This window comes from Mytilus californianus, unplaced genomic scaffold, assembly GCF_021869535.1.
Source record: "Mytilus californianus isolate M0D057914Y unplaced genomic scaffold, xbMytCali1.0.p SCAF_3, whole genome shotgun sequence".
Classification (NCBI taxonomy): Eukaryota; Metazoa; Mollusca; class Bivalvia; order Mytilida; family Mytilidae; genus Mytilus; species Mytilus californianus.
Window position 1 is genome coordinate 115,197,404 of NW_026262679.1, and position 72,089 is coordinate 115,269,492.

Consider the following 72,089-nt stretch of genomic DNA (forward strand, 5'->3'; position numbering starts at 1 on the left):
TTCAGAGCTTATCAAATGCCTTATTTGTATCTATTGTCTCAAACTGCATTATGATCAACCAGAACTCCTGCCAATTTTACTGTATATCCAGCTTTTTAAACAATTGACTTAACTGTCTTCAATGCTTGTCAATTATTTAAAGACCTTTTATTTTGAAATAAGTAAATAGATAAAAATAAGAAATGAGTATTATGTTAAGTTCTGTACTACTTTGACATTGAAGTGTAATTTTCAATAAGATTTGGAATTTTAGCAAAACTAGATACACAGTGGATTCGTTATAATATTATGATATAAAAATCAGAAAGTACACATTGTACCAATTGATTTGCATTGAAATTCTTGTTCAGAAATAGATACATGTACCAAAATTGACACTAAAATGTATCTTGTTAAATATCATGATTTTGAATAGAGTGTAGAAAAATCCCAACAAATTCCTGTGTTAACTAATCAGATGATCAAGGACTTCTAATTATTAAGATGTTTTGATTTCAATTATGTCTAATTAAGAGGAGATTGACATTATATTTCCCAAGGTTATGAAATGTACTCCATTGGCAGTTTTATAACCTGTAATTAGGGAGATTATCCAAACAAAATAATTAATTCATGCATGTATTAGTTATAAATATAATAAATTTACATCTTTGAAATTAGCTGAACTAGTTAATTATTCTTCTTTTTACATTTTAATTGTTAAATATATACTAAATCAAATATAGTTAAAAATTAATAAATACAAAATACCTAACTTAAGTCATTATGACAGCAAAACTTGAAAAATATAGAGACATGTGAAATAAACTAGACTATAAAGAAGTGACTGAAGCCATGTGGTGTCATTGCAAGAACTTTATTACATCTCACTCATGTAGATAACCAGATTTTAAAGAATGTTTGAATATTTCAAATCCTCAGTGAGAGCTTCTATCTGGAAACAAACTGTCAACTTAAACTTTGAAAACAATGCTTTCAATGAAGTTTTGATCAAGTTATAAATTTCCCCTATACATAACAAAATGTTTGTGTTTAACTTACTTTATTATCTTATGTAATTTTATAGCATGTAATTGACAGTAATCGAAAAGTAATCCAATTACTTTTGATAAAGTAATCGATTGCAATCGATTACATACAAAAATCAGAGTAATCGATTATTAATCGAATACACAAAAATCCCTCAAGTAATCGATTACATTTGTCAGTAATCGTGCCCATCCCTGATTCAGGATACAAACAAGTCTTTTCTGAATGAACACTTTTAAAAATGTTTTTACCATAGTACCTTTGGTACTTATAGATTATTAGAATAAAATTAAAGATTATGCTTAGAGAACACAGTTGTCATTCTTCAATGTTTATATAAAAAGATTTAATCATTTAGTTTCAATCAATTTATTGTTGAATTATTCAAAAAATAATTCGACACAGCTGTCAACTTGTAATATATATGTATACCAAAAAGCAATTTTTAAGAGAGATTTTCACTCATACATCTAAATGAATTTGTACCATAACTGATCATGTGATCACTGAAAGGACCAGGAAGTACATGTAAATACTAAATCTGAACCAAGACTTTGAATTCTCAGATTACTGCGCCAAACTTTGGAAATATCATACTCATCTATTTGAGAAGAATTTCTGTTATGCCTCTGAATTTGTCCAATATTATATATCATGTATATGTGCTTTACTATTTCCACAATATTTAATATGGTTTTGACATCTGAAATGAATAAAGGGAGTTTGAGGTATACGTCTGTGGGAGAGAAACCCATCAGCTATGGTTAATATTTGGATAAAAAAAATATACTGAAAAACAAAATTCTAACCCAGTCGAAAATTGTTTTATTAAAGTCTTATAGAATTGTTAGTATGCTTTATTTGACCACTTTGCACTTGGATGACTTGACTATGCAGTTGGTCAAAATTTATGATCAATTGTACAGTTTGATTTGATAAAACAAGTCACAGAAAACAAATCCCAAAATGGTTCATGTCACATTTATCCACTTTGGTAGTTCTATCGCATAACATTGGTATGTACATTGTTCCAGTCTAAACTACACAAGATTTATATTTTTCCATGTCACTACGTATGATCATGACCATTTGATTAACATTATTTTGGATGAAGTATTCATCTTTTAAAATCCAAGTAGAATTCTTGTCTGGCTTGAGATGATGTAGAGTTAGCAGAACTATGAGTGTCAGTTATATCACATGTTGCTTTTGGTTTCCCATCTGTGCTTTTGTTCAAACCTGCAAAACCATGAGTAATTTTAAGACAAAGAAATAACATTTACATTAATTATAACTTTTACATAGCTATGAAACATGTTCAATGTAGCATGAAATTAATAAAGTACGCAAGGACATACTGAAATGTCAACTTCTTCAATCCTAACATGAACCTGTTTTACTGTCTTCCACTAGCATGCTACAAATCTGGATCAAATTATGTTGGTCTAGAAAAAGCAGTGTTCATATTCATATAAGCATGTTTTTAATATGATCATGTTTGAATAGGTACCTTCTGAACTTTAAAACTTTAAACTTACATCTATCTTTGGTATTAATAATTCTTGGATCAACATATGTTTATCTTTTTATTATACTTAAAAATAAGTAGCATTGAAAATTAATACTAATCTTACCCCCAGTTTAATTTCTTCTTCTTTCTTTTTGAGCTTTCCTCTTCTAATTTCTAAAACAACAGTTTATGAGTTAATTACATACATTATAAATTTATAAATCTTTTAACATAGAAAATTCTACAGACAAACCATAGTTGATCTAAAACTTATAATAATTGAGAAACTAATCAGATTTCTAGGATAGATGAACCCTGTCAAATGGACATGCACACCTTGAGAAACTAATCTAATCAGATTTCTAGGACAGATGAACTCTGTCAGATGGACATGCACACCTTGTAATATTCATGTAGATCAAATAAGTTTACTTATTTCTTTCAGTAGCACAATTTTTGAAACATAAAAATAAGAACAAGACCAATTAACATATATATGAAATGGAAATTTTAGACAATCAGCCATCTATGCGCACATTATTGAATGTCTAGATCTTCTGAAATACCAAAGCTTGCAAATGATTGATCCAGTCATCAGATTATCATAAACATGTCTCACATTTACTGACATTCATCTCAGGAAAGAAACATCTTCTTAAGATGCAAGTAAGTTACTGCATCTTCTGTCACTCAAAATAAAACATTATATATTTAAATTCCTCCTATATATCCTCTTTGAAGACTATAATCATTATTTTGAATGTGTTTTATGAATACATTGTATTATGATATGAAACAGATCAAAGGTTTTAAAATAAGAAAAATCACTCTGCTGCTACAAACAGCTTTATTTAATCAAAGAGCTGATTGCTCTGAGGTGGAAGAAGATGCATAAAAAGTAACTTGAATTACCATAAAAGCAGCCCACACCAACCCAGCCTGCTTTGTCCCTTTATTGCTTTCTACGTATATTTTTCTTCCAAAAATAAAAATACTCATAACTCAACCAAAACTCACTATACTTAACATAAAAATCTGCAAATACTGTTGATTCAAATTAAATTTTCTATAACTAAATTCCATACATTCGTCTCAGCATGGTCAACTTGAAAGCAATTTCGCCAAGCAATTATAACAGTAATTGATTTGGTTTCACTTGAAAGTTTTCTGTCAAAGGCAGATAGTTATCTTTAAAAAAAACTGACCACCAAGATTTTAGTCAAGTTTGCTTAAATAAGGGTTTTTCATTATAAACAAATATTGAAAAATTCTACATATATCCAATGCAGATATGTGTCAGGCCAAGGATTGACCGGTCATGTCAGGTGATGACCTTGCCATGTTATTGCGATAATGTAGAGTCAAGCGCACACGTGAATCTGCTGGTGTTTTACACATCAAACGATGCACCGTCAGTTGACAGAATCACGTGTGCGCTTGACTCTTTTAGCATTTCAAACCCGTTCATTTAAAGTGTTTGACCCATATATCATATTTGTTTTTCATCTAATATTTTTACACAAAAGTATGAGGATAGGAATGGCATTTTCCGTCAGGAGTCACACAGCCCTTTTCTGAAATTTTTCATAAAAATAAAACTATTGACAGCAACGAATTACTGGTTCCGTACTCGAGCCTCAATAGTGTGTCATTTTTGTGTGTACCTTAATGACGAATAACGGTAAAGAGCTGGACTATTCAGTTGTTAAATCCCGTTTTTATCACTTCTAAAACTTTGAAACGTATTAAGGCAATAAAGGCAATCATTGGAGACATTCCAACAATGAACGACATGAAAACTACGTACTTTCGAAATGGAATCCGTCAACAGACATTAGTTTGTACATTGATATTTCTGTCAACAGACGGTGCATCGTTTGATGTGTAAAACACCAGCAGATTCATGTGTGCGCTTGACTCTTCATTATCGCAATAACATACTTAAATATTCTAACTTTCGTTTTAAAAAAACACATGTTGTCTAAAACTGGAATATGACTTAATTGATTGCATAAAAGATCTGAACGCAGACGGAACAATTAAATCCGTGTATTTTTTCAAGCATCATTGATTTGAAGTCGTACTCTCCACGTATATACTTGGCTTTAACTCAAGATGGATTGTATGATATGACAATTGTGTTTATCATTATTTTGAAACTTTCAGATGCACAATTAAATTTCCCAATTGTGCACATGCGCATATACGTAACCAACGTGATTTAAATTAACCCGAATAATCCAGTTGTTTTATTCCGATGATTCCAATTATTAATCTACCAAAGACAATTATTACAACAATCAGTGAAAATTATTATCATGACCTATTAATGCTCCAAAACAAGCCATCAACTTTTAATTAATTTTTTTTCATGTGTGTTCATGAATTTCGAGAATTTATACCATATAAATATCTGAATAAGTTTATTAAACTTTAATACCCATAATATTATTATTTTTTAATAATTGCAATGACGTATAAAACGTCCTTGATAAAAGCAGTCAATATAATACTTCCACGATAAAAGTAAGGAGAAGTAACTCAGGGTGAACGTACTCTATGGGGACGAACTCAGGGCGAACGGACCAAGGGCGAACATGTAATCAGGGCGAACCGACCCGATACCAAATTCACGCATGCCTACTACAGACTTTACTTTAAAGACATCCGGTAACAAGTAAACAAATAACGTTCATGTAAGATGAGATGAAATCTAATAATTTACATAAATAATAGGGTTGATATTAATATATTAAAACATGAGAAATTATAACACTAACGATAGTGATCGTTTTTCAAGCCTAACTAATAAATTAAATGATTCAATGTGTAAACATCGGTGTCAAGATATGGCACGGAAGTTGCTATGAAATTGTAAAGCACAGAAAGGGATACGGCATACGTCCTGGTGACGGTTCAATGATTTTACAGCCGGCAGTAAAGGCTCTCAGAAGACTTGAAGTCTTCTTCCACCAAAAAATTACTTCTATAACAATTATTTAAAAAATTTTAAACCCAAAGCTAGCGTTGTATTACACAACGTAAGACACTGTCTCAAGAAAATTCCTCAGACTACCATTCCTTCACAGCATGGTTTGATTTCTATGAATGAAAACAGACTAAAGTCAATCAACTGGATATAAGATGTTAGAACCTTTATAGAGTTTTACATTGGCACTGTGTCTAGAGTTTCTGAGATTATACTTGAACTATGAATTGTTATTCATTACCTTTTTTTCCATGTAATCTTTAGCTGTAAAGGCATCTGCTATTTTCGTCCCAAACTGTTGCAAAAATAAATAAAAATAAGTAGATACAGAAACTAAAAATTCAGCAATTTTTCTATTTGTAAACACGCATAACTCTAGAACAGTTGTGTATTAGTTTTATAACATTTGGTTGAGACAAACTTAAGTTAGAGAACGGAAACAAAAATTGAGCAATTTTTATGTTTATAAAGGGACATAACTCAAAAATGGTAAAAGTGTCGCCACCAAATTTCGTACTTAATCTGTATTATGTAGTAATAAGCATTGTGTATAAGTTTCATAACATATGGTTGAGGCAAACTAAAGTTAGAAACTGGAAACAAAAAAATTGTACTTGATCTTAGTTTTGTGGTAATGAATATTGTGTATAGGTTGCATAATGTTTGGTTGGGGCAAACTTAAGTTACAGAATGGAAACTAAAACTTTTGCAATCTTTTGATTTATAAAGGGGCATAACTCAATACTGGTTAAAGTGACACTACCCAAATTCAGCTTGATCTGTGTTTTATCAGTGGAAGTCAAAATTAAACATTGCATTGTATAAAGCATTCATTGTAGTTGATTCAACTATAATCATGGACAAAGGAAGATAACTCCAATTTTAAAAATTACTTGATATTTAGAAGAAAATAAAAATTTTGCAATTTTTCCATTTATAAAGGGGCATAACTCTAGAACTGTTAAAGTGACGCCACCAAAATTCAAACTTGATCTGTGTTTTGTGGTAATAAGCATAGTGTATGAGTTTCATAACATTTGGTTGAGGCAAACTTAAGTTTAGAAAACGGAAACTAAAAATTTAGCAATTTTTCTATTTATAAAGGGGCATAACTCTAGAACAGTTAAAGTGACGCCACCAAAATTCAAACTTGATCTGTGTTTTGTGGTAATAAGCATTGTGTATAAGTTTCATAACATTTGGTTGAGGCAAACTTGAGTTAGAGAACGGAAACTAAACATTTTTGCAATTTTTCCATTTATAAAGGGACATAACTCTAGAACGGTTGAAGTGACGCCACCAAAATTCAATCTTGATCTGTGTTTTGTGGTAATAAGCATTGCATTTAAGTTTCATAACATTTGGTTGAGGCAAACTCAAGTTAGAGAACGGAAACCAATTTTGGGACATACGTACGTACGAACGTACAGACTGACAAGGGTAAAACTTAATGCCCCCACCGCTACGGCGGAGGCATAAAAATAAATTTGTTTTCAGCACAATATTTCATGTTTTTTATGTATAAACAGAGAGATTATTGTTGGTATTACTTTGACAACTACATACCAAAGATAATATAACTAGGAAGTAAAATAAAGTGACTATATTGACTTGAATAAGTTATAGGTTAAACAATTACTATCTCACTGGGAGTCAGGAACTGAACTATTGTAATGTGTCCTTTTTGTGACAGGCATGTCTAAAATTGGGAAGAGTTTAGAGGTGGTCAATAATTTCGGAGGGCTCACCTCCCCTGATACTATTCAAAGTACTTTAAATTCATTCAAATGACTTGAATGTAATTTTTATGTGTGCATATCATTACTTACCCCGGTATTGTAAGTCTTACTAAATGAAAAAAAATATGCAAAGTATGCACATTTCTATTTACTATAGGTCGTATAGAACTAAAGCAAAAACAAAATTATGTAACTTTTCACATTTTGCCAAACAAAAAGGTTACATCAAGGTTTTTTTCCAAAAATCATCTAACTATATGTCATGAAGCTTGTTTTCTTCTAATTTTGTAAGAAAGATTATGTGCAAAGGAAAAAACCTGGACAACAAAATTTTAAAACAAAATAAAACGAGATATTTTATTAAATGCTCTGAGGAATTAATAAAAAAAAGTACCTTAGTTATCATTTTAATTTTCTAGCGACATAAACAATACATGTGTATTGAATAGAATTTAATTTGTAATAAAAATCAAATTTTCTGAGTTATCTCCCCTCATAAATCAAATTCTTTAAATCATCAATATTTTATCTGTTCTTGTAATATATATGGTTTAAAAATTTATTATCCCAAAACTTCTCAATATGTACATGTATGAAACAAGCTAACATAAATCTTATGACTGACTATCTTATCAGTTATATCTAAATACCTCACGAGTAGCTAATCTATCGCTAAGTTTTTCTGCTGTGTTAAATTCCCCTAATTCTATAGCATGATCAATTTTCCTCTCTAATCCAGTCCTGGGAGCTGCACTGCCTCTATTAATACCCTTTAGATGGTCATTTACACCTAAATATTGGTTTAATACTTTAACATCTGTTGTAGTACTATCTTTTTTGCTAAAATGATTTGAAATAATATGAGATTAATTAACAAATTTTACTTTCACAAAGAAAACACATGACTTCATATGATAGTGTGTATTCTTAATATAATCATTGGTAATGATTTTCTCATCAACACTTTAATTTAGCATCACTATAGTTAAAAGTTTGAAGAAATCACTTCTGTCTGTTCTGCCAGCATGTTTTAGTAAGTTTGTCAAGGTATGTGGTTCATCAAGCAGGGTAGGGAAACACTGATAAATGAAACGACACACAGTTGGATTCAACTCCATTAAGGCATAAGCAGACAAAATTTATCAGTCTTTTCCTGACATTAAAAGAACAGTCTTTCCTATACAAGAAAATATTCAACATCTACACTGATTTGAAGCAAACGCAGTTATTTTATCATTCTCCAACCCCTAAAAGTGTACTATATACATACAATCAAAATGCACAATTCATGTACATCTACATGTAATATGAGTGCACACTTAGTATTTATGAATAACAGGTGACATAGGGTATACAATATGAGAGCGCAACCAATGACACTATTCTGACTCCAGGTCTTTGTTGTTACTACCGAATGCTGAGTACCTGGCTGAGAAGAAGCAAATTCCAATCTTAAACTCTTTGATTTAATACAGTTGAAAATTGAGGCCATGACCTCCTGCATTTCAGGTGAGCACACAACCATTAGACTATAAAGGTGGTTGACTAGTTTGCAGTAAAATCATGTTATTTGCAAATAAATATAATAATTCATTTAAAATAAAATCTAGCAGAAACTTGATTAAAACTGTGGATTATATCAAGTTTAATTTTTCCCTGAATAAAAGAAACAAACAGGTTTTACAGCAGATGTGAAGTATTCCAAACATTGGTTATCTTCCTTTGTACCTGTTGTTACTTGTTCTTGTTTCATCAGCATCATCAGAAAGCAACCGTTTTCTATTATCAACAGAAGGACCAAATTTCACATCATATTTTCTCAGAATTTCTCTGTCTTCTGGTAAGGTTATTTCTTGGTGAACTAAAAAAATATAACCTTGTAAAAATTCTGCAGAAATTATTTTATAAATTGGTCATCTACTCAATTATTATTATTTCTGCTATTTGATTTCTCATCAATTATTTAGACATTTTCAGTTGATAGATTCTCAAAGCCTTGAAAAATATACTATATAGAACATATATATAACATGTATAAGCTTTTCATCAAATGCTAAGTCGAGAAAGATCAAATAAACAAGACCCATACTGGGTCTGGACCTCCGTCGATGCATGCAGTTGATTGAGGTTACATGTTTTCAGGAGCATAACTGATCATTCCCAGACCAAATATTAAAATTATTCACTTCAATTGGAGCCAAGAAAAGTTTGACAGAAATTTTCCTTGTTCAATGAGTGATGTAAAATTTCAAACTATCGGCAAACAGGTAGTGACTACATGGCAGATGCAAAAATTGCTTACTCGCTACAACTCAACATTATCAAGCTGCCAACCAAATATTAAATCATTCATAGAAGCCAAGAAAACTTTAACGAAAATTTTCCTTGTACAATAAGTGTTGTAAAATTTCAAACTTTTGCCAAACAGAAAGTGGCTACAAGGCAGATGTAAAAATTGCTTACTCGCTACAACTTAACATAATCAAACTGCAGACCAAATATTAAATCATTCCCTTTCATAGAAGCCATGAAAAATCTAATTTTTCTTCTGGGATGGGTAAGAGGTGTGTTCTTGGATGGGTAAGAGATGGGTTCTGGGATGGGTAAGAGATGTGTTCTGGATGGGTAAAAGATGTGTTCTGGGATGATTAAGAGATGTGTTCTGGATGGGTAAGCAGTTTCTGTTCTTTGTGTGGCCTTGATCACTTGTTCGTACAAGAATTTTGAATAATTAGCTAAACATTTATCATGCTTGATTTTACATGTTATAAATGATTATTTGAAAGATTCTCTGTCAGATATTCAAGATTAACCAGATCCTGAAACTAACATAATTCACTGTAAGAGCCGGTAAACAGAAGAATCAAAGTGCTTGTCAGCACAGAATGGTAAAGATTGAATTCATTTTGCAGTTGGAGCTAAAAAATAAACATTGCATTGTATTAAGCATTGGAAGGCAATACTATGAATTGGAACTATAATTGTAGTTGGTTCAGCTATAATAAGGACAAGGGAAGATAACCCTAATCATAAATATTGCTTTACATTGCTTTAGAGGTGTAATACCACCATTGATTTTCCCCTATTAGTCTTTGTTCAATTTGCACTTTTCAAAAAATAGTGTAGAATTTATCAAATAAAGAAATACTTGGCATGAGTAAAGTTTTATCCTGTCCAGTACTATTGACAAAATTTCACATAACATTTCATTGCATATAAGAAAATAACCATCACTGGAAGTAAACCAATCAAATTTTCACCCCTTTTTTTTCCTCGTGTGTACAAGCTTTAGTAACCATGTAACCTCAAGTTTCCAAAATATTCTATAGAAACACCAAATAAAAAAATAAGGGTACTTTGAAACACTCAAGATATATGTTTATGACTCAGAAATTTTTTACTGCAACGAAATGTAGGACTAATTTCCTACATCTGTCAAATTCAAGGGAATATTTTTTTCGACCCTTTTTCGTATGCAACCGGATGTGACATACTATGATTTGGTGGTATTACACCAAGAACAAAATTAAGAAATAATTCCTTCATGTCATGCTCTAAGCTCATTTTAACAAAGGTAGGCATTATGTTTGACCATATTTTACACCTCATTTAATTATTTCGATTCTGATAGGAATAATATATTAATACAGCCTTTTTATAAGTCGAAGTGTACGAAAATACCATAGGAATGTTTGGCTGTTCCTGTTTCCTCCCCATGAACTATGTACATTTCTTTTTCATATTTAATAAGTTTGAAAACTAATAGCAGGGTGAATATATGATGTTTTAATAAAAATATATAATAAAATCTTATGTAAGCAGCTAAAATATATATATTTTATTAGGCTAAAAATGAAAACAAAGAGAATGTAAACAGTCAGTTCGTGCGCATGTGTCAAACATATTTTGTGCCAATTAGAACACGGCTTTGTTTACAAAGCGTAATAAGGACATCATATTAGAATAGCAGATTCATGCACAATTCATGTAATTTTCTTGACAAGTATGTTATACACATATACATAATTTTGTAACTTGAATATCTGAATCTATATTGATAACTATTAAAGTCAGCCCCATAAGGGTGTTGATTGACCTAAGAAAGCCAACAGTAGCCTTAAGTTTGGTGAGAATGTCCCAAATTTGCTTGCCAGGATTATACTGTCTAATTAACATATAACTCTCGCACACCTTCTTTTATTCCTATTACAAATTAAATTGGAAATTGAACCATACCAAAATTACTAGATGAACATATCATTAAGGCCTATCATTACTTACTATACCTTACAGGTTTTGCTCATTGTTGAAGGCTGTAAGATGACCTATAGTTGCTTAAATCTATGTCATTTGGTCTCTTGTGGATAGTTGTCTCATTGGTTATCCTACTACATCTTCTGATTTTTAAATACATATTGACAGACAAAGATACAATGAAATTTCTGTCCAAGGAGTATTCAGGGTTGGGTAGAACAATATTTTCTCTTAGTCAAATGGCCATGTAGAAAAATAAACACCACCTTTTAAAATTGGTGAAGATTAGTATAATAAAAAAACCTCTATATGTGGTTAGAGTCATCTATGAAGTCTCTACAGAAAGATTATACCTTTCTCTTTTATGGATTTTTGCAGGTATTTTAATCTTTTCTCTCTTGATCTTTTTGTCATGTCATCTGTTCTTTTTTCTATTGCTTTGAACCTCTACAAAAAAGATAGTAAAATAATTGCATTTCATTTGAGACCAGAAAATTAATGAGTGCTAATGTAAAGCAAAATATTGTCCTCCAAGATAATATTTCATGACTATGTATCATGAAATATTGTCCTCATCTATGAAAAAATGTCCAGAGTAGGACAAATTTCCATAGTGATATTTTGTCTGTATATAGACAATATTTCACAGATAAATACTATGAAATTTTGTCCTGTTAAAGGGAGGTTATAATTTGTGTGTATTGAGACAATATTTCATAGACAGATTGTAATGAAATTTTGTCTCGTGAAGGGGAGGTTATCAACAGATATCATGTTGGATAATGATATCATTAAAGTGTTTTATTTGACTGATAATAACAAATAAACACAAATTAATATTTCAGTTACATTGTACTACTGTACCTCCAAAACGCTGTCGCAAAAAGATTAGTCAATCTAGTATTTACGTATACTATTAGAATATTCAATTTTGAACATAAATAAGTGATTGTCAGTACATTACTTATATTTATACAGTAAAATGTAGTACAAAGGAACATACATTAGACAATTCTTTAATCTATAATTAACCATTTATAACTTAGTATCTATGCAAATTTGAAACTAGCTTATGTTAGAATAAATATTAGTTTGTCCTTTGATATACATAAAATACTTACTTTACCAAATAATTTCAGTTATAAGTCTAAAAATGTGCATGCTGCATGCTTTTGTACTATTTTTAATTTTGTAATAGTTTGATTAAGAAATATATTTTCATGGACAGTATTTCACAGTGAAATATTGTCATGGACAGAATTTCACAAAGAAGTATAAATGTCATAATAGACAGTCTTTCATAGTGAAATATTGTCATGGACATAATTCATAGTGAAATATTGTCATGGACAGAATTTCATACTGAAATATTGTCATGGACAGAATTTCATAATGAAATATTGTCCAGAAGGAGGTGACAAAATTTCATGGACAAGGACACTATTTCATAATGAAATATTGTCCTGGAAATAGTGTCCACAGACAATATTTTATATGAAATTTTGTCCAACGGACAATATTTCATTGGGGACAATATTTTATGTTACACTGAAAGCACACTTTTATTATATATGTTTTTTTCTGCATGTTTTGTTTAGATTAAAAGGGTTAAGATCTTAGAAGAACCTTGTTTGACTCTGAAACATGATCATGTGCCTATATCTCAAAACAGGTTCCACATCAATCGTTGCTTTTTGTAATATATCTGTCACTTTGGGAATATGGTAGTTGATGGCAGATTTTTTTTTAGTCTCAGTTTAATTTATTTTAGACTCAGGATGACTTAGAGTTTTTGTTGAAGACTCCCAGTGTAATGTATTTAACCTACATGTTGTATATTGAGCAGAGCAGCTGACATATTTTATATTTATACAAGGACAGCCTGATAATCAATTAATAAATGTACCTGTATACATGTATGTGGGGAGGTTGTGGGTTCGAACCCTGGCCGCATCAAACTGTAAAGTATTATAACCAGTAAGGCGTTTATATCATAAATGATTCGTTCCAGTTAATACTTGGATTCAAGCTGTCCTTAAACAATACGGTGATACCAAAAATCTACAACTATGTATATTTATGCTATATCAGTCAGGGATATAACTCTATAGGGTTATTACAGAAAAATAACATACATTTGTTATTGTGGACTAAAAAATCAAAGAACTGTGATAACATATGTATGTTACATGTTTCAAAGAGACAATATAAATCACTAGTTTAGTTAAAATGCATACAAGTTCTATTGATATTACTATTGTCTTTATGTATACTTAACTATAGAAAGATATAACAGTTCATAGTTTGCCAATTTTGCAAAGTACACCTATATGTTATTACAGAAAAAATATGCCTGTAATAACTAAAGGGTGTTATCACAGCTTCTCTATATCACTCCAAAGCATTTTCTCAGACGTAAATCATGCTTAATTACAATGTATTTTAATTTATTGTAAGAAATAATGACCAGAGCATATAATGAGGTTCTGCGCAAGCTTCCCAGTAATTCCCAAGTGTCTCATATAATAGGTTACATTCCTTTAATAACTAAGCTATTTTATTACAGCTAATTGTATCCCTTAAAAGCCTCATCTCATTGATTTACCATGGTTAATCAAAAATGTATTAATTTAATTAAAAAATTAATTATCAAGGCTATGCATTTAGTTTCTGCACAAAGTCTCAAGAGTTCCCTAGTGTTATGTATATGTATGGTCGTATGTGTTTTATGATAAAGTCGTGAGAGTTGTGTCCCTTTGTATAATGATGCATATTTGTCATGTGATGTTATCTGTCTCTTTGAAATAAACGTGCTATGGAAATAGATGTTTTTGTTGCTCCGAAGCAAATATAACTTTAGCGGCATGGGGAGGCAAGTATATGTCCCCCCATGTACGTAATATGGTGGAGGACTTCAAAACGGTCCCTTTGAGTGTATTTTATGTGAGCTGTCCCCAAAGATGAAGAATCAACTTTCTAAAAGTCTAAACCACGAGGCTGGCGGCGCCATTATTAAATTTTGACCATGTTGAAATCTTGGAATTTTCGTTCAGTGGAGTATAGCAGTACCATGCAGTTGACACTGGAACCAATTTTTGGATTTTATGTTAAATTTTGATGTTTTTAATTTGGATTTAGCCAATATTCAGAAGTCACCATGGGAGTTTTCATCAACAAAAGAAAACGGTAAAATTTAAGGAACTGTTTTTAAACTACATTGTACATGCATATTAATATCAAAAGTATTTCGCAATTGTTTACTGTCATCTGAACTTTAATTATCATTTGGACTGTTGGACGCGATCGAAATTTCTACACAAACAATTAAACTTTTAACCGCAATTTGGCGTTGGTCTAACATCAAGAAATACAGCTGTGTATGTTTATGTGTGCAGAAAACTGTAGCATGTGTCATGTGACGTCCCGGCCTATCATCTTAAAGTACTTGGAAAATAGTTGCTTAGTAATTGGCATTATCTTTAGTAACTAATCAGCTTGACCTATATGTGTATTTAGGATTTAGCAGGGAAAATGTGTTACAGTTTTGAACTATTTAAATTCTACTACAGACGGTACGTGTGAGATTTATCTCGTCGTACGCTACCCAAGGACAAACACGGACTTATTTCGAATATTAATTATGAATTCAATTTTGTCTCAAGGATTTTTCTATGAATTATCTGGTATGAGTGTATTGTTTATACACAACATTTCTGTTAACAGTTGGACTGATTTGACAGCGGATTGTCAGTAGCGATGGGATAATAGTCATAAATAAAACCTAGGTTGATATTGACATTTCTGGAGCTTTTCATTTGTTTCATCTTTATTTTATTTTTGTGAGTGTGAAGTATGAGAGATTGGACATGTTAGAGAGGGAGAATTAGTCGTATTTTCTTTTACTGACATATGTTACTTATGAAGTGTTTCATTGATGTAATATTTACCATTTTTCTAAGAGTTAAAGGTCTCTGATGATTATCTATCATTTTGTTGTATACAGCTACATTTATGACAATATTCTAGTATTTTCCATTTAGTAGACGGAGTAAATGTATCAAATGCATATTTTTTTTTTGTGTTGTTGAATGGACGTAATGCATGCATAAGGTCCTAAGGGGGAGATCGAGATGCCAGACGTTCGGATTTTTCTGCATTGTTGATACTGGTGTGTATGCCAATGGATGCTGGATGTGAGAACTGGTCAGCCACGAACATTTCAGTTATTATAAATGTATTTACAAAGATTATTTGGAAACTGAATTTAGTCTTATACGGAAGTGATTATATATAGTTTGAATTTATAGTGCAATTTTTCTTCTTCTTGAAATTGTATATGGATAAAACACATACACCTTTTGGATAAAATTTGGGAAATTTTCTTTTTGGGGCGGGGATGTTATGTATATGTATGGTCGTATGTGTTTTATGATAAAGTCTTGAGAGTTGTGTCCCTTTGTATAATGATGCATATTTGTCATGTGATGTTATCTGTCTCTTTGAAATAAACGTGCTATGGAAATAGATGTTTTTGTTGCTCTGAAGCAAATATAACTTTAGCGGCATGGGGAGGCAAGTATATGTCCCCCCATGTACGTAATACTAGAGCCCATTATAAATTAAAATATTTTTGATTTATTTTACAAATAACAAACATATGTTATTACAGATTTAGAAAATTTAAGGAATAAAGAGGAGACAACTCATGAAAGTATCTGTAATAACACATGCAAGTTATTTTCTGTAATAACCCTATAGAGTTATATCTCTGACTGTATATACAACGAACTAAAATATATATTCTCAAGCGCTAAACATGTATCGATTCTTCGTATTTGTAACCTTAGCCAATACATTACAAAACCAAAGACTTTAAAATTGGTATTTGCTGCTTCTCCGCTAAGCACAGCACACACCATTAAGGAATAATAGCAAAGACTGGTCGGCTCGGAGTCAGTATAATGTGTCCAGGTAAGGTGACATGTCTTTGGTTCCATGTCTTCCTGCGAACTGTTACCTTGTGAACTAGCATGTTACAAAACAGGCTCAGCATCATGGTCTAGTACAAAGCAGGGTTAATATTCATATATTTTGACATACTACATTAACATGTTCTTGTCCTGAATATGTGTATTATTTCTGAATATGTATATTGATTTGACGCTAGACTTTAAGTAGCCATCCATCATCATTACCATGTTAACTAAAACAGTATACAAAATGTACTAGTAAAAATCTGACTCATGCAGCTTGTATAGTACAAAAACAGGATTCATATTCATACCACAATAACATGTTCTAGTCTTGAGATTCATGTAACATTTGCCACTGGACTTTAAACATCATCAATCATCATCATCACAAAGATCTCAGTTTCTTTTAGATCAGGTTATTTAATAGTGTAGGCACATGTGATTTGCCGTACAAATGTGGATAGTAAACCTCCATTGACACAAGTGCCTGTGAGTGTAGGATATAAATTTGATTTGATAATCGTACTTCTAATAAATGAACTGGAACATTTGACGCCCTTTTCTCTTCTTTGACTTCACGTTTATCTGTTTCTTGTGTTCTTTCTGGTCCGACTAAGAGAAATTGCTCGTCATAATTTTCCATTTTTAGCACTTTCAGGCTGCCGCAGTTTTAACATGGTCTTCCCGAACCGTAGGAGAATTATCGACAATATTAAACTTCCGGAACGCTTCACGTGCTGAATCATTCGACAAAGCGAAAGTTGAAGGAATTTCTAACCTGCTTTAAAGTGCTCTAAGCACTTCATGTCATTAAGATTGATAGGGAGACTAACACATTTAAAGCCATCAATTAAGTTGAAATTACATCTCCAATTATCTCCAAAATTTGCAATTCAGAAACATATTGTGCAGCCACTTTCTCACTTCTGTAAGTTTGTATATTGCAAGCCTGCCGTTTTAAAAAGTTGGATTACAGCAGATTTTTCAAGAATATTTAATCACCAGTCAACATCAGCTATGCCAGAAGCAAAACCATTCGAGAGGTTGCCACAGACCCTGTCACCGGTCAATTACAATATTCGTTTGAAACCAAATTTGAAAGCATTCACATTTGAAGGATCAGAAGATATTGATATTGAGGTATAGCCATACAGCTCCTTATCACATATTGCATTTTTATTTTACAAAATTTTGAGTGTAATAAGTATTAAAACAAAATAAATAAAATTATTAGGAGCAAGTGCTACCTGATGGTGATATCAGAGACATATAATACAAGAGATTCGCAACTCGGCGAAATCCCGTAAAAACACGCGGCCACTAGTTAAACCTCGCGAGATCTCCTTAGGTAATAAAGTCATGAATAAAAGTATTAAAAGTACTCGAAGTAAGGACGAATGTTTAAGCATAACATAAACTGTTTCAGTGTTAAATTTATCATAATTAATTAAATAATTTGAGTTCATATATAATTATTTATTTTAATGTAATTTTGATTTAAGATTTGTATTATAGAAAAAGAGACATAATTTGATATTGTATTTTAAAAAAAAACTGATAGTAAATAATTAACACTTGATAAATTGTGTCAGAGTTCATTTTATTTGATAGTTTCATAATAGGTTTCCATTGAATATACACCTGTCTCGGAGACATAATTTCACAGTGTGACATGTATATTAGGTTTGAATTATTCGATGACCAGGTAAATCACGAACATGTTATAAATAATGAGTTTTAATTGACATCCTGTAAACAAGAAGTTGTTACACCACAGGTGTCCACACACGATTTCCAAAAATACAATTCACAAAATGTAAAATTAATGTGGAAAAAAAGTTAATTTATTTGTTAATTAATTGTTAATCATGAAAAGCTTTGTTTTCTATTCTTGATATTTATAAATTATTAAAATTTTATTTATTTTTATATTCATCATTAATTGGGCTTGCATTGAGTTTTTTCTGTGGGATTGCCGGTAAATGTTTGATTTCTAAGAGTTGTTTGACAGTTTCTTCATAGGCTTGCATTGAGTTGTTTTTTAATTGATTGTCGGTAAATTTATGGTTTCTTCATGTTCGAAGTGTGTATTGAGAATTAATATTTAAGAAAATTACATTTAATTTCTCATTTGAATAAAGCTTCATTCATGTGCACGCAATATGGAAAATTCCGATTTTATTTCGTGGGATGACAATCTTAATAGTTACTACTTAGATACTCTCCTAGTTGATAAAACTGATAACGAACTCTTTGTTGATAGTGAAAGTGACGAAGACATAAGCGAGAGACCCACCAACAAAAGCAATTGACAATACTGCATACATAGATGGATATGTGTGTCCTCGAAGCAACAAAAAATCTATAAAAAAACACAACATTGAAGTGGGAGCCGAGGTCATACATCAAAGCAACATGGAAGACACTATTTAAAAAGTTTTTTATAACCTTTTTTCCACGAGACAATCATTTGTAGTGGTTTTTGTCTTTAAATCATTTGTAGTGGTTTTTGTCTTTTTTATTCTGGGGTAAAGAGATGGCAGTTTAAAAGTAAGTGTGTATACATATACAAATCCTTGGTGTAAATACATTTTTTTATTATCAAATATATATATATATATATATAACTTTTGCAGTCACCATTGAAATGTCCTTAATACGATTTTAATTTAAAAATGAATAAGTTCATGATTGAATGAGAAGCGTAGTCTGAAACGACAACAGATGCATGAAGCTCATTCATAATATTACGACCAGCAGAAGGTTTCCTTTACTAGGAAAATTTTACTCCTTTTGTAAATTTACTGCATTCGTTCATCTTTGGCACGCCACCCTAAAAGGAAGAAAAAAACAATGACTTCAGAATAGGAGATTTAACAGTCTTCGAATTTAGCCACAAGTCCGACGGTCCTGGCCAGTAAAATCGGCCGCGGACTTGTCAAATTTGTTGTTCAAAAGTCCGACTGGGCTTGTAGATTTTTTGGTAGTTGGTACGCTCTTTGCGTCTTTGGTAATTAGTGATACCAATAAATCGGTTTCTATTTTGCGCTTTTTCACATGAATTAAACGTATTGCGATAAATACTGGATCGAGACATTGTATGAAATGACAGATCATTGGTTTCCTTCCCCCTAACTTATATTCCCAAAATGTTTCTTCGGCAATGTACTGGCGGAGCTCGTCCGGGGAAGCCGTTTTAGCCCCCCGCCGATGAAAATGTAAGGAGGAGAAAGTACGACGCTACATGGTCGCGTCAGTTCCTTTCCAGTTGGTAAGAAGGAAGTCTGTGGTTGATGTATGAGTTGAAAAACAAAATGTTCTGTTCATGGTGCACAGAACATAAAATGGATTCACAGTTTGTGACCCCAGGTAGTGACAACTTTAAACTGGATACTATTAAAATTCACGAGAAGAATAAGAGTCACAAATTTATTGCTCTAAATATGAGAAGCCTGCAGCTGAACCATCAGAGGCTAAAAAATGTTACAGCATTCTAGAGAAGGCACCTTCTTTCTAAATTTTTAAGAGAATAAAATTATTATAACAGCTACTTTTTACTTTTTTCTCCAATTGTCAATGTTATTCCTATTAAATTTATCTTCAAAACATGACACTCAAAGCTCTCAGAATGCAGGATTTTGCATCTAATTTTTCAAAATTTTTCTGGGGGGCATGCCCCCAGACCCTCCTAGCTGGTTCGCAGCGCTTTGCACTGCTCAGCGGTGATAATAATTTGTGTGGTCTTGTAGAATTTTCTGGGGACTTGTAAAAATTTATGAACCACAAGTCCTACTGACTTGTAGGTTGAAAAGTTAAGTGTGAAGACTGGGAGAAAATAAACAACTTTGCCATAAACAGAATGAAAAATGAATAAATTGCCAAACAAAATGCAGGCTATAAATTTCATAGTGCACAAAAATGAAGAACTGATTTAAGGAAATTTGTCCATGAACAATTTCAATATTTAGCCAGTTTAATAAAAAAAAAAAGAAATTGGGAGTAATATATATCCTAATAATATGACATATTTATTTGTAAATTTCTAGTTTTGACGAAACAGATTGAAATAATTAGCATAGCTGGCTTTGTGTATAAATAACAAAATAATAGTCACCTTTGTTGATATTTTTAGAAATAACTGTTGGATCAAATTTTACGAAACTGGTCTTATTTTAACGACATAACATCTGAGAGTAATATAGCCCCATACAATTGAATATTTATTCGCACATTTCCAAGTTTTACGAGATAAAATGATAGTTCCAGCACAGCTGGCTTCGGGTATCAATAAGAAAAAATCGCCACATTTGTTGATAATTTTGAAAAAAAAACACTTTAGGATCAAATTTTACGAAAATAGCCTTATTTTCACGAAACAACATTTAGGAGTATTATTGCCCCATAAAATTATATATTTATCAGCATATTTCCAAGTTTAAAGAAAAAAATTGGGAGATCAAATGGTTTCTACGGCAATAGGAGGTGAAGTAAAATGGGCCGAGTTTTAACTTTGTTTGTATTTGATTAATCTCATCATTAGAACACATTTTATCAATAACAAATTATTAGAATTCGTTTTTTGTAATTTTTAAATATACTTGCATGCTTTAGCTGTGAAAAGTATCGGCATTATCCATTATAAAAATCGTTAGGCGTAGGACCTTTTTCACAACAATGGCGGATTTTACCCAAAAATCCATCGGTATAATCAGCTTTCCAGTGGCCAAGTCATTTCATTGGCTGTTGTATAGACTCTACTAGAGTTGTGAATCTCTTGTATTATATGTCTCTGGTGATATGCTCTTGAAGGTTCATGTGGACCCTTCGTCTAAATGGGTTCATTTTCACCTCAAAATTTACTTTGAGTGCAGACAAAACTGTGCATCTGGGAAAGTTAATTTCCTTATGTTTTAAGGAAAATTTGAGCTAATGACCACAGCCACAAAAGGGCAAATAAATAGCTAATTGATTTCAATTAATTGTATATACATGTAGCCATAGTATTAAATCGGTAACAAAATATTCTGAGCTTGACTTTGTTTCCTGTATTATTATTTCATATTTAAAACAGTTCTAATATTCAGAGATTTAGATAAGTATGGAGTGGTTTTATTAGAAGCTAATACAATGTTTGACATCAACTTAATTGCCAGTTAGGCCTAAAAAAAATATATGTCTGTTTAAGGTTACATACTTTAAAAAAATTTACAACGGAAATAAAATGACTTAGGGTCAGCGCTCAAAAGTAGGGTCGGTCGGGTAACCGTAAACAGACATATATTTTTTTTTGGCCTTAGAAAAGTTATCAGTGGGAACTACCATGACAATGTACATCCCACCTTTTCATTTTTTTTCAAATCAGCCTGGTACTTAACAATTTGATATTTGCTGTTTATTTTAGATAGAGAGAAAAAAGATAAGGTTACACTAGTGTTCTTCTTGTTTCAGGTGGTAAAGCCTATATCAGAAATAACTATTAATTCTGTTGAGATAGAAGTGCAAGAGGTGTCTTATGTTGCCAATGGTAAGAAAATTTTAACAAACAATACTTAATAATTTAGAGACTAGACAGACAGACTGCTAAAGTATATTCCAAATAATTGTGATTTAAATATTTCATTATGTTTCATGATGATAACAGTTAAAGTGTCCTCTATTCCTGCAGATATTTAGTTGATTGTTGAGATTTTATATTTATGTCCTTTTTGGTCATATAGCTATACAACGGTTTCGGTTCTTATACATCCTTGGTTTTCAAATATTCTGCTTAAAGCATTCCTGAGTGATGAAAGTAAATCCAGGTTTCATTTCTTTATCTTAAGTTTGCCTCAAACGTATGTTATGAATCTTATACACAATGCTTATTACTACAAAACACAGATCAATTTGAATTTGGGTGGCATCACTTTTACCCTTCTAGAGTTATGTCCCTTTACAAATGGAAAAATTGCTGAACTTTTCATTTCTGTTCTCTAACTGAAGTTTGCCTCAACCAAATGTTATGACTCTTATACATAATGCTTATTACCACAAAACCAAGATCAAGTTTGAAATTTGGTTGCATCACTTTTACCGTTCTAGAGTTATGCCCCTTTACAAATGGAAAAATTGCTGAATTTTTCGTTTCTGTTCTCTAATTTTATTTTTCTACAACCAAATGTTATGAAACTTATACACAATGCTTATTACCATAAAACTCAGATCAATTTGAATTTTGGTAGCGTCACTTTTATTGTTCTTTATGTCCCTTTATGATGTTATATGTAAGCTGAGGCATCATCTGTGTCCCATGGGCACATTCCACATTTATTTTAAGGATAAGTTACAGATCACAATGCAAAGTGAATGCAACTTGACCTCTCAGGACTCCCAAGTCCCAAGTGCTTTGATTTTTGTTTTTGGATTGCTGTCTCTTTAACACACTGCACATCTTGGTTTAATCATGATAAGGTAAAGTCAAAACCAATTCATTTTTAGCTCACCTGGCCAATCACCGAAGGGCCAAGTGAGCTTTTCTCATCACTTGGCGTCCGTCCTCCGTCGTCCGTCGTCGGCGTTAACTTTTTATACGACCGCAAAAAAATTTTGTGGTCGTATATTGGTATGACGTTGGCGTCGTCGTCGTCGTCGTCGTCGTCGTCCGGCGTCGTCGTCGTCGTCCGGCGTCGTCGTCCGAATACATATTGGTTTTCGCACTCTAACTTTAGTTTAAGTGAATGGATCTTTTTGAAATTTGACCATAAGGTTAAATACCACAAAAGGAAGGTTGGGATTGATTTTGGGGGTTATGGTACCAACAGTTAAGGAATTAGGGGCCAAAAAGGGGCCAAAAATGAGCATTTTCTAGTTTCCAGACAATAACTGTGGAACGGTGTATGGATCTCTCTGAAATTATACTACAAGTTTCCATACCACAAAGGGATGGTTAGGATTTGCTTTGGGGGGTTATGGCTCAAACCGTTTAGGAATTAGGGGCAAAAAAGGGGGAAAAACAAGGTTGTCCTGGTTAATGGACAAATACTTTAGTACAAAACATAATTTAAAGCAGTGTAAGGGAGATAAATCAAATACATCATTGAAATTATCTCCCTTACACTGCTTTTAAATTATGTATAAAGTAATGGTTAATGAACAATAAAGATAATCTAAAACAGTGTAAGGGAGGTAATCCAAATACAACGTTTTGGTTACTTCCCTTACACTGCTTTTAAATTATGTTTAAAGAAATGCATATTTATAAAGGAAGACCAGTAAAAATATCTGCAAATGTTTTCATCTTTTTTTTTTACAAAAAAATCCATATGAAAGATTTGACACTATATTTTTATTAATTCTATTATAAAATAGATTAAGTTAGCACTATTGTAAATTTAAATGGGTAATTATGGTTGCCAACTCCATTGGAAATTTGAATTGAGATTATGACCATATCTTGAGGGAAAGAATTTTTTGGGGGGGGGATAAAAAGAAATTGTGGGGTGCCAATTTTTTCTCATTTCAGATTTCAGAAATTAAAAAGAATTATTCTTCAAATATTTTTTTTTTTTCAAATTTCAAATATTGAAAAATTTCAAGAAGTAATCTTTAATTGCACAGTATGGCGCATTAGATTTGTAAAATCTTTGATCACATTTATTTATTTGTTATGCCGAATCTAACAGTGTATTTAGATTTTTAATTTTGGGTCCAGTTTTCAAATTGCATTAATGTCCAAAGGGTCCAAAATTAAACTTTGTTTGATTTTAGCAAAAATTGAATATATGAGGTTCTTTGATATGCTGAATCTAAACATGTATTTAGATTTTTTGATTTTTGGCCCAGTTTTCAAGTTGGTCCAAATTGGGGTCCAAAATTAAACTTTGTTTGATTTCAACAAAAATTGAATATATGGGGTTCTTTGATATGCTGAATCTAACCGTGTATTTAGATTTTTTATTTGTGGACCCCGTTATCTAATTGGTTCATATTGAGGTCAAAAGGGTCCAAAATTAAACTTTGTTTGATTTCATCTAAAATTGAATTATTGGGGTTCTTTGATATTCCAAATCTAACCGTGTATTTAGGTTTTTAATTTTGGGTCCTGTTTTTTTAAATTGGTCTACATTGAGGTCCAAAGGGTCCAAAATTAAACTTAGTTTGATTTTAACAAAAATTGAATTCTTGGGGTTCTTTGATTTGCTGAATCTAAACATGTGTTTAGATTTTTGATTATGGGCCCAGTTTTCAAGTTGGTCCAAGATAGGGTCCAGTATTTAAACTTTGTTTGATTTCAACAAAAATTGAATATATGGGGTTCTTTGATATGCTGAATCTAAACATGTATTTAGATTTTTGATTATGGGCCCAGTTTTCAAGTTGGTCCAAATTGGGGTCCAAAATTAAACTTTGTTTGATTTCAACAAAAATTGAATATATGAGGTTCTTTGATATGCTGAATCTAACCATGAATTTAGATTTTTTATTTGTGGGTCACGCTATCAAATTGGTTCATATTGAGGTCAAAAGGGTCCAAAATTAAACTTTGTTTGATTTCATCAAAAATTGAATTATTGGGGTTCTTTGATATTCCAAATCTAACCGTGTATTTAGATTTTTAATTTTAAGTCCCGTTTTTTAAATTGGTCTACATTAAGGTCCAAAGGGTCCAAAATTAAACTTAGTTTGATTTTAGCAAAAATTGAATTCTTGGGGTTCTTTGATATGCTGAATCTAAACATGTGTTTAGATTTTTGATTATGGGCCCAGTTTTCAAGTTTGTCCAAGTTGGGGTCCAAAATTAAACTTTGTTTGATTTTAACAAAAATTGAATATATGGGGTTCTTTGATATGCTGAATCTAACCATGTATTTTGATTTTGGACATTGGACCATAATAGGTAAATTAAAAAAATTCAAGTTCTTAGACCACATTCTTTCTGTGTCAGAAACTTATGCTGTGTCAAATATTTAATAACAATCCAAATTCAGAGCTGTATCAAGCTTGAATGTTGTGTCCATACTTGCCCCAACTGTTCAGGGTTCGACCTCTGCGGTCGTATCAAGCTGCGCCCCAGCGAAGCATTTTATTACATTTTGAACTTCTTCTAGAGAACCACTGAATGGAATGAAACCAAACATGGCATGAATGTTCCTTATGAGGTGCTGACCAAGTGTTGTTACTTTGTAGTGGATCCATCATCCAAGATGGCCGCCAGCGGGGGACTTAGTTTAACATAGGACCCTATGGGAAATACATACAAATGTCTTCTTTTAGAAAACCACTGAATGGAATGAAACCAAACATGGCATGAATGTTTCTTATGAGGTGCTGACAGAGTGTTGTTACTTTGAAGACGATCCATAATCCAAGATGGCCGTCAGCTGGGGACTTAGTTTAACATAGGACCTTATGGGAAATACATACAAATGTCTTCTTTTAGAGAACCACTGAATGGAATGAAACCAAACATGGTATGAATGTTCCTTATGAGGTGCTGACCGAGTGTTGTTACTTTGAAGCCGATCCATAATCCAAGATGGCCACCAGCGGGGGACTTAGTTTAACATGGGACCCTATGGTAAATACATACAAATGTCTACTTTTAGAGAACCACTGAATGGAAAGAAACCAAACATGGCATGAATGTTCCTTATGAGGTGCTGACCAAGTGTTGTTACTTTGAAGCGGATCCATAATCCAAGATGGCCGCCTGCGGGGGACTTAGTTTAACATAGGACCCTATGGGAAATACATACAAATGTCTTCTTTTAGAGAACCACTGAATGGAATGAAACCAAACATGGCATGAATGTTCCTTATGAGGTGCTGACCAAGCATTGTTACTTTGAAGCCGATCCATCATCTAAGATGGCCACCATCGGGGGACTTATTTTAACATAGGACCTTATGGGAAATACATACAAATGTCTTCTTTTAGAGAACCACTGAATGGAATGAAACCAAACATGGCATGAATGTTCCTTATGAGGTGCTGACCAAGTGTTGTTACTTTGAAGCGGATCCATAATCCAAGATGGCCGCCTGCGGGGGACTTAGTTTAACATAGGACCCTATGGGAAATACATACAAATGTCTTCTTTTAGAGAACCACTGAATGGAATGAAACCAAACATGGCATGAATGTTCCTTATGAGGTGCTGACCAAGCATTGTTACTTTGAAGCCGATCCATCATCTAAGATGGCCGCCATCGGGGGACTTATTTTAACATAGGACCTTATGGGAAATACATACAAATGTCTTCTTTTAGAGAACCACTGAATGGAATGAAACCAAACATGGCATGAATGTTCCTTATGAGGTGCTGACCAAGTGTTGTTACTTTGAAGCCGATCCATAATCCAAGATGGCTGCCTGCGGGGGGACTTAGTTTAACAGGACCCTAAGGGAAATACATACAAATGCTTCTTCTAGAGGTGCACTGAATGGAATGAAACCAAACATGGCATGAGTGTTTCTTATGAGGTGCTGACCAAGTGTTGTTACTTTGAAGCGGATCTAAATCCAAGATGGCTGCCTGCGGGGGACTTCATTTAACATAGGACCCTATGGGAAATACATACAAATGTCTTCTTTTAGAGAACCACTAAATGGAATGAAACCAAACATGGCATGAATGTTCCTTATGAGGTGCTGACCAAGCGTTGTTACTTTAAAGCCGATCCATCATCTAAGATGGCCGCCATCTGGGGACTTATTTTAACATAGGACTCTATGGGAAATACATACAAATGTCTTCTTTTAGAGAACCACTGAATGGAATGAAACCAAACATGGCATGAATGTTCCTTATGAGGTGCTGACCAAGTGTTGTTACTTTGAAGCCGATCCATCATCCAAGATGGCTGCCTGCGGGGGGACTTAGTTTAACATAGGACCCAAAGGGCAATACATACAAATGTCTTCTTTTAGAGAACCACTGAATGGAATGAAACCAAACATGGCATGAGTGTTCCTTATGAGGTGCTGACCAAGTGTTGTTACTTTGAAGCCGATTCATCATCCAAGATGGCCGCCTGTGGGGGACTTAGTTTAACATAGGACCCTATGCAAAATATTTACAAATGTTTTCTTTTAGAGAACCGCTGAATGGAATGAAACCAAACATGGCATGAATGTTCCTTATGAAGGGCTGACCAAGTGTTGTTACTTTGAAGCCAATCCATCATCCAAGATGGCCACCAGCTGGGGACAGTGTTTAACAAAAGACCCTACGGACAATACATACAAATGTCTTCTTTTACAGAACCACTGAATGGATTGAAACCAATCATGGCATGAATGTTCCTTATGAGGTGCTGACTAAGTGTTGTTACTTTGAAGCTGATCCTTCATCCATGATGGCTGCCAGCGGGGGGACTTCCTTTAACATAAGACCATATTGGAAATACATACAAATGCTTCTTCTCGAGAGCATTGAATGGAATGAAACCAAACATGGCATAAATGTTTCTTATGAGGTGCTGATGAAGTGTTGCTACTTTGTTGCTGATTTACTGTTCAAGATGGCCACCAGGATTTTTTATTAACTTACAGGGCCAATATTAAACCAAATTTTGCCTCACTCATTATTAGGGTATCTGTTATGATTTTAATCTATTTTAACATGATTACCAAAACCAAAGTAGAATCAGGTGAGCGACACAGGCTCTTGAGAGCCTCTAGTTTTGTAATGGTGGGTTTTAAATATTTTTTTTTCTAATGTTAGAAATGCCCTTTAAACTGTTAAAGCACCATCCCAAGCTGTTATAAAAAGTGTTTGAATTTTTTTTATAGAAACAATAGTTTGACTTGTACACAGTCAGACACTGGGTAAGGAAAACAGGTTCTTTAAATCTCTTCTTACTATACATACAAGTAGATCTAAGAAGATGTGGTATGAGTGCCAATGAGACAACTCTCCATTCAAGACACAATTTGTAAAAGTAAACCATTATAGGTCAAATTACATTTTTTTCAGAATGGTTAGTCAATCATGACATGTGTGTAACCACCAATAATTAGAACTGCAGCGCATGTTTTTTATATGGCATTTTTGTAATTTGTTATAAAGTAATTTGTTGTTAATTAATTGTACACTTTTCAGACACCCATCAAACCGCTCTCTCTTCTTATTCATCTTAGATAGAAAATATTGGAGGTTTTATCTAAATATTACTTTATATTTTAAGGTAAAAATGACACAGTCAAAGGCACAATATTCTACAACAAGGAAGATGAAACAGTCACTTTCACTTTTCCGTCAGAAATACAAGTAAGCTTATACATGTTATAAAAATCATTGGAATAATTAGCATGATTAGCAAAATTTGGGGATATGAGTTTAATGATATGAGTATGAAGCAGCTAGTTTAAAAAAGAGTAAAGCAGTAAAAGACGTTGTTGGGTAAATGATATCTAGAAGTCAATATACAGTTTCCAACTATATATAGAGCTCCAATCTGACCTGAGTTGAAAAAGTGAGGTTATGAAGAATTTTTTGTAATAGGGTTACATAAGTCTTGAGAATGAAAAAAGATTTAGACAATCATATCTGTAGAATGAAGTTTTATTAATCTTGAGTATAAAAGAAGGTTTAGACAATCATCCATGTAGAATAAGATATATAAGTCTTGAGTATAAAAGAAGGTTTAGACAATCATCCATGTAGAATAAGATATATAAGTCTTGAGTATAAAAGAAGGTTTAGACAATCATCCATGTAGAATAAGATATACAAGTCTTGAGTATGAAAGAAGGTTTAAACAATCATCCATGTAGAATAAGATATATAAGTCTTGAGTATGACAGAAGGTTTAAACAATCATCCATGTAGAATAAGATATATAAGTCTTGAGTATGACAGAAGGTTTAAACAATCATCCACGTAGAATAAGATATATAAATCTTGAGTATAAAAGAAGGTTTAAACAATCATCCATGTAGAATAAGATATATAAGTCTTGAGTATAAAAGAAGGTTTAAACAATCATCCACGTAGAATATATAAGATATATAAGTCTTGAGTATGAAAGAAGGTTTAAACAAGCATCCATGTAGAATAAGATTTAAGACTTTGAAAAATAGTCTCTCAAGCACTTTCTTAATTGTTCGTTTAAATTTTATTGTCAGCTGAAGATTTGTTTTTTTATGATAGTAGGATAGGGAAATTAAGGAAGTTACATTAGTTCAAAGAAATGAACACTACATGGATATCTTAAAAATGTATATTTTAAACACACAAAAACATTAGTATCAATGTGAAATAAACTCTGTAAGGATAATACACAATCATGCTTACAGGGTCTTAAGGATGACAAAATACAATTTAGCTACACTTACGTACAGTTATTTGTGTAATATTTTCCTGGGGAAATACCACATTTAGGTTACATAGACAAAGATGATTTGTACATTTCATGAAATGGTCTATTCAAATATTCTAAGACAACTACTAAATGCAATGAATTAGAATAAATAACTTGAAGATAATATGTCAGTTGGTCTCATTGGCAATCATACCACATCTTCTTATTTTTACATAGATGTCTTGTGATTTAAAACTTTGAAAATATGTCAACTGTATTTCAGCCAGGGAAGGGCAGAATGAGTATGACTTTTACTGGAATTCTGAATGACAAAATGAAAGGATTTTATAGAAGTAAATACACAACACCTGATGGAGAGGAACAGTATTCAGCTGTTACACAGTTTGAGGTTTGTTATAAACTTATGTAACAACAAGTTGCTGTCCTTTATCTAGCATATAAAAGAATCTGGCAGAAGATGTTATAAAAACTAGGGATACAATAAACAGAATTGTAAAGAACAATATAAATAAGATATTTTGCTGCATATTATTACAAAGCCTTTTTATGCTCCCTCTATAGCGGAGGGGGCATTAAGTTTTACCCTTGTCCGTACGTCCCAAAATTTGTTTCCGTTCTCTAACTTTAGTTTGCCTCAACCAAATGTTATGAAACTTATCTGCAATGCTTAAATACCACAAAACACAGATCGAGTTTGAATTTTGGTGGCATCACTTCTACTGTTCAAGAGTTATGCCCCTTTAGAAATGGAAAATTGCTGAATTTTTCGTTTCCGTTCTCTAACTTGAGTTTGCCTCAACCAAATGTTATGAAACTTATCCACAATGTTTATTACCACAAAACACAGATCAAGTTTGAATTTTGGTGGTGTCACTTTCACCGTTCTAAAGTTATGACCCTTTACAAATGGAAAAATTGCTGAAATATTAGTTTGCCTCAACCAAATGTTATGAAACTTATGCACAATGCTAATTACCACAATACACAGATCAAGTTTGAATTTTGTTGGCGTCACTTTTACCGTTCTAGAGTTATGCCCCTTTAGAAATCTTATAAATGCTGAAATATTTGTTTCTGTTCTCTAATTTAAGTTTACGTCAATTAAATGTTATGAAACTTATAAACAATGCTTATTACCACAAAACTCAGATCAAGTTCAAATTTGGGTAGTGTCACTTTTACAGTTCTTGAGTTACGGCCCTTTATAACGTTATATGCAAGCAGGGGCATCATCTGTGTCCCATGGACACATTCCCCATTTATTTAATTATTTACACACATGATATAGCCATTATGGGCTAAAGTGGCAATTGGAGGCCAACAATAAATATTGTTCCCTTTAGATTTGACAGATAATTCTACTCCATAAGCAGTCAAAAGTTAATATAGAGAAAATGTCTTGATGCACTCCACTGAGGTTTATGTAAGTTAAATTCATTATGTGTACATCAAATTGACATAAACATAGCAATTTAAATATCTATTGTTCACTATGATTTTATTATTTACTTGTGTGCTGTAGGCCACTGATGCCAGGAGAGCTTTCCCATGTTGGGATGAACCAGCTGTCAAGGCAACATTCGATGTCACATTGGTTGTTCCTAAAGACAGAGTTGCCTTGTCAAACATGGTTTGTAGTTTTACATATTGAGTTATTTCCCTTGTTAGGGTTAAATTGCTGTGAAGGAAACATTTGATCTGATATTCCCAAAGAGAGAGCAGCCTTCTTTGATATTGGGATGATGCAACAGTTGATCTAATGATGTTTTGAAACATTCATAAATAAGTTGTGAATTTTCTCTTGTGGCAGCAAAACATTATTTTCTGTAGTTGTTGACAAATATGGATTTCAAGTATTTAATCATTAATTCTTTTTTATAAATGTTGAGTTTCTATCTTCCATGGTAAATTCTTATAGAATAACCTAAATTCAATGTTGATTTTCGCTAATTTTCATGCTTTTTTCACATTTCTCGATCGGTGTGAGAAAAATATTTCTTGTTTCTAGAGAAAACTTTGTTCTTGGCAAATGATTAGTCAAAATTTAATAATGACGTCAATGGTTTCTTCTGAATTTCCTATTGTCACATCATGAAAAAAGGTGATCTTGTCTGATGACATCACATATAAAGAACTTTCTGCAAATCTTTGAAAAGGAAGGATAAACTTTGTTAAGATATCGTTAGAGAAACAGTTTCCACCACTATAACTTGTGTATTACGATAGTTCTCCACTCTCAACAGTTAAATTTTAATTATTTAAAAACCTTGGCAAGCCTTGCGTTTTAAATTTTAAAAATTAACTGTCTCGAAATATTGTAACACACTTGATGCAGTGGTGGAATCTAAATTTCTTAACTTCTGTTAAATGCTGAAATTTGACTGTATTACAGCCTGTAAAGTCAGAACAAGTCTATGAAGGAGACAGCAAATGGAAGGTTGTTAGTTACGAGAGGACACCAATCATGTCTACATACCTGCTAGCGTTTGTTGTGGGAGAATTTGATTACGTAGAAGGGAAGGATGCTGATGGTGTACTAGTCAGGGTGTACACACCTGTTGGCAAGAAAGAAGAGGGAAAATATGCATTAGACGTAAGGAGGAATTACAATGTCAACTTTACATTTTGTTTTTTGTTTTATTTTGTTCTTTGTCTATTAAGCAATGATTATTAAGTATATTTAAAATCTGCCTACTCTTCAAAATCAAATTTCTATTTCTATTTTTTAGCCCACCTGGCCTAAAAGGCCAAGTAAGCTTTTCTCATCACTTGGCGTCCATCGTCGTTAACTTTTACAAAAATCTTCTCCTCTGAAACTACTAGGCCAAATTTAACCAAAGTTGGCCACAATCATTATTTGGGTATCTAGTGTAAAAAATGTGTCCAACGACCCCGCCAGCCAACCAACATGGCGGCCATGGCTAAAAATAGAACATAGGGGTAAAATGCAGTTTTTGGCTTATATCTCTGAAACTAAAGCATTTAGAGTAAATCTGACATGAGGGTAAAAATGTTCATCAGGTTGAGATGTATCTGCTATGAAATTTTCAGACGAATCAGACAACCCGTTGTTGGGTTGCTGCCTGTGAATTAGTAATTTTAAGGAAATTTTGCAGTTTTTGGTTATTATCTTTAACATTATTATAGATAGAGATAAACTGTAAACAGCAATAATGTTTGGCAAAGTAAGATCTACAAATAAGTCAATCATGACCAAAATTGTCAATTGACCCCTTAAGGAGTTATTGCCCTTTTAAGGAAATTTTGAACAATTTTTCGTAATTTTGGTAATCTTTTACAAAAATCTTCTCCTCTGAAACTACTGAGACAAATTTAACTAAACTTGGCCATAATCATCATAAGGGTATTTAGTTTAAAAAATGTGTCTGTTGACCGGCCTGCCAACCAACATGGCCTACATGGCTAAAAATAGAACATAGGGGGTAAAATGCAGTTTTTGGCTTATATCTCTGAAACTAAAGCAAAAGTATAATGGTTGCATTATTTCATGCATCAATTGTAAATGAAAATATCAGGTGAGCGACATAGGCTCCTTGAAGCCTTTAGTTTTCATCTAGTGTTACAAGAGTATATAATTCTTCTGGAAAACAAATAATCTGAGAAAGACAGCACACTATTTCAGAACTCTATGATAATGTACAATAGGTGGATAACTATACTTTATGAATTTTATTATTATTATCAATACTGTCTACAAAAGTTTAACAATTTTGATGTAACTTTCAACAAGATAATGTGTAAAGCTCTACAATGAGGCTGTTTACACTAAGTCACTAATGCAATGTTAATGTGTAGATTTCAATACTTGAGTGACATTTTAATGTCTTTATTAGGTAGCAGTAAAGACATTACCATTTTACAAAGATTACTTCAAGATACCTTATCCTCTACCAAAGATGGACTTGATAGGACTTGCTGACTTTGCAGCTGGTAAAATTAATTACTTTCTTTGGTCCAACTTTAACAAGTTAAAAAAGATAGCTACATATGTTCCCCAATCTTAGCTCTAATCAAATTTGAACAGTTTTTCTGTAATAAAATTGATTGAATCTACTGAAAATTTTGCAATCTTAGTTTTACAGTGCATTATTAACCCAATTTCATTCTATTTTTAACATACTGTAGAGTCATTTATTTTCGTGATTACCAATTTTCATGGATTGATAAAAAATTGTATTTTCTTGAATACTCGATTTCATGGTTTTGTCAAAGTTTGCATACAAACATATGAGAATTTTACATTTTGTTCAACATTTAAATTAATGTTTCATCTATTCCCACAGAATCCACAAAAATTGTTGCACAACAAATAATAATAAGTTCAGAGTAGCTAGAATTTAAACATTGATGTAAAATTTGCAATTCATATATGTATAAAAAAAACTGCATTAATTTATACTCTTGTCTAAAATATCTTTTCCATATACAGGTGCTATGGAAAACTGGGGTTTAGTAACTTACAGAGAAACAGCATTGTTTGTGGACCCAAAGAAATCATCAGCCAAAACCAAACAATGGGTTGCACTAGTTGTAGGACATGAGTTGGCTCATCAATGGTTTGGTAATCTTGTTACCATGGTAGGTTTTTATTGAAACTTAGCCTTTTATGAATAATAAAATTTTGCAAAATGTACTTTTTTAAGCAAATGTTTTGTTGCCCCCTAAAATATGTACATAAAAGACAATATCACAGAGGTGACCATGTGCTGATTTCTGTTTTGAACTGGTTACCTGTTGTAAATCTCCAGCATAAATAAAAGTTTCTTCACATCGAGAAACCAGTTTGAGATTAATGTTTGAAAAAAGATAATTTTGTTATGAATGATCATGGTAGTTGCAGAGATAGATTTTGACTTCTCTGAAAATATTAACATCATGAAGGTTGAAAAGCATTTGTTATTATTTTTGAAAGTTTTCAAATACTAAGCATAACAAAGCTTTATTTTTGAGACAGCCAATCTGGAAGTAAAATATGGCATGCTTTTCTGAGAAAGTTCCATTTAAAGGAATGTGTGATCCAACTTTCAAAATCACATGAATACATTTTAAAATTTTATATTTAAGTCTTAAATCTCCTTTTTGTCATGACTGTGACTTTTGTCAAAGAAAGCTCGACATAGGGATAGTGATCCGTCGGCTGCCAAGGCGGCGTTAACTAACTACTTAAAAGCTTAATATTTAAGAAGGTAGAAGACCTGGATGCTTCAAACTTTGTATATAGATACCTCATGTTATGAATTTTCTGTCTGTCATATGTCCTTTGTCCTTGACCTCATTTTCATGGTTCAATGAAGTTAAGATTTTTTGTAATGTTATTTTCTCTCTTATTATGAGTAATAGGGTAACTATATTTGGTATGTGCATATCTTGCACAGTCCGCATGCCTGTATGACAGTTTTCACTTGACCTGACCTCATTTCATGGATCAGTCAACATGGTTAAGTTTTCTTGATCAAGTCCATTTCTCAGATACTATAAGCAATAGGTCTACTATATTTGTTGTATGGAATGATTGTAAGGTGTACATGTCCAACTGGCAGGTGTCATCTCACCTTGACCTCATTTTATGGTTCAGTGGTTAAAGTTAAGTTTTTGTGTTTTGGTCTATTTTTCAATATTGTATGCAATAGGTCAGCTATATTTGGTGTATGGAAATATTTTATGATGTACATGTCAGTCTAGCAGGTTTTATTTGACCTTGACCTCATTTTCACGATCCATTGCTCAATGTTAAATTTTTGTGTTTTGGTCTGTTTTTCTTTAAACTATAAGCAATAGGTCAACTATGTTTGGTGTATGGAACAGTTGTAAAGTGTACATGTCTGTCTGGCAGGGTTCATCTGACCTTGACCTCATATTCATGGTTCATTGGTCAATATAATGTTTTCATGGTTTGGTCTATTTCTTGTATACTATAAGCAATAGGTCAACTATATTCAATGTATGGAATGATTGTAAGGTGTACATGTATTTCTGGCTTGGTTTATCTGACCTTGACCTCAAATTCTTGGATCATGATAAGTTAATGTGATACTTGTAGTAAAACTTTATATATAGGGTTATCAACATAAAATCAATGGTAAAGTAGGCGAGACATTTCAGCATGTGCACATCTTGTTTATTTATATACAATTATTTAAGATTATTCCAATGATGATTTTAGTTTTCAAATTGGAAAAATATATGGAGATTTCTATGAACAAATTGTAAATTCTGAATTTTCATTAATAAACATTTTGTATATCAAAGACATTGTTTAATCACCAGTAATGTGTTTTGGTTGCAGGAATGGTGGACCCACTTGTGGTTAAATGAAGGTTTTGCTTCCTGGATAGAATATCTGTGTGTAGATTTCTGTTTTCCTGAGTTTGATATCTGGACACAGTTTGTTAAGAATGATTTAGGAAGAGCTTTAGAACTAGATGCTCTCAATAACAGCCATCCTATAGAGGTCAGTATCACAGACACTTGAGTATCTGGATAAATTGGCCCAAAAACTACGTTTTCACTACTTTTTAGAATAATCGCTTTGATTTTGTTTGCAAATTATAAGTCATTAGCTGGAAAATAAGTGTAGTGTAATAAAGTCTTGGCCCAAAATGACAGAATAGCATGCTTATGGACAGTATCCCAAGTGACAGTTTTATGATAGTTTATGATATTTGAACTTGACAGGCACTTAAATGATGATCTATATCATTCCTTCATTGCAGTTGACTAAATAACAAAACTTTTTATCTTCATCATATCTCCCTTGCAAACTGGAATCTTTATCTAAGCTTTTATCATTAAATTTAAAACTTGACATGATAATATTACTGTTTCCAGAGACCTTTTGTTTATACATGGTTTTGCTCCTAGTTTAATGTTTTTCTTCTTTAAAACAAGAACGGTTAGAACACCATAAAAACAACCGAAATATTTACTGCTTTGTGATTATTTATAAAAAGTACTGTTTTTCTTCCCTCTCCAAATTCTTTTAGGACATCTATCAGAATTAAAAGAAAAATTTGATGCTTTGTGATTTATTTTTAAAAGTAGTGTTTTTCTTCTCTCTCCAGGTACCCGTAGGACATCCCTCAGAAGTAGATGAAATATTTGATGCTATATCATACAGTAAAGGTGCTTCAGTCATCAGAATGCTTCATGACTATATAGGGGATGCTGTGAGTCTCTATTGATAGGTTTACACCTGACTTATCAAACATATTTAGGAGTAAAAATAAAAGGAAAAGTGGGGTGTATATAAATGAGACATCAGCCCAACAAAAGAAAAGAAAACAACATCTTGAGGTCAACACAAGTCTTAAAAAATAAACAGGTTTCTGCTGTAAACAGCTTAATTTTGAGAGTGATTTATTTAAAAAAATGATAGGATTATAAATGGTCATGAACATTATAACATGGAATCTTCTCTTTAAGGAATACATCAACATAGTAAGGAAATGCTAAGTCAGCAAGAAAGGTCTAAACGTAAAAAATAACTATTGACGAAAATAAGTTGGTTTATAGTACAATATGTCAAGCTCTAAATTGTCTTCAGTCTAAAAAAAATTGTTAATAAAGGTGTACAAGCATGAAGACTAATTTTTTGGCAGAAAGAATTTTTTTTACAAAATTTAGAAAAATTACCGTAGAAAGGCTTGTATAGTCCGCGGTTTTATTCTCCAAAATTGGACCTTCCAGAAGGGGTGCAGACTATAGAGTACAATAAGCAAGAAATAAGAGAAAAATTTCAATTTCGCAGGCGAGGTGGTTTGTTTACGTTCTGCCATCTTTGTTATTTCTATTGTAGAGGGCGCTCTTATCATTTTTTAAACGAATAACTTTAACTCATCCATATTAATAAGTTATTTCTATTCAATATCAAATTAATACTGAAAAATATAAAAACTAAACCTTTCATTACAAATTTCATGTTTCTTTTCAATGCATTGGTTGAAATAAACTGGTATCTGCTTGATTGAAACGATACAAACATAGTGAAAAAGACAACCGTAAATCAGCTTAGAATTTGTAAACTACAAAACGTAATCGGTTATTGTTCGTTCCGTTTTGGTGTTTCATACTGACTAATATGGTTTGTATTAGCTTAAGACCCTTCAAACATTAATGTGATAGATATATTAAAGACTGTTTTACAAAAGGATGGAACTGTTTTACTTTCAAAGTCGTATTATAGTGATATCTGTTATGTACGGATTTCGACTCTCACCGGTTAATTTCTTCTTTTACACATGCTTTTTAAACTTCCTGTTTAAACATACACAAGTTTCTAAATTGTTTTTTAAGTGAATTAAACTTATTTTAACAATCATGAAGCGTTCTAGAATCATTTACAAGCAGTTTCAGCTTCTGTTTGATGATGGAAAACAGGTTCTTCCAAGAAAATTCTGCAAAAGGACCGCACAGGATTTGAAATTACCGGAGTTTCATTAGACCTTTTCTAACAGTTACAAAAAGTTTTTTTACCTAAAATTTCGTGGGGAGAAGGGGGTGCGGACTATGTACAACTGCGAACTATACAAGCCTTTCTACGGTACATAAAATAAAGAAATATAGATGATCTCAACACAATTTTTGAAGATATAAATGTATAACTTAGTCATAATTTGCATATATTTCATAAAGGAAAATGCTGATTTATGCCAATTTCCATCCAGTTTTTCTTTGTGAGTTATTCTTGGAACATTCAGTTCCCTCAGTGTTGAATATTGAAGTGGATGGAATACAAATTATTACAGTTGAAATGTGGAAAAAATTACAAATATATTTACATTACACTTATATTTTTCTTTTAAAGGATTTTAGAGTTGGTATGAATGCTTATTTAACTAAGTTTAAATACAGTAATGCCTTTACAGAAGATTTATGGGAATATCTAGGTAAAGCTAGTGGAAAACCAGTTGCTGAGGTCATGACCTCTTGGACCAAACAGATGGGTTATCCAGTTATAAAGGTAAAGGCTTAGGCATTAAATAGTAGTCCTTCTATCTACAAAAAGATGTCCACTTACATCTTCATCTGCCTCTTCACCAGTATCATCTGTTTCACACTTTAATTATCACCAACTTAATAAAAACAGAATGACAGAATTAAACAAAACACTTAACTTTGTCCTTTCAGAGACATCAGCTCAATAGATGTTAAGTTTGATGCACAGTGTAATTGTATATTGATTTACATTAAAGTATTTGTGTATAAACATCTGCCATTTAATTTGTCATTTCAGACAGGGTTTGCATTTTTTTTTTGTCAGGGTTCTAACGTTTGCTGGTCCTTCAAAAAATGTGGTGTCCAACATTGTTGATTACTCAACTGGATCCAAAAATTAGGTTTCTGGTGACAATATTAAAGGGGGAAATGTGTCTTGTGATTTGACCAAATAACCAATGATGCAACAATGTATCCCAACAAATCTTTGTAAGAAAAAATGGCTGGCGCAAAATGTTAAAATGGCTGACCTGATGAAATATTGATGCAAACTCTGTTTCAGGATCTAAATGGCTATGTGTAATTTCATTGTTCTTACCCCAAAATGAAAATAACATCATGTTATTAGTTAAATTTCTAATGTTTGTAGGACAAATTTTACCAATCACAATGTTTTGGTGTACTTTTGTTAAAATTTAACTTCAAAAGCATTTAGATTTTGAAATGGAGAATTATAAATGAATATATATACTTTTGAGAAATAATGTTTTTTTTTGGTTTAAATTCCACCGTTTTATTCTAGGTAACAGAAAAACAAGATGGGAAGAACAGAGTTCTATCATTGTCACAAGCAAAGTTCTGTGCAGATGGTAAAAAGCAAGAAGGTAACTTAATATTTTATTTTGAAAAATGTTTCGTTTTTTTTTTTATTCTATTTCATACACTCCACATTCTTGGAGAAATGAGGGAGGTTATCCAAGCAGCAAATTTGTGTAAATGTAATTGTTTGTTGGCTGTTTCTCTTTTTTGTTTATGTCAACAATAGTTGCAGTGTAGATATAAGTTGTTCAATTATTCTTAATCGTAAAAGGTAACATATATTCCACTTTAATTTGATGTTGAGGTAAAATTATAAAGCCTAAAAAACAAACTGAATACTATAATTATAGGGGAGCAGTCCAAGTGGATGGTACCCTTGTCATTCTGTACAGCATCAAGTCCAGATAAACCAGTGAAAAAAATACTTTTAGATAGCTCAACAGCAGAAGTCACACTGGACAATGTTAAACCTGGTGAATGGGTTAAGGTAAATAATGTATTATTATTCAGGTCTCCTCAGATAAATACATAAAGTGTTAGATAATATTTATTTTTTGTTTAAATAAAAATAATGAGTCGCATTATTTAAAATGTACAGGTCAAAGGAAGCCTAATTAAATGCCTAATTGCAGTTAATCTCCTTGATTTTGACAAATAATTGTTTATGTTTTTCTGACGCAGTCAGTATAATTTCCGAAATTATCCAAATAGATAAAAGTAAATTCAGGTAAAGAAGGTGTAATTATCACCACTGTCAAATTGTTTGGATTTTGTAGGCTTAGCCTTTAATACACGAGTAGGTAAATATCATTGACAGGTTCATTAGGCTATTAATAGCTCAGTGCTATAAATTATGTCTAATTGGCTAAAACTTCCAAGGCGTAATAATAATCTCTATAGAGTATATAACGCATATCCTCAACTTTCAGAATCTTCAGCCTTTGTCGTCAAATTGTGTGCAATTTTATATCTATGATTAAAAAAACCTGATAAAGATTCATGGTTTGTTTTTTAAAATCTTTGCTCACATCTGAATGTGTCAGATATCTTTTTTAAAGATAGTACTCGTTTTGTTTGTTGTCATAATGATATTTAATCAGTTTAAAATTTTCAAAAATATGTCAGGCTTCCGTAATAAAACTTATTTGCTCTATTGTGAAAACAATTTGGACCTAACACTAACAGATAGCCCATCGTGTTGTTGCATTCCTTGAGTATGGGAGGTTATTGATTTATCCCTGGCTGAGTCAAACAAAAGACTTTGAAATTAACATTTTTGCAGCATGATATTTAAGCATTCATGTAATATAGAAATTACTTATTGTTTGGTGTTTTTTTTATGCCAGCCATTAACATTTGATAACATGACACATTACGTATATTGATGCCAATTCCACCAGGTTATATCTCTTCAGTGATGTTTAAGGCCAAAATATTTTCGAGTCTTGAGACCAAACAAATGTTGACAAGTTGAGATACACACAGGACAGAAGTAGAGCCAACATGGGCTAAGTAATCAGATTTATGTGTGAAGGGATCACAGTTAATTTCAAGAATTTCAAAAATGAAATGAAAAACAAACAATTGTTACAAAACTTAAACTACTATTATTAGTATTTACAGATTAAGTAATTGTTGTTTTGTAGCTAATTATAAGGCTAATGTGGACAGAAGATGAAAATCACTCTATTTTTTAACAGGTAAACTGTGGCACTGTGGGAGTATATAGAGTACAGTATTCATCAGAAATGTTAGAGTCACTTATAACAGGGATCAAAGACTGTAGTATAGCACCTTGCGACAGATTAGGTATACAGAGTGATCTGTTTGCTTTGGTATGTATGTTTTGTTAAGCCATAAATTTATAATAATAATAATTATAAATTTGTTATTATTTCTTGAATGTTTTATTCTTATAGTAGGGATATACAAGCAATACTTTTATGCCCTGCCTACAATAGTATGGGGTATTAAGTTTTCCAGTCTCTGCATCCATCTGTCCCGCAACAGTTAAAGTTTTTATGCCCTGCCTACAATAGTATGGGGTATTAAGTTTTCCAGTCTCTGCATCCATCTGTCCCGTCACAGTTAAAGTTTTCCAGTCTCTGCATCCATCTGTCCCATAACAGTTAAACTTTTCCAGTCTCTGCATCCATCTGTCCCGTCACATTTAAATTTATCCAATCTCTGGATCCATCTGTCCCGTAACAGTTAAAGTTTTCCAGTCTCTGCATCCATCTGGAAAACTTTAACTGTGACGGGACAGATGGATGCAGAGACTGGAAAACTTAATACCCCATACTATTGTAGGCAGGGCATAAAAACTTTAACTGTTGCGGGACAGATGGATGCAGAGACTGGAAAACTTAATTTAAGTTACTGTCCCGTAACAGTTAAGTTTTGGTTTAAGGTAGTTACCCGTAAAAGTTGTGGAAACGACAACTTGAAACTAAGTACACATGGTCATTATGATGTGAACTTTTGAAAATATTTACTAAGTTAGGGGCACATATTTTTTATATTTACGGCTTTTTCTCAGGTTCTGTAAAGTAAAATAAGCTGAGTATTATACATTTTTTATTACAGGAAAAAGAGGAGAGATGGGATAAACATCATTGAGACAGCTACCATATTAAAGATCAGAATTGCCATTTGAAAATTCAGATTTTATGATTATAGAAGCAAGCCATTAATTGGAATGATTTTTCAGATTTATATCTCACCAACTTCCTGTTTACCAAAAAGTTCAGTGTTCTCACACATAATGACCATTATGGAGTTTTCGTCACATTTTTCTAAGGAACTATAGATCAAAGCACCCTGGAATTTGGTATTAAGCTTCATGTCAACATGCTATGTTGTGAAATAGGTTTTCAAATTCATTCTTAATCAACTACCTGCTAACTGAATACTTGTAGCAGAGGTATCATTAGTGAGAAAGAGCTCACAGTTCAACTTGTTCTTTTTCTTTACTTTTATCATGAAGCTTCTATATTATATTTATCAAGAAACTATGAACAGCACCCGACCGAAATGTTTACCTGAATAAACCGATCAATGTAGGCTAGAAAGTTTGCAAGTGTGTTTCATTTCTCACCATCACCTTGTGGCAAAACTTGCACACTTTTCTCAAGGGTAAAGTAAAGAAATACAAGAGAGACAACTTTAATTTTGATTGTCAGGTTTTTTTCTGTATTATGGGATCGTCTGTTTAAGAGTCTTAATATTAAGTCATACAACTTTTTATTTTGTCTTGTATTGAATTATCCAAGTTGATAAAGGTTACATTGTATTGATTCATCTCTCTATAAGTCTCAGTATGAAATCCTAGTACTGTTTATATTGTAGGCCAGAGCAGGATTAGTGTCTGCAGTTGATGTATTGAAGGTAGCCGAGGCCTATATAAATGAAACTGACTATACAGTATGGAGTGATCTTTCTATTAGTCTTGGTACACAAGGTGCATTGATACAGAGTACTGATGCCACAGATGAAATGAAAGCCTATAATCGTAACCTCTACAGCAAAGTCTTCCAGAGTCTAGGCTGGGAAGCTAAAGAAAATGAAGGTAAAATCATGTTTAAGCTGATGCAAATCTACTTTTGGTCAAGGTTGCAAGATTTATGTCGTGAAAGCGAGACATGGCGATCCTAGATTCCGTTGTTGGTGTCATCAACATTTAGGCTCAGTCTGTTTTGTACATTTAGCAATTAGATACAGTCTGGGGTTAAAGTTTGTTACACACCAATTACTTTGTCAAACCTTTATAGAATTTTATTAAACTTTGGCAGAAGCTTTTTATGATAATTCAGTATTTTTCAGTATGCTGGAGTTTCTTATTGACAACATATTTGTTGAATTCATAGGTAGACTTTTTCAACAAATTGGCAGCATTTGTATGGGAACGAACTGTGCGCCTCTACTTGCCGACCTCTTCTTATTTTCATATGAGTCGGAGTTCCTCCAGACACTTGTCAAAAACAAGAAGATCAAAGAAGCCAGATCATTTAATTTCACATTCAGATATATTGATGACGTTCTTTCCAATAACAATCCAAACTTTTCTGATTGCGTTCCATCAATATATCCTCCAGAACTAGAAATTAAAGAAACAACAAACACAGCTTCCTCCGATTCATTTTTAGACTTATACCATGAATTTGACATAAGCATCATCTTAGTACCAGAATCTATGAAGTACGAGAAGATTTTAATTTTGAAATTATAAATTTCCCCCACCAACTTCACCTGCATATGGGATATACATTTCCCAACTCATTCGGTATTCAAGAGCTTGCAGCTGCTAATCAGACTTTATAAAACGTCACCAGTGTCTGAGCAGAAAGTTGATGAACCAGGGTTATGTCAAAGAACGTCTCGTCCTTTTTCTTAAAAAGTTCATACCAAGACCTTGTTGATAAATATTCCGTATCTACTTCACAAATAATACATGATGGTCTTGAAGTATAGATTCTAGGTACTGACATTGTTTATCATCTTAATTATGTGTTATAGTGTTTTTATTTGTCTTTGTGTACTTTTAACCTTTACTGTTTAGTCCATTTTTGGTAATATACTTTTGACGTGGCTCTGTATTTATACAACTCGCCATTGTGTTATTGTGCTATGGTAAATTTTTGTATTCTTGTATTTCAATTGTGAATTTGTTAACCTTCATTGATTGTTATGAAACTTGGGCAGAAGCTAATCTTCAAGATCAAGAAATAGTATCTACAAATTTTTTTTTAATTCCCCTACCGACGAAGTCGAAGGGGACTTTAGGTTTGCAGTCTGTCTTGTCTGTCTGTCTGTCCATCCATCAGTTTACCATACTTTTTATACGCCAGTTTATGGGACATATTATGGTATACCGTTGCCTGTCCGTCGTCAACATGTCGGACAATAACTCAAAAACGCTTTAACCAATTTGCTTGAAACTTTGGTGAATTGTTTATATCTATTGATGTGAGCTCCCTTTCCTTATTTATAAATTTTAGATTTTACGTTTCCGAGTTATGGGATTTTGTTCATAAAAAGGGGGTGATTTTCCAGATTTTGGACAATATCTTTAAAGTGCTTTGAGCAGTTTTCATGAAACTTTGGTGACTGGTTTATATCTTTTAAGATACCCTCCCTTTAGTTTTTCATAAATTTCATTTTCTGATATGACATTGAGAAGTTATTGAACTTTATTTTATGAAAAAGCGATGGGAGTATCATGTGCTCATGGCGCAGCTGTTTATTTTAATCATGTTTGAAGATGTTGATTTGATATTTGGTATATATTTTAACCATGAAAAGTTACAGATCAAGGTAAAATTTTGTTCCAGACTGATGATTTTGTGCAAAGTTATTTTCTTTGGCTGTCTGTAATGTAATATTGTACTAATATGTATTTGTTGTATATATACAGTTTGCACTATCATAAACCATTCATTCATATAGTTTACATCATGACAAGTTATAGATCAAGTTAGCATTTTGTTCCAGTACTAATTCACACTAATAAACAGTTTTCCACACTTTTTTTTGTCATGTTTGAAGTAACTGATTTGATATTTGGTATGACTATTTGTTATTTATTTTTCAAATATATTGAGTTTCAGTTTGGCAGTGCATCCTAAGCTTATTTGGCTGGCTGTAATGTAATATTGTACTAATATGTATTTGCTGTATATATACAGGTTGCACTATCATTAACCATTCATTCATATAGTTTACATCATGACCAGTTAAGATCAAGTTAGCATTTTGTTCCAGTACAATGAATTTTTAACCAGTAGGGGACAATGTATTGCCATGCAATACTCTCAGAATGCTTGTTAATTCTGTATTTTACTGATAAATTCTGTTTACCATTTATATTCTGAATTTCTAAATCATCACTCTTTCACCTATTCTGTTTACCATTTATATTCTGAATTTCTAAATTTCAGAATTATGAAAGTTACAAGAAGTACTTTGATTTAAATTACAATTTTCAGATGTCATTGAAAAAAAAATTAAATTGAAAATTTAATATGACCCATATTTCATGATTAAACTTTTAAGTTATATGATTGCTTGATTTGGAAATTTAAAAAAAAGAGATTTACTTGATTTATTTATATTTTAGTAAGTGTCATACTGAGACATTTTTTTCATACCTATTTATTGTATTTTATAAGACAGTTCCTAGTCCCATTAGTTATAGTGTTGCCAACATGTTTATATTTTATAGGACCATTAACTGCCATGTTAAGAGATCTAGTATTGGCCAAACTAGGTCGTAACCAAGAACAGTCTGTTGTTATGGAGGCTAAGAAGAAGTTCCTAGATTTTTACAATGGAAAACCTCTGTCAGCTGATTTAAGGGACCCTGTATGTTTAAGCAGAAATATATTTTTATTGGTGTAGACTGTTTTATAGAAATAGGAAGTTGGAGACCATGGTAAAAAACAAAACAAAACAAACCAAAGATGAAAATACAAATAGAAAACCAAAGAATTAGCTACACAGTGCCACTAATTTCAAAGCATGTTTTTGACTTGTCTGCTTTATAACTGTTTCAATATACCACTAGCTTCACATTCCAAATTTTGAGTCTCAACTAATTAATAGCAGTGTGTGACAATAATTCCAATTAAACAAGCATGACAGTGTCATAGTTTTGTTGCAAGGATAAATGTTTGCTAATTTATGAACATTATTTTGGGAAACACTGCAAAAAGATTTATTTATGATGTCGAAAACAGGTATAGAAAATATCAATACAAACAGTTTGTCTTTACAATTCTTCTCTACGGTTATTGCTATCATGTTTGAATGATTAAAAAAATTACAAAGCATTCTCTTTATCATGTCAATAATTTGCTTTCTGTCCAGGTATATGTAACAGTTATGTCTAATGGTGATGAAGATCTGTTTAATAAAATGTTGGAGGTAAGATAACTGATGTCAGAAAAATTATATTGCTATAACAGAACTAACATTTACTGGAAATTTGTTAAGCCAATTATTGTATTTCATATGTTCAAATATTCCAAACTTACATTTCGTGACCGATTGCACTTTTACATTACTATATCTTGAAATTCTTAACTCAATACCAATGAAATAAAAACAAGACTTTGTGATTTCCTTAGTTTAGGTAACACAAATAAAGACATAAGTATAAAACAAAATCTCAGATAAATGATTAGTTGTATTATTTTGCTCTTTTCTGAAATAACTTTCATCTGGTTTGCTTATAAATTTAATAAATCCAAAAAAATGTAAACTATAGGAAGTATGAGAATCTAAAAGGGACAAAACAAAACACTCTCAAAGTCAACTTAGCCAAATGGATAGTAAAAGATTTATGAATTGAACTTAATTCTTCAAAAATACAATGTGTTTTTTTCTGAATGTATCAAAATATTCCTCTTAAATAATCAGAGTAGATATTGAGAGGACAGCCAATATTGAAAAGGTCAAGTTTGAGATTATTAAGTATGCAAATTTCATTTGTTTGCTATAATTGGGTAGAGTGTAGGAAAAAGAAATAGTATACATTTTTTGGACATTATTAGACAAATTTTGAGATGAAAAATTATTGTCCTATCTCATTATTAACTGTTTAAATATTCTGCAAATGCACTAAATGGAAAATAAAAGATGAAGAAATAATTTAATTTTTCTAACACATTACAAGTGAGAATATACTTTTCAATTTACAGTAATAAGGAAACTTTTTTTTGATGAATCATTTTAAACCTATTTCCCCCTCAAGCCATTTATTGAATTAATGTTAAGGCTGTCCCAGAAATAAATGTACCGGTATGTGGGAAGGTACAGTTTATTTTACCTTGCCAGGTATAAATTTGAACTGTTTTTACATATGATCAGTAAGCTATCATTCGTTAACAAGCACCCTCTATTAAATATTAATGGAAGTGCCTTCTGTTAAGATTCTGGAACAATCTTGGCTATTACTCTTGGCTTGTCTATTTTCTTTATAATAAACCCACAGCCATTTCAGACTTGTGTATAAATTTTTGCCTGTGATATCAGTCTCTGCATATTGTTATTGTTACAATGTACTGTTGAGGCAAACACTATTATTCCAAAGTACCTGATGATCTTGAGAAACAGGCTTCCAAAACGGTTGTATTGTCCGGACTTGACTTCTTGTGCCGAGCCAGAACTGGACATCTAAAGTAGGTTTGCCATTTTAAAATAATTCTGAAAAAAAATTTGAAGTTAATGCGATCTTTTTGACCTGACCTTTTGTCTTAAACAGCCACACATATCCGGTCATAAAAGCGACATGATGAATAGTTACTATCAAAACAAACCCTACTTTAATACCCTCTCATTACAATCAAGGCTAATTAGTTGTCTGACATCTGAAATTTACCTGTTCAGGCAACAGGTAAACTATTTTGTAGGGTGACATTGATTGGTCTATTTAAAGTTGTATTTTAAATTTCAGTGGTTTGCATCTTATTAATTTAGTCAAAAAGATTTAGATTATCAAAAATTCTTATATAAATATGATTTGATTAAAAATTCAAAAAGGTAATTCAGGTTGTAAGTGAAAAATCGCCAGAACCATGTTGTTTGAACTAGTACATGTGTGCCCGGGTGTGAGCTTTAATTATGCATCCAAATTTTTCAAAAATACTAAAGGAGTAGGCCAATAAGGCTCTTATTTGGCTCAAATATTTCTGCAAATTTAAAAGTTATCATACATATTCTTAAATTTGTCCTAACTAGACTAAGGTACAAGGTATTCAGGAAATAAAAACAAATTTTACATTTAACGAGTTACTATGGCAACAAACCATGAAAAAATTTGTATATTTTGTAAAATTCCTTGATTTTCCTTGTTTTACATCAAATTTTAAGTATATTTTTGATTAACAAAGTATGTGTGCACCCAAGAAACAACTTTATTTTTGGTGAGATTATGTCAATAGTTATAACAAAGCTTCTCTTAAGTTATTTTGTTGTTTCTTTTCTGCGCACAGTCCATGGTTTACCATTATCAAGTCAACATCCGATATCAGAAAAATGTGTTTTTTTAAATCAAAAGCAAAGTTGTTGACAGCTTAATTTTTCACAAATAAAGAGTCTAAGGCAGATATTAGTATGCTGTTGTTGCACACTTCGAATTATGCACTGTCAATTGCAGTTTACATCAGAACATCAAATTTATATCAAAAGTCAGGTTTTAAATAGTTTTTGTGTCAATCATAGTTTATATAATGCCCAACTGATTAAAATGATTGCCTTTTGTTACTTAGTCTTAAGAATTTAAATCGGGATAAGACAAAAAATGTCCGGCTGGCTCGATATTTTTTGGAAGCCCTAGTGGGAAAGTCTATAAACCTCTAGTTATATATGTTGCAGTTATATGATAAAGCAGATAGTCAGGAAGAGATGAATCGTATCAGCAAAGCAATTGGTGCAGTTAAAGATGAAGCTTTAATCAAAAGAGTTCTGGACTTTGCCATGTCTGTAAGTTAAAATCAATTCACAATTATTACCAGTACCCTAAATTTTTTTTCTCTCAAATTTGGGGGACTAGTGCTAAGGACACTTAAATTCCTTATCTCTTACTATAATTCATTAACATCAGCTTTATGTTATAAATGTTTACATTTCCCAAACTTATTTTAGGAAAAAGAAGGGATATGGAGTAACATATCATGACAATAGATGAACGCATAGACAGGAACAATAGTTATAAGGAAAAATGTTTAATATTAAATTATGATGTCACTCAAAAAGGAGGGTGGTTATTGATTTAACAAATGTTCTGAAATATATTAAAGAAAATATTTATAAATTTCAGGAGAAAGTCAGATCTCAGGATACAGTATTTGTGATTGGTGGTGTGACAGGTTCTGTTAAGGGGAGAGAAATGGCTTGGCAGTTCTTAAAGGATAACTGGACACAGTTACATGATAGATATGAAGGAGGTTTCTTATTATCAAGACTTGTGAAGGTGAATACAGAATCAGATGCTTGATACAATTCAGGCTATGAAAAATGATGATTTGAAATAAAGTTTTTAGATTTGGATTTAAGATTTTGGGCTTGTATAATTCAATTATGCTGGCAACAATTCCTGGACCTGAAAATTTGATGTTTTCTGAATTACCTGAATTCAAGAACAAATAATTGTGTAACTGTAATACCTTTTCTATTTTTACCTGCATCTCCAAAAGAAGGTCTAGTAACCGCTGTGTCTGTCAGTCCATCCGAAAGAACTTCTTGTAGGAAACTTTTGTCAGCTTAATAGTGTTAAATTGTAGAGAGTAAGCCTTACATCTGCAGTTTAACCACTACCTGATTGCCGATAGTTTGAAATTTTACATCACTCATTGTACAGGGAAAAAGTTTTCCATGAAGGGGATTTGTTTAATATTTGGTCTGTAGCTTGATATGTTTAGTTGTAGTGAGTTAGCAATTTTTACATCCACTGTGCAGCCACTTCCTGTTTGCCAATAGTTTGAAAATTTACAACACTTGTGCAAGGAAAATTTTCTTCAAACTTTTTAGTGGCTCCTTTTGAAGGGAATAATATTATATTTGGTGTGCAGGTTGATAGTGTTGTTGAAGCGAGTAAACAATTTTCACATCCGCTGTTTAGCCACTACCCATTTTGGGATCTTACAACACTCATTTGTACAAAGAAAATTTTCGTCAAAGATTTCTTTACTTCTATGAAAGGTAATGTTTTGATATTTGGTCTGCAGTTTGTTAATGTTGAGTTGTAGCCAGTAAGCATTTTTTACATCCATTGTGCAGCCACTTCCTGTTTGCAGATAGTTTGAAATTTTACATTCATTGAAAATTTAAAAGTTCTTGTCATTTTTTCTTTACTTCAATGAATTGGAATGATCAAATATGCTGGACCAGATCCAGACCCAGTATTGGTCTTGTTTATTTTTTTATCAAGCTGTTTCCACATTGAACATAGTGCCAGAATTTTTATCCCTTTATTGTGTATTCTATCACTATAGAGTTTCAATGTGTTTTACAGTTTTTAATACATTATTCCACAGGTAACCACAGAAAATTTTGTGACCGAAGACAAGGCTAAAGAGGTAGAGGTATGTATTATGTATTTACAGACGTATTATACCCTTATGGTTATATGATAGGAAATCTAAGGTCATTTGTTGTCATTGTATCTATGTAGAAATGATGTCTTTGTCCAGTGGCAAAACCGATGAAGAGAGAACAATAGATATATACATGTAAACCTCCCGACGAGAGTACTATAATCCCGTTTTCAGGGGTCTCCTCTCGTCCTCTTGTAGAGAAAAAAATCCGGTGTATAAAAAATTTCATGAATGCAGGCACCATTTTTTACCTGGCTGTTTACAAATGTTTAATATTGAAGAAGTAAAAACCTGAGTATATCGTACGTATCAGGTGTTACTGAAATTACCTGATTATGCAACGTGTAGATTTTGACCTGACCTGCAGCTAATTAACAAGTGTTTATAGTTTGAACAATAAACATGCGATAGGATATTAATTACTCAATATGGCTTCTGTTTATGGCACATGCTAAGGATGATTAAAGGTAAATACTGGCATTGATAGAAAGTGGAATGTTGTTGTCAAAACATCGATCGAAAGGTTTTGATGCAGAAAAAAACATTATAAACTTTCAACTCAGCAAAATTGTTTTATTTTCATTATTTTTTTAGCTATTTGCATAAGAAGGTGTGAAACTGAAATTTAAATAATATTTATCTTTGCTGCATATTGTTAAAAAAACAAATCATGTGCATACAAAACCTTAAGCTCTTCAAGTCACCAATTTCTTGACATGTTACAATTTCCCAAAATATACCTATTGCCCACAAAAAAGTTTTCAAGTCAGCTGGTCTGCTCTTATCACTTATGAACTTTCTATATAGAAATTTATATTGTCATTTCCTGATTAAAAATGGGGAAATGATATTATTACATGGGAAATTTTGTTTTTATTTCAATTTATTTTTATTGTTTCTATTTTTCAAAACGTTTTCTTGTAAAATTTATAATTAAAAGCATCCTTGCTATAACAGGAAGGTAATATTTTGACACTAGATTTCCCACTGACCCTTATGAAATTTTAATACATTTTCTTTGGCACAAAACAGGGCCCATATATGATTTATAGTTTCACCCACTCACCATGTTATTTGACTGTTGACTTATATCTTACATTTTTTTCAGCAATTTTTCACTGACCACCCAGCACCAGCAGCAGAGAGAACAGTAAAACAGTCGTTAGAAAACATTGGTCTCAACATCGAATGGATGAAGAGGGACAAAGATGCTGTCTCAGCTTTTTTAAAAAGCCGAACAGCTTAAATCAAAAAGACATCAAAAGTAAAATCTGACTCGAAAAGTTCCAACTTAGTCTCTAATATAATTCCATCTGTTATCTGACTTTTTACATGTTGTCAGTTCTATTTAGATCGGTATAAAAAAACCTGATTACTTTTACCATCAAAAGTGGATCTAAGTTAAGTTACAGAAATGATATTTGGTTTCTTTTCAAATTATTTTTCAACAGCTTTCAGAAAGCTTGTGTATTTAGCTAGAGAGCAATGATACCATGCAAGAAAACTTGCAGTAGACAAGTATTGTCTGCTGGAAGATAAATTTAAATCATGGAACTTTAACAGTTTCATTAAATGATAACCAGTTATTGTTATATATAGTGTAATGAATTTAAAATATATTCATAATGGCATATATATGGTGCATAATTTATGACAGTGCTGTTTTCATAAAACCATATTTAGAATTGCATAATAACTACATACTCTGTTGACTCTTTGACAAGCTTTGAAATGTCAAGAATTCTTATTTATCTAACGGATATAAAAAACTAAAGTGATGGATCTATTTAATTTTGATTTGAAACATTATAACACTAAATGTAATTGTTTTAATTTTCATTCATTATTTTGGTTTATAACTATAAGAAATTGAAAAACTACTATAAAAAAGTCATGAAAACAGACAAAAACAGTAGTATTTTATTTTTTTTATAATTACAAACTGAACAAAACATTACATAAAATCAGATAGTGCTTTAAAATTCATAAGAGTGAAAAACATTAATTTATGATTCAGAACCTTTTTCAGCATATTTGTTCTGATTCGTTGAATTCAAAATTATCATTTCGTTATATATATTTTTTTCATTAGTATATTAGAATGATATATTTTGTTATTCAGACACTTATAAACCAGTATTACTATGTTCAGTTAGAATATGTATTAGATTGTCTGACATGAACTTTTCATAGAGAATCTAATCTGTTGTCTTTTGTTATGTTGTATCTATATTCTTTGTTGTTTGGAATATTTAATGTTAACATCATATTAATGACTTCTGAGTTTAATTACATCATTTAGGTACAGCAAGATTTGACATTTTTTCAGGTAGAAGCCATTATTAAGTTGTCTTGATAACACATGTTTTACTTTAATTTAAAATCGGTTCCATACTGGTATCAAACAAAGTTTTGCTTGTTAAATGGACAAAGCTAAATATAAACTTTTTTCTTTTCTCACATTGAGGGAGGATATTTATTTAAGTATGATAAAAGGGGGTTACTGTATAGCATAAATTTTCTCTTATTTTCGCGGATTAACCAAAATCACCAAAATAAATTCTGCCAAATTAAAGCACATGTACAGGAACATTTTTATAATACACAGGTCTACAACAGTACATGTAAACTAAACTACCAAAAATAACCTGCTATACGTTAACTGATAAAATTTCAGCATTACAAGTATTCTGTTATCATTCACAAATTAGTTGGATTATTAAAGTGTATTTGAATAACTGGGACCAATAAATTATATCTGACCTCTGTGTGTTGTTATATTCCACCTATAATGAACCTCTGTGTATTGTTATATTCCACCAATGTTACATCATGCTATCTGGCAGATATTTTATTACCATGAGTTTTTATTATGTGCAGGGTGTTAAAACATAGATGGTGGGACCTATTTCTTTGCTAGACATTGATCCTATTTTTACATTTCAGAAGCTGGGTTGCATCTTTTTTTTTATTATGCCCCCGCCGTAGCGGTGGGGGCATTAAGTTTTACCCTTGTCCGTCTGTACGTACGTACGTACGTCCGTACGTCCCAAAATTGGTTTCCGTTCTCTAACTTGAGTTTGCCTCAACCAAATGTTATGAAACTTATACACAATGCTTATTACCACAAAACACAGATCAAGTTCGAATTTTGGTGGCGTCACTTTAACTGTTCTAGAGTTATGCCCCTTTATAAATGGAAAAATTGCAAAATTTTTAATTTCCTTTCTCTAACTTAAGTTTGCCTCAACCAAATGTTATGAAACTTATACACAAGGCTTATTACCACAAAACACAGATCAAATTTGAATTTTGGTGGTGTCACTTTAACCGTTCTAGAGTTATGCCCCTTTATAAATTGAAAAATTGCAAAATATTTAGTTTCCGTCCTCTAACTTAAGTTTGCCTCAACCAAATGTTATGAAACTTATATACAATGCTTATTATCACAAAACACAGATCAGGTTCGAATTTTGGTGGCGTCACTTTAACCGTTCTAGAGTTATGCCCCTTTATAAATGGAAAAATTGCAAAATTTTTAGTTTCTGTTCTCTAACTTAAGTTTGCCTCAACCAAATGTTATGAAACTTATACACAATGCTTATTACCACAAAACACAGATCAAGTTTGAATCTTGGTGGGGTCACTTTAACCGTTCTAGAGTTATGCCCCTTTATAAATGAAAAAAATTGCAAAATTTTTATTTTCTTCTAAATATCAAGTTATTTTTAAAATTGGAGTTATCTTCCTTTGTCCATGATTATAGTTGAATCAACTACAATCAATGCTTTATACAATGCAATGTTTAATTTTGACTTCCACTGATAAAACACAGATCAAGTTGAATTTGGGTAGTGTCACTTTAACCATTATTGAGTTATGCCCCTTTATAAATAGAAAAATTGCTGAATTTTTAGTTTCTGTTCTCTACTTAAGTTAGTCTCAACCAAATGTTATGAGACTTACACACAAAACTCAGATCAAGTTCAAATTTGGGTAGCGTCACTTTTACTGTTCTTCAGTTATGTCCCTTTATAACTATATGATATGCAAGCGGGGGCATCATCTGTGTCCACATGTGGACACTATCCACATTTATTAAATCCTTTTTCAACATCTCTATGAACTTGTGCATAAATATTATGAGATGTGGTATGATTGCCAATGAGACAACTATCCACGGTAGTCCAAATGATGTGGATGTAAGCAATTATACTTTATGTGCCTTTACAGTGTCATGTTTGCATATCTTTCAGACATCATCTTAATTGGTCCAGAATTCTTTATATAGTGATCAATATATTATTAACATATGTATGGAAATATAATATGTTGGGTGAATGTTAATTAGACAGCCATCCAACAATAGAAGTTAACCAAAGTGGTTTATTTTCAATACTTCAAAGACCAACCCTGTTTACAAGGTGTTGTTTTCTGGTTCTTGTTCTAAATTTTATGTTAATCACATATTTAACGAAATATAACCCGCATGAAAGTTTCCCACAGCACAGTATCTATACAGTTAGCCATGGATTTATGTAAAAACCAAGTGACAAGATTTTAAATTACTGAAGTCTAGACAGGTTGTGATTGAATTCAACAGAGATGACCAAACCCCTGTATTCTACAGTTTATTACTCAATAGACTAAGTGTCTGAAATCAGCACTTTATTCCTAAATAGACTTAATGTCTGAAATCAACACTTTATTACTAAACAGATAAAATTTCTGAATCAACATTTTATTACGAAATAGACAAAAAAGAATGAGAGACAATCACCACTGCTGATATTTTTCTGACTAAGCACATTAGGGATTTAAACTTTGGTTCATATATCAGGCTGTGGTATTAAATAAGAGGGCAGCATACAAATGCAAGAGAGGTGTTATGATATTGACAAACTTCTGCCTACCAATGTTAAAATAAGCATAGAGCATGGCATGAAATAATTATTTCTTAAATGTCATTTAAACTTTATGAATTTGCTGTCAAAAGTGTCTCAACAAGTGTATACGTTTGTGCAATTATTCTAGTAAAAGGAAACCACTAATGCTAGGTCAAAGACAAATGGTATGCAGTTGTATTAGCACTGGCACATCTCATATCCATTTAAATTATTTAACCTCAGACATGGTTTAATGACTTCGAAGATTTTGCTTAGTTGAGATGTTAAAATTTGTGATTAGGCAAATTTCAGGGGAAGTACTAAGGTAAGTCAATGATATTTGATATACAGTTGTATAAGCATTTGCAGGTCTCTTTTCCATGGAGATTAAACCGTACAGCCCCTGTCAGTCATGGTTCATTGATTTTGAAACTGTTGCAAAGTTTGTTTTAAAAGCTTGTGTTTAGGTTAGTTTAAGAGGAACCACTGATGATAAGTCAATGGTATTTGTTAAGGAATTGTATTGGCATTGGCATTTCTGTTTTCCACTGATTATTTGGCCATGCACCAACAGTCATGGTTTATTGACTTGGAAAGTTTTGCATATGTATTACCATTTTGATTTCAACATTTGTATTATACTATCAACTTTACATACAGGCTAGACATATCTCTGTGTCAACATTTTATCTATCACATGAATTTCTTACTTTTTATGGGAAATGGATAACTTGACTTGGTATATGGGATCCTTGCATGATCTACATGTCATTTAGACCAGGTTCACCTGACCTTAACCTCATTTCTTGGATCGGTGATCAGGGTTATGTTTGTGTGGTCCAGTCCTTTTATCAGATACTATAAGCAATATCTATAAGTGTTCATGTTTAAGTGTGTTTTTCAGATACTTAAAGCAATATGTTAACTATATTTGGTGTATAGACATTTCCGTCTGACAGGAATCATCTGACCTTGACCTCATTTACATGGATCATCGATATAGTTATGGTTATGTTTTTCTTGTAGTAAAGCCTTTATCATAAACACTTTTAACATAAAGTCAATCATAATCATTACAGCAGGCGAGATATTTTAATTTTAAGGGAAATACTTAGAAAATTCTCAGAGGACTGGACTAGTTGGCAATGAACTAAGGGAATGTTGGCTATGAGATTGTGAAATGAACTACTTGAACTTTAATAATCGATTGGTTGATAAGTGGTGTTTAACACCACTTTCAGTGCTCTACTATATCGTGGCGGCCATTAATTGATGGAGGAAGTCAGAATGACGGGAGAGAACCATCGACCTTTGACACGAAAACTGGCAGTCATAGTCAACTAATTTCGGAGTCGAACACACCTGCCTTGTGCTGGGTTCGAACTCACAACCTCTGTGTTGTCAGGCTGACTAGTTTTAAATTACTATAGATTAATTAGTTAGACCACTCGGCCATCGAGGCCCTTTAAAAACAGAAATGACCCAAAAGTTTGCAGGGAATTTTCCAGTGGGGTTATGTTTGTAAAAGTATATGAATAGCACTTTAAGTAATTGGTGAACCTTTGTGTATTTTTCTTTTTGGTATCTGGAAAAGAAAGTAAAATATGCAGTTGCATCCGTTGTATCTGTTTAATTAAAGTATATGGAATCACAATAAAGATGTCAATCTTATAAAACAGTCGCACTTTATTCAATCAATTTATCAGTTGAGTTGTGATGCAAGTTTGTATTAAAAGAATTATATGTATTGATATAGTATAGTACTTCAATGCCCATTTCCCATCCTCTAGGGTGAAGGCATGATCTCTGGTGCTTTTTTTCCACTACTGATCTGATGTTTCAATTAATTCTAATTTTGTTTCTAGTAAAGGTGCTAGGTTAATTTTTCTTATTCCTCCATCTACATAATTTCCAGGTGCGTTTTTGTAGCAGGGACTCTCCAAGATAAGGTGTTTTTTGGTGCTCCACATTTGCAGGTTTAATTGGCGTTGGTTTGGCCTTCTCTTTTTAGTAGAATGATGAGTAGTGGTATCTTGTTCTCAGGTAGGCAAATATTCTGAAGTATCTTTTGATCGGGTGATCAAAAAAGATTGTGTGATTGGTATCTTCTGGAATAGATACCTGCCTTTTTTGATATATTTCTTCGTCTCTGCCATTTTTGCGGTGGTAGCTCTTGTTTGCCCCTCTTTTTGACATCATTAGAGAGATTACGATGCTGCTCTCTTGTGGTAGGTCTTTTGATTCCCCTGCTGATGTTTTTGCAAGGATGTCCACCCTTTATTATCTTATATATAAAATGAGGACACCTAAGGCGCTGAAAATATATTGAGTACTCATATGGCGTTGTGTAGGTTTTCAGTGATACAGTATTCAAAGACAAAATGAGTTTTGCAATTAGTTCTGCCAATAGCACGGATCCTCTTTGTACCACAGGTCTATGTAGACACACTGCAAGCTTTAGATGTTAGGTTCCACAGGATTCATCGGTGAAGGAATGTTGCCTATACTTTCATCAGTCTCCCATTAGCTCCTTCATGATTTGCTGACATATTTGTTGTTATTCTGTTGTCCTAGTTTTGGTGTTTTCTAGTCGGTTCAAGTCTGAGACTATATTTTGGGAGTCTCAGATCCGGTTTTGTCTTGAGTCATTTGCATTGCAAATTCAGGTTCTATGAGGTTGATGTCAATTCCTGTTCTTTTTTATGTCTGATGCTTGATACAAGATCTTATCGATTGACCGGGGGAATCTCTAGTACATGTTTTCTTCTTCCTATCTTGCAAGTTGTCATTTCATAGGTTCTCGTGCCGATTTCGATTTAATCTTTGCTACCTCTTTGATGGCTATTTGTTTTATACTGAGTTTTACTGGCACAACTTTCAATTTCTACTCCTTATGCTTCTCTGCCAGTTGTTATAATGATATGCATGCATAGAGCCACTGCTATTCTCTGCACTCTGAAAGAGTTCTTTTGGCTTTGCTATTTGTCATGCCGGTCTACAATATTCCATGACTGATCTTAGCAGGCTCTAATACAATTGTAGTAGTTTCTCTGTCCTAACTTGCCAATTTGCCTCTATTAATATAAATAACTTCCTGTTTGTGCTCTTTTTATCAATGTTATATATGTTCTTGCCAAATGTCATTTTGTTGTCTTATGATTTATGATTGATGGTTACCTTCTTGTCCAATAAGTCCCCTTGTCTGGTCGTTGTCCCTTTAGTTCGTCCATTCTCAGTATGTTTCCCAAGGCTTTATGGTTGATCGTTCTTTACTTGTCTAATAAGTGTCACTGTCTGGTCGTTATCCCTTTAGTTGGTCCTTCTCAGTTTGTTTCCGCAAGGCTTTATGATTGATCGTTCCCTTCTTGTCCAATAAGTCTCACTGTCTGGTCGTTGTCCCTTTAGTTATTCCTTCTCAGTTTGTTTCCCAAGGCTTTATGGTTGATCATTCTCTACTTGTCCAATAAGTATCACTCTCTTGTCGTTGTCCCGTTAGTTGGTCCTTCTCAGTTTGTTTCCCAAAGGCTTTATGATTGATCGTTTTCTCCTTGTCCAATAAGTCTCACTCTCTGGTCGTTGTCCCTTTAGTTGGTCCTTCTCAGTTTTTTTCCAAAAGGCTTTATGATTGAGCGTTCTCTACTTGTTCAATAAGTCTCACTGTCTGGTCATTGTCCCTTTAGTTGGTCCTTCTCAGTTTGTTTCCCAAAGACTTTATGATTGATCGTTTATTAGTTGTCCAATAAGTCTCACTCTCTGGTCGCTGTCTCTTTAGTTGGTCCTCCTCAGCTTTTTTTTTCCCAAAGGCTTTATGATTGATCGTTCCCTTCTTGTTCAATAAGTCTCACTGTCTGGTCATTGTCCCTTTAGTTGTTCCTTCTCAGTTTGTTTCCCAAGGCTTTATGGTTGATCATTCTCTACTTGTTCAATAAGTATCACTCTCTTGTCGTTGTCCCGTTAGTTGGTCCTTCTCAGTTTTTTTCCCAAAGGCTTTATGGTTGATCGTTTTCTCCTTGTCCAATAAGTCTCACTCTCTGGTCGTTGTCCCTTTAGTTGGTCCTTCTCAGTTTTTTTCCAAAAGGCTTTATGATTGAGCGTTCTCTACTTGTTCAATAAGTCTCACTGTCTGGTCATTGTCCCTTTAGTTGGCCCTTCTCGGTTTGTTTCCCAAGGCTTTATGGTTAATCGTTCTCTACTTGTCCAATAAGTCTCACTGTCTGGTCGTTGTCCGTTTAGTTGGTCCTTCTCATTTTGTTTCCCCAATGCTTTATGGTTGATCGTTCTCTACTTGTCCAATAAGTCTCACTGCCAGGTCGTTGTCCCTTTAGTTGGTCCTTCTCATTTTGTTTCCTTAAGACTTTGTAAAGTTATTACTGACCGTTCTACACTTGTTCCAAAATGTGACATGATCCACTCCACTAGTGTCTTATATCCAAATCTCTATAATCTAATATTTTGCGTTAGTTCCTAAAGTCCCTGTGACTTTGACTACTACTGATGATAACATAGTACTGTTCTAGCAAGGAAAGGACGATCAGTCAATATATATGTTAAAGGAACAAATGGTGTACAATCATTCATATTTAAGATTCGTGAAACAAGTGTAGAACAACCGATCACTAAGACTTGGGAACTTAGGATATCAACCATAGAGAATTGGAAAATAAGTGCACACATGTAACGAGCGACCACAAAGACTACGTAAAATTATAGAGATTTGGAGAACAGTTTGTTATTGATATTTCTTCACTTATCTCACAAGTACAAAAGATGCTAAACAGGTTAAACCAACATAATTAATTATTCCATTTCCTTTTATTGAATATATAATTTCATTCATATAAATTCTTTTTAACTTCAACTTTTATGGTTATTGAAAAACTATAGTAATTAAAAACTTAACAAGGCCTGGATCAAATTTTCAGTGACAGGACAGAACATTTAACTATTATGCTCAATGAAACTATGTATTTTAAGAAATAATAGTTCCAAATATCAATAAAATATTCCAAATTGTGGTTAAAATTAAATGCGAAAATAATGATACTGAATATCAAAGGAAAAACGTAGCATTTAAAATGATTAATGAGTAAGGAACATACCTCATACATTATGAAGATTGAAAAACATAAATGTTCCATTGATCTGACACTCGTGAAAGCTATAAAATATTAGCCATCATGGTTGCCTGTTTAGGTGTAGGAGTGTTGATAAATCTGTAATTGTCACTTTCTTGGATCTTGCATACCCGATAAAACATTTTAACGATTGGCTCGGAGTTTTTTTTTTTTTTACTTTTATATAGAACATCAGATTACAATTAAATTATTTGGTATAAGAATATATGTTTGGATCTTGTACGTCAGATAGAAATACTCCTGATCATAAGTGTGACGGGATTGCTTCCCTTGAATAGTAGATATTTAGCCAGTCGTAAGCATTGGAGTCTTTAGCTCAGTCGGTTAGGTTCGAGTCTCGGAGGAGACTATGTGTTTATCTGATAAGAATCATGCTCTCCGGTTATACAAGAACTGAATGATTGACCTAGCACTCACGATACGAAGGATAATAGGTTTTGCGTCGGCTTTATTCGATGCTCTTTGATAAAAACGAAATTATCACATGGAATGCTTTTCTTTTCCAACACTCCTAATATTTAAAAAAATTGGGCTTCATGAGGTACTTGCTTGCGTCTTCATACAAGTAAATCAAGTGTAAAATGTTGGTCAAAGGGGTTTACTTTTTGTAGGAGGCTGCTATCCTCCTCAGTAAACACCATCACAACAAGTGTTTATTTCTTAATTTTAGCACAAAATTATTTTTGATTATTGCACTCATAAAAATGTTATCTTTTATTAAGTGTCTGTTTGCGATGCGCCGACGTATAGTCATCAATGTGCTGATGGGTCGTCGTACGATGTAGATGTAGAAGAAGCCTGCCATCCTGACCCAATCTAATACTTCGTCGATAGTCTACTGCCGAACAGTGAGCCAGGATCCCAGGTTAGATGTAGAAGTAGCCTGCCATCCTGACCCAATCTAATACTTCGTCGATAGTCTACTGTCGAACAGTGAGCCAGGATCCCAGGCTAGATGTAGAAGTAGCCTGCCATCCTGACCCAATCTAATACTTCGTCGATAGTCTACTGTCGAACAGTTAGCCAGGATCCCAGGCTAGATGTAGAAGTAGCCTGCCATCCTGACCCAATCTAATACTTCGTCGATAGTCTACTGTCGAACAGTTAGCCAGGATCCCAGGCTAGATGTAGAAGTAGCCTGCCATCCTGACCCAATCTAATACTTCGTCGATAGTCTACTGTCGAACAGTTAGCCAGGATCCCAGGCTAGATGTAAAAGTAGCCTGCCATCCTGACCCAATCTAAGACTTCGTCGATAGTCTACTGTCGAACAGTTAGCCAGGATCCCAGGCTAGATGTAGAAGTAGCCTGCCATCCTGACCCAATCTAATACTTCGTCGATAGTCTACTGTCAAACAGTTAGCCAGGATCCCAGGCTAGATGTAGAAGTAGCCTGCCATCCTGACCCAATCTAATACTTCGTCGATAGTCTACTGTCGAACAGTTAGCCAGGATCCCAGGCTAGATGTAGAAGTAGCCTGCCATCCTGACCCAATCTAATACTTCGTCGATAGTCTACTGTCGAACAGTTAGCCAGGATCCCAGGCTAGATGTAGAAGTAGCCTGCCATCCTGACCCAATCTAATACTTCGTCGATAGTCTACTGTCGAACAGTTAGCCAGGATCCCAGGCTAGATGTAGAAGTAGCCTGCCATCCTGACCCAATCTAATACTTCGTCGATAGTCTACTGTCGAACAGTGAGCCAGGATCCCAGTCTAGATGGATAAGTTATATATAAAACGTACGTCACTTTGTACCTGATATTTGAACATAGTCGAAGTCCATAAATCTCACAACTCCTGTTATACCTACCCTATTTAAACAGGTTCAATTTGATGTGTTGTAAGGTACTATTTGTGATAAGTTCCTTTATTTACGTTCTGCTTTTATTCCTGAAGATGCACATGATATGAAGGATACTAAAGTCCCAAGATAGTTTTTCTACAAAAGTCTAATGACTACGCCAAACACGTCGTCTGCATGAAATATCAACTTATGGATAATGTCTGGTAAGGGGATCAAGAATGAAAAGTGAAATCGATTTTTTTAGGTAGAAATTTGTTCAATCATTCCATTTGCCTTATTCGCTCATGAAAAGACTAGGCGTTTAAATATAAAATCGTCGCGTGATACGTATCACTTTCTCGACCTCCACGTTAAATGGTCACTTTCCAGGATGTAGCACAAATTTTATAAGTAATTAACATTGGTAACTTTGGCATTTACTTATTTTTTTTTTTTTTAATATATACATATATATATATATAAGTTTTATAACAATCGAGAAATTGAAACTGAGTCCGATTTCATCTTTTGCTGCCCTCTACATTGACTGTCGGATTAGAATTTTTGGTGAACTTTTCACTGAAGAAAATTTCTCAGATTTGAATCATGCTATTTTTTAAAGACTTTCCACATAAAAAAATAGAAAACATATATAGTTCGCGAAAATATAAAGCGTCAGGTGCTGTATAATCCATAACATTTAAATATTTACACCTTTAATCTAAATTTTTATTTAATTTTGAATTATTTATCCGTGATATTGTATAAACTTAATTATTTGTCAAATAAGTGACTTATAGGTCCAATGGACCGGGTGCAACATTAACTATACAAACTTTGTAATTGGGTTATATTGATAAATATATGTTCACAAGTCACGATAATAAACAAATTACTGACTTCCTTACTTTACTATAAGCCCCACAAATGTAATATTTTTGTGGATCTAACATTTGAGATATTCTCTAATATTGTTGTAATTTTAAAGCTGTGCGAATGCATTACAGCTCCTTTTAATGTTATTGTTATAATTTTCCGGCACAAAAACGGAATACATGATAATTAAAAGTCAAATGAATCCAAATATGGCTGGCTTCCTGGTGTCAATGATAATCATTACAACGGTTATTTTGAAGTTAATATAATTTTACAGGTTTATAGTTGGTTCTTTCGACTCTTGTTTCAAAGTAATGATAGTTTTTGCAGCTCTGATTCCTGTTTCATAGGCACCATGTGCTGTCGAATAAAAATTAAAACTTGTCGCCTCTCCTGCAAACAGTAATCTTGGATTCTGAAAAATAAAAGAATGAATATTGTCACTTCAGCCACTCGCCTGACAGACGTTCTTGCATATTACCAAAGAGTATTTTAGCCATATTGCACAATTAATAATAAAATCTACTGCATCATATATAGATATGTAGATGTAGATAACATAGGAATGTCAATGTATACACATGCAGCACAAGATAAATGAGTGACCAGGCTGTGTCTTGTCGTCTTCCAGCAAAATAAAAGTCACAATGATTGAAACAAATCAAGATATATAAATCCATAAAGGTCCTTAAAATTCACTTTTACCGTTCCTTCGTAATGTCATCATTTGCTGATTTTCTTTTTTTGTTTTTGAAATTAAAAAAAATACGTTTTTTTATATAAAAACTAAACTATCGTGTTTAATTATCTTACACACGTGTAAACGAAAGTAGTAAGTAACAGCACGGCCGTCTTTTTTTGCACTTCATATGACACAAGTTTTATAACAATTTTGTTCATAATAACTTTAACCTTTTTTTACTAAGACAGACAGTCAGAGGTATAAGGCCATAGAAGCTTAGCTCACAACATTTATATAAGGTGCGACAGAAATTTCAAATGCTTTACCTGATTTGAAGGTAAGGATTGACAAAGTGCTTCAAAATCTCCATCTTGTGTTCGTGTAGAAACGTAACTATAACCTCCGCCTATATACTGGTTACTTTGCCATTGTGATCTAGTAATAGAAGAACATTTCAAAATTGAATGCAGATCACATAAATTGTAGAAGAACAAAAGCAATATGAAATAAAGATTTAAGAACTGTGTAGGTTTATAGGTGGCTCAGTAAAAATTTCCGCTTTTTATCCCGGTCGACCTACTTTGAATAATCAAACAGTTCGATTCATTGTTAATTTGTTCCTTTCTTGAATATGCATGAAGTATTTGCCACTGGAAGTAAAATGAGCAACAATTAATCAATCAATCAATATAGATTAAGACAAAAATATTTATCAATGTTCACATATCATAAATCCATTAATAGAAGATATAAGTCAACAACAAAAACTTAGGAAATCGCATCCACATCAAAAAGAGCGAGAGCTTCAACAGGGTATAAGCGTCTCCTGCTATACATGTATCATCCCCAAGCGCGTCCACGCTCAGTTAAAATGTCACAACAGGGTATAATCGTCCCCTGCTATGCATGTATCATCCCCCAAGCGTGTCCACACTCAGTTAAATGTCACAACAGGATATAATCGTCCCCTGCTATGCATGTATCATCACCAAGCGTGTCCACGCTCATTTAAAATGACACAACAGGGTATAATCGTCTCCTGCTATACATGTATCATCCCCCAAGCGTGTCCACGCTCAGTTAAAATGTCACAACAGGGTATAAGCGTCTCCTGCTATACATGTATCATCCCCCAAGCGTGTCCACGCTCAGTTAAAATGTCACAATAGGATATAATCGTCCCCTGCTATACATGTATCATCCCCCAAGCGTGTCCACGCTCAGTTAAGATGTCACAACATGATATAATCGTCCCCTGCTATACATGTATCATCCCCCAAGCGTGTCCACGCTCAGTTAAAATGTCACAACAGGGTATAATCGTCTCCTGCTATACATGTATCATCCCCCAAGCGTGTCCACGATCAGTTAAAATGTCACAACAGGGTATAATCGTCCCCTGCTATGCATGTACTGTAGAAACATTAATTTTCGTGGGGTTGAAATTTCGTGATTTTGTCTCTATCTAAAATTTCATGGGGATTTAATTTCGTGGTTTCCATTAAATGGAAGTGATATTATATGTAGGTTAAATTTTCGTGGGGGTTTTAATTTCGTGGATATATTCTTTCCACGAAATAAACGAAATTAAATCCTCCACGAAAATTTCTGCTTTTACAGTATCATCCCCCAAGCGTGTCCACACTCAGTTAAAATGTCACAACAGGATATAATCGTCCCCTGCTATGCATGTATCATCCCCCAAGCGTGTCCACGCTCATTTAAAATGTCACAACAGGGTATAATCGTCTCCTTCTATACATGTATCATCCCCCAAGCTTGTCCACGCTCAGTTAAAATGTCACAACAGGGTATAAGCGTCTCCTGCTATACATGTATCATCCCCCAAGCGTGTCCGCGCTCAGTTAAAATGTCACAACAGGATATAATCGTCCCCTGCTATACATGTATCATCCCCCAAGCGTGTCCACGCTCAGTTAAAATGTCACAACAGGATATAATCGTCCCCTGCTTTACATGATCCCCCAAGCGTGTCCACGCTCAGTTAAAATGTCACAACAGGGTGTCCACGCTCAGTTAAAAGTCACTACAGGGTATAATCGTCCCCTGCTATACATGCATCATCCCCCAAGCGTGTCCACGCTCAAATAAAATGTCACAACAGGGTATAATCGTCCCCTGCTATACATGCATCATCCCCCAAGCGTGTCCACGCTCAATTAAAATGTCACAACAGGGTATAATCGTCCCCTGCTATACATGCATCATCCCCCAAGCGTGTCCACACTCAGTTAAAATGTCACAACAGGGTATAATCGTCCCCTGCTATGCATGTATCATCCCCCAAACATGTCCACACTCAGTTAAAATGTCACAACAGGGTATAATCGTCCCCTGCTATGCATGCATCATCCCCCAAGCGTGTCCACACTCAGTTAAAATGTCACAACAGGGTATAATCGTCCCCTGCTATGCATGTATCATCCCCAAAGCGTGTCCACGCTCAGTTAAAATGGCACAACAGGGTATAATCGTCCCCTGCTATGCATGTATCATCCCCCAAGCGTGTCCACACTCAATGTAAATGTCACAACAGGGTATAATCGTCCCCTGCTATACATGCATCATCCCCCAAGCGTGTCCACACTCAGTTAAAATGTCACAACAGGAAATAATCGTCCCCTGCTATGCATGCATCATCCCCCAAGCGTGTCCACACTCAGTTAAAATGTCACAACAGGGTATAATCGTCCCCTGCTATACATGCATCATCCCCCAAGCGTGTCCACGCTCAGTTAAAATGTCACAACAGGATATAATCGTCCCCTACTATGCATGCATCATCCCCCAAGCGTGTCCACACTCAATTAAAATGTCACAACAGGATATAATCGTCCCCTACTATGCATGTATCATCCCCAAGCGTGTCCACACTCAGTTAAAATGTCACAACAGGATATAATCGTCCCCTGCTATACATGTATCATCCCCCAAGCGTGTCCACACTCAGTTAAAATGTCACAACAGGGTATAATCGTCCCCTGCTATACATGCATCATCCCCCAAGCGTGTCCACACTCAAGTTAAAATGTCACAACAGGGTATAAGCGTCTCCTGCTAGTCTGTATATATTATAAGGTTCCGGTATGTTTAGTCACCACAGAAACATTGTAATAGACATTTTCAACAATTGTCTACACCTACAATTGAGAACGACTACGACAGGAGAGATATGAGGGGTCGTCTCAAAAATAAAATTGAAAAAAAAGATTATTGATCGCATATGATTATTTTGATTGCCAATGAGACCACTATCCAACATGACGTGTATATAAGCAATTATTGTGTACCGTACTTTATTTTGTTTGTTTATCAAAATTAAACTTATTTGTGAATTGACTATGAAGAAAAGGAAGGACTTCAATGTTTCATTTCTTTTAGACGTCGAGTTGAAAATAAAAAAAAAAAGAAACAAAAAAAAAAACCTGTAGTTTTGTAGTAGATGTTTAGTTAATCAATGTTAATTATCTGTTGACTAGAGCTTTTTCTTTAAATAATCCGGTTTACTGTGCCGTCGCTGGACCTGCTCCCCGGCAACCAAATGAAGAGGAAGAAGCTGATGAATTGCCTCGCCCTAATGTTGTACGACCAAAGCAAACTTAAAGCAAAATAGTACCAACAAATGAACCTCATTCGCGAGAATCAGCCGGAGTACAATAAACTCATAGCAAAATAGATACCAAGATTTTTAAAGGCCCTTGGTGTCACTTCTGATTCAGATTAAGATTCAAATCGTAAGCTTTTTTTTTCCTTTTATTGCTATTTTTATGACTTCCGCAGTGGGAAAAAAAATCACACAATGCAACATATAAAACAGACATTCAGAGTTACCGCATAGTCTGCATTTTGGTTAAAGACCCCAATCTACGACAAAGGGAAAAGGTATGTTGTCTTTTGGGACACGAACAACCTATAACGATCAATCAGTTCGGCACTGTAAAAAAAGACACTGCAATAACTGTTGAGATATAAATACCATACGCATCAGTGGCGGATCCAGATCTTTTCATAAGGGGGTTCCGCTGACTGACCTAAAAGGGGGGGGGGGGGCCCACTCGAGTCATGCTTCAATGATTCCCTATATAATCAACCAAATTTTTCCCACGAAAAGGGGGAGGGCGGGCACCCATACCCCCCCACCCCCCGGATCCGCATATGCGCATCACTTAAGAGACATTAATTGTAAAAATGCGCAATTGTGGCGCAGAAAAAAAATGGTGTCGTTAATGTTTCCAGTTCATTAAGGAAACATCGCTTATCTAAATACTCACATAATCATTAAATTTAAGAAGAAAAAAGGCAGATTAAGATGTGAATTGATTGCAGTAATTATTTACTCGAAGGTTTAATAGATTCGACGTAAAATGTTGTATAAATACATGTAATAAGAATATTATACAAAGGAGAGAAATATAGTTCATATTTGTTTAAAATATGTTCTTTCGTCAAAATAGTGTAGGTGTAAGCGTAATACTATTCAAGAATGATTTTTAATTTTGAGACGACCCCTTCATTTTACCTGTAAACTGTAGGTGTCATTAGTCGGTGTCGAGAGTTGTTGAAAAGGTCTAATAGTCTCGTGCACTAGCCTGAGTATATTTCAATGTTCAGGTATGTTGTAGTCAGTACAGAAACATTGTGATAATCTCGTGCACTAGCCTGAATATATTACAAGGTTCCGGTATGTTTTAGTCACCACAGAAACATTTTGATAGTCTCGTGCAGTAGCCTGAATATGTTACAAGGTTCCGGTATGTTTTAGTCACCACAGATACATTGTAATAGTCTCCTGTACTAACCTGTATATATTATCTGGTTCCGGTATATTTTCGTCACCACAGAAAGAATGTAGTAGTCTCGTGCACACTTTCGAAACGTCTATGTCGCTCAATGTAGTTGACAATTCGGCACCCTCTCCTACCAACCAACCGCAAAGTACGTTTGGTCGTCCGGTACAACGTTCAAATCCGGTGATGTCATGATACCATGGGTTTCCATCTACCTAATAAATATATGAATAATTATGATAATGATTAAAAGTAAAAAAACAAAAGATAAAACTTCTTAAGGATTTTAGCTACTGAAATTCAAAATTACAATCTTTTCATTAATGAAGTTTTTTAATAGATGCTGCATTTGAATTTTTCATATGATGTCTATGGGGATAAATGAAAACTACAGAAAAAATAAGAGATGTAACATATTTTTGTATCGATATGTAATATTTCACAGATATTAATAATTTTATGTAATTTTTCACAGATGCCGATATTTATCATATACTATTAAAGGATAAGTATGTCCAGTTCTATATTTGTGATTTTCGAAAGAACACTTGCTGATAAGCCCACATCAGCCCGGCATGGCGCCACATGGTCGGGTGTATATTGGTTATCTACCTTGGTGCGCTCGTACATCGGAATTATATTGTAAACAGATTTATACGTGGCTTAATTATTCCATGTCGGCACTGTTATCATCCCTCAACCCATATCTTTACCTCGGTTTACATCTCGGGCTGATATGGGAGTCTCGGAGTCATAACCGGACCGCCATGTATATTAATTCAATCTGCATATAGCTTTTCACTTATTTCGATATTTTTTTTCTCACTCTTCATACCGTAATCTGTATGTAAATTTTCACATATATCGATGTTTATTTTTTCATACTGTACACACCGTGCCTTAGCATTGAGCTTGAATATCTTTTCATGCTTTTGGTCATTTGCGCCTTAGCCCACGTGAGTCAAAATTTAATTTTAACAGTTTGGAATTTTTTTTAAATGTATAACCACAAGAAGAGAGAAGAGAGGAGGTGTTGACAAAACGATATTTGTTTTAATCCTAAACAGTTAAATTATGCGGGGTTCCTTGAGAAGGTGGTGATCTTTTTCAATTAGTTGGAATAAAACAATTTTCCTCAAAATAAACATTCACCTTTAACATTTTTGTTGTTCCATGTTTTCCAATATCTGTTTGAAGTTGGTCTTGTATTGAGTCTGAAGTCCAAACAAATTGCACGCCACTATAGGGCTCGCACCAAAATGGTTTATTCCATGCCAAAAACACTTTTACCAGAGTGGAAAACCCAACGTTTTGTATTGCTTGAACCTTTTTGTCGGGTAATGATGGACAGAACATCGAATTCATGTGATCTTTTAAATAACCAATTGGAACCGTCACGATCACGTGCTTTGATGTATACACCGAACCGTCAAAACATTCAACAGAACAAATATTTCTTTTCCATTTTATCAGTTTTACAGGCTTGCGTAGTTGGACTTTTTGTTTTGGAAGATCTTTCTTCAGCACATCAAAAACGGACCCAAAGCCAAATTTGAGATCGGTGATTCCGTGACCCTCACACATTATATAGCGTCCAGGAAAGGCAACGTCGTCCAAAGACGCACAACAATTATCCCCAAGCTCCCATTTCAAGCGCCACTTATACAAAGCTTTCTGTATATCATAGTCTGTATTATCACAACTTTCCAAATACTCATCGAAGCCTTCAGAATAATGAGTAGCGAAGGATTTTGTCATATAATTTCTAGATATTGCCTTGTCAAACTTAGACGTTTCAATTTCCGATATGATATCATTGTCCTGTTGATACTCTTTCGGAGCACTGTCGATAGATTTACAATACAAATCCTCCATGGCCTTTGACACTTGACAAACAATATTTCTATTAACCAAGCTTCCGTTCTCTGTCCGGAATTCATGTACATCGTATATACTTGCAGATGAAGGACTTATGTAGAAGCTTTGATTTCTGTTATGGACGAGTCGATTTTCTACAGCAATGTCGTACAAAGTATTTCCTTTTTGACCATGGATCCACTCTGCTCCAAGATCAATGTGTCCATATTCTGTATGGTGAAGATAACAAATAGATTAAACTCATTTTTTTTAAAACATCGAAATATTCAGAAACACTATATAATAATATATAGACTTACGACTAAAATAAAAAAAAAAGTATGAATAATAAAATATATAACAGTTTGAAGTTCTTTGGGTTTTTTTTACAACGACCATAATGAACCTTACACTACCACGTGATCCACATACAAGATGTTCTCGAGCCAGTTAGTCAAATCTTAAAGCTCTATGGAACTGCGAACGCAGAGTATATGTAACTATACAGATAGGGAGATGTTGTATGATCGCGAAGGAGACAACAGTTACCTTCCACTTAAGACGGGAACAAGGATGCAACTACACGTCGCAGTACGTCTTGTACAATGACATAAACCTAGTCCAAAAATTTAAGATGTTTTGAAGGAGGCTATTTTAATGTTAAGCTGTGACGTATTCCTACGTCTAGTCCAAATAATTATGACGTCTTGAAAGGCTATTTTTAAAAAATTTTCTAAAAACAAATTAGATTTAGCCTTTCAAGACGTCATTTTTATTTGGACTAATTATTATTAACCCACGCCGTACAATGTAAGTAAGCAGTCAAACGGCTCACGGTAGAAAGAAAGTGAAACAATTAAAAATAGACAACAAAAAGCCTGATTGTATGACAGATGACAACCACTGGACAAGCTCACGGCTTGGGACATGCATATAAAATGTGTGGCATGGTTAAACATATAACAACAAAACATTGGAACTAAGTGTAAAAATCAGTTAAAAGAAATACCAGTATTGATAGTCTTTATCCTTCCCCCGAGGTAATCTTGTGCTTCTAACAACAGTATGTTGTTAATACCATTGTGAAGTAGTTGCTGTGCGGCAGCTATACCCGCCATTCCTCCACCGACGATAATAACGTCCAATTCGACATCATCAATCCTCGTTTCCATGTATTTGAAGTAACTAAAATAGGAGGATTTTAAAAATGAATATCCTAGCCTGGTAATAATTAAAAATATGTAATTTTTAGCTCACCTGACCTGAAAGGTCAAGTGAGCTTTTCTCATCACTTTGCGTCCGTCGTCCGTCGTCCTGCGTCCGTCGTCCGTCGTCCGTCGTCCGTAAACTTTTACAAAAATCTTCTCCTCTGAAACTACTGGGCCAAATTTG

The 72,089-nt window shown here is 33.3% G+C and overlaps 3 protein-coding genes across 3 annotated transcripts; 1 reads left to right on the forward strand and 2 right to left on the reverse strand.

Moving 5' to 3' along the window:
* Positions 1–604: 604 nt before the first annotated feature.
* On the reverse strand, positions 605–17,205 carry LOC127735896 (protein FAM204A-like). Its single transcript, XM_052246317.1, has 7 exons — positions 17,021–17,205; positions 11,875–11,968; positions 8,996–9,128; positions 7,918–8,107; positions 5,770–5,823; positions 2,664–2,713; positions 605–2,268 (listed from the first exon to the last, which is right to left on the reverse strand). Exons 1-7 carry the CDS (start codon positions 17,135–17,137, stop codon positions 2,226–2,228), a joined length of 681 nt encoding a protein of 226 aa, XP_052102277.1. The 5' UTR covers positions 17,138–17,205; the 3' UTR covers positions 605–2,225.
* A 10-nt stretch (positions 17,206–17,215) lies between these two features.
* On the forward strand, positions 17,216–53,435 carry LOC127735895 (puromycin-sensitive aminopeptidase-like). Its single transcript, XM_052246315.1, has 21 exons — positions 17,216–17,634; positions 21,943–22,018; positions 28,664–28,746; positions 30,063–30,188; positions 31,323–31,430; positions 32,193–32,393; positions 33,655–33,751; positions 34,251–34,399; positions 36,108–36,272; positions 36,883–36,987; positions 38,625–38,780; positions 39,558–39,639; positions 39,925–40,061; positions 41,275–41,409; positions 42,923–43,142; positions 45,795–45,934; positions 46,439–46,495; positions 48,947–49,054; positions 49,392–49,544; positions 50,608–50,655; positions 51,776–53,435. The coding sequence occupies exons 1-21, from the start codon at positions 17,299–17,301 to the stop codon at positions 51,911–51,913; spliced, it is 2,820 nt and encodes a 939-aa protein (XP_052102275.1). The 5' UTR covers positions 17,216–17,298; the 3' UTR covers positions 51,914–53,435.
* A 9,764-nt stretch (positions 53,436–63,199) lies between these two features.
* On the reverse strand, positions 63,200–71,870 carry LOC127735897 (peroxisomal N(1)-acetyl-spermine/spermidine oxidase-like). The gene is made up of 5 exons (XM_052246318.1): positions 71,707–71,870; positions 69,993–70,927; positions 68,853–69,055; positions 64,359–64,467; positions 63,200–63,765 (listed from the first exon to the last, which is right to left on the reverse strand). The coding sequence occupies exons 1-5, from the start codon at positions 71,867–71,869 to the stop codon at positions 63,622–63,624; spliced, it is 1,554 nt and encodes a 517-aa protein (XP_052102278.1). The 5' UTR covers position 71,870; the 3' UTR covers positions 63,200–63,621.
* Between the last annotated feature and the right edge of the window lie 219 nt (positions 71,871–72,089).

Excerpts from the sequence above, each read along its gene's own strand:
- LOC127735896 (XM_052246317.1), bottom strand. The coding sequence starts at position 17,137 with ATGGAAAATTATGACGAGCAATTTCTCTTAGTCGGACCAGAAAGAACA. Across the intron at positions 5,824-7,917 it reads ATAGATTAGCTACTCGTGAG|TTTGGGACGAAAATAGCAGA; the intron begins GTATTTAGATAT and ends TTTTTGCAACAG. Across the intron at positions 2,269-2,663 it reads AAGAAGAAATTAAACTGGGG|GTTTGAACAAAAGCACAGAT; the intron begins GTAAGATTAGTA and ends ATGGTTTTGCAG.
- LOC127735895 (XM_052246315.1), top strand. The coding sequence starts at position 17,299 with ATGTCATTAAGATTGATAGGGAGACTAACACATTTAAAGCCATCAATT. Across the intron at positions 41,410-42,922 it reads AGAGTGATCTGTTTGCTTTG|GCCAGAGCAGGATTAGTGTC; the intron begins GTATGTATGTTT and ends TTTATATTGTAG. Across the intron at positions 49,055-49,391 it reads TTCTGGACTTTGCCATGTCT|GAGAAAGTCAGATCTCAGGA; the intron begins GTAAGTTAAAAT and ends TATAAATTTCAG.
- LOC127735897 (XM_052246318.1), bottom strand. The coding sequence starts at position 71,869 with ATGGAAACGAGGATTGATGATGTCGAATTGGACGTTATTATCGTCGGT. Across the intron at positions 70,928-71,706 it reads GATAAAGACTATCAATACTG|AATATGGACACATTGATCTT; the intron begins GTATTTCTTTTA and ends TTCACCATACAG. Across the intron at positions 69,056-69,992 it reads GAACAACAAAAATGTTAAAG|GTAGATGGAAACCCATGGTA; the intron begins GTGAATGTTTAT and ends TATATTTATTAG.